Source organism: Urocitellus parryii, chromosome 15 (assembly GCF_045843805.1).
Source record: "Urocitellus parryii isolate mUroPar1 chromosome 15, mUroPar1.hap1, whole genome shotgun sequence".
Taxonomy (NCBI): Eukaryota; Metazoa; Chordata; class Mammalia; order Rodentia; family Sciuridae; genus Urocitellus; species Urocitellus parryii.
This window is the reverse complement of record NC_135545.1, coordinates 56,477,194-56,545,775: the sequence shown is the minus strand read 5'-3', so window position 1 is coordinate 56,545,775 and position 68,582 is coordinate 56,477,194. Positions and strand designations below refer to the sequence as shown.

The 68,582-nt window shown below is 56.4% G+C and overlaps 3 protein-coding genes and 1 long non-coding RNA gene across 7 annotated transcripts; 1 reads left to right on the top strand and 3 right to left on the bottom strand.

Moving 5' to 3' along the window:
* Positions 1–34,087: 34,087 nt before the first annotated feature.
* On the bottom strand, positions 34,088–35,122 carry Foxl1 (forkhead box L1). Its single transcript, XM_026401932.2, has one exon. The coding sequence runs from the start codon at positions 35,120–35,122 to the stop codon at positions 34,088–34,090; it is 1,035 nt and encodes a 344-aa protein (XP_026257717.2).
* Positions 35,123–44,443: 9,321 nt separating this feature from the next.
* On the bottom strand, positions 44,444–45,946 carry Foxc2 (forkhead box C2). The gene has a single exon (XM_026401930.2). The coding sequence runs from the start codon at positions 45,944–45,946 to the stop codon at positions 44,444–44,446; it is 1,503 nt and encodes a 500-aa protein (XP_026257715.1).
* Positions 45,947–51,094: 5,148 nt separating this feature from the next.
* Positions 51,095–52,916, bottom strand: LOC144250368 (uncharacterized). The gene is made up of 3 exons (XR_013342464.1): positions 52,334–52,916; positions 51,993–52,060; positions 51,095–51,443 (listed from the first exon to the last, which is right to left on the bottom strand). It is a non-coding gene; the product is annotated as an uncharacterized LOC144250368 (long non-coding RNA).
* Positions 52,917–52,945: 29 nt separating this feature from the next.
* Positions 52,946–67,319, top strand: Mthfsd (methenyltetrahydrofolate synthetase domain containing). Of its 4 annotated transcripts, none has more exons than XM_026401921.2 (8): positions 52,946–53,006; positions 54,797–54,900; positions 56,075–56,188; positions 58,933–59,046; positions 60,564–60,654; positions 62,757–62,869; positions 63,098–63,223; positions 65,690–67,319. In XM_026401921.2, exons 1-8 carry the CDS (start codon positions 52,991–52,993, stop codon positions 66,176–66,178), a joined length of 1,167 nt encoding a protein of 388 aa, XP_026257706.2. In that variant the 5' UTR covers positions 52,946–52,990; the 3' UTR covers positions 66,179–67,319. The 4 variants fall into 4 exon arrangements, with proteins under 4 accessions (XP_026257706.2, XP_026257705.2, XP_026257708.2 ...); XM_026401920.2 differs by lacking the exon at positions 56,075–56,188 and adding an exon at positions 56,218–56,331 and having other exon boundaries at positions 65,690–67,316; XM_026401923.2 differs by lacking the exons at positions 52,946–53,006; positions 56,075–56,188 and adding exons at positions 53,025–53,205; positions 56,218–56,331 and having other exon boundaries at positions 65,690–67,316.
* Positions 67,320–68,582: the final 1,263 nt, after the last annotated feature.

Sequence of the window (68,582 nt, the reverse complement as noted above, 5' to 3'; positions counted from 1 at the left end):
GCTTTTGGAGGCGTGGACTAAGATGGTTCCTGGATGTCTACTTTCCCCAAACCCAGGAAGTTGTGCACATGACTGTGGACGGCTTTCTGTATTATACTGCAATAAAGTGGTGTTCAAAGGCGTGCCCTGCCTGAGAGAAGCGGGCCTCGGTCATTTGTCTCCTTCCAAGGGCCGTGCAAGCTGATACACTGCAGGGCCCGGGAGAGCTGGGGTTTCCTAAGCAGGCCTGAAGCCTTCCTCTGCGATGGCTGAGGCGAGGGTTGCGCTGCTGACTCCAAAGGGCATTCGCAGTTCCTCCGACAGCACCCCCAGTGAGTGAACAGTGACGGAGGGGTACCTCGGGGCCACGGCTCACCTCACGTGGCCTTCAGAGATTCTGTTGGTTGTGTTTCCTGGACTGGGGGAGTGTTGTCCCCTACCACAGATCCTGCTTTTCTCTAAAACGTGGCAACAAGCCCCGATGGCTTCCAGGCTGCTGCTCACGCGCCGGGAGGTGGTGAGAATCCACACCCGGCTTCTCCCCGGGCGACTCCCGGGGACGCTTCTGAGAACTCCTGTCCCACCCGGAGCCAGATATGCCGCCTTAGAGCTCAGAAGAATAACATGCAGCATCATGACAGGCGTAGCCATTCGAGGTGACAGTCCTGATTTTGGAAATTGTCCTAAAAGAATGACTGGTGATGGATCATGAAAGACTGAGCTCCAAGAATGTGCCTCTGGGGGGCTGTTGATGGACGGAGGGACCGCGAGCCAGCTGGACACCCAGCAAGGGGCTGGTGCCGTCCTCACTGCAGCCCTGGGGACAAATCCCAACTCCTCCTGTTTTTGAAAATAAAGCTTGATTGGCGCTCAGCCTTGCCCATCAGTGGGCACTCACTTATGTCCACTTCTGGGCAGAAGCAGCCAGGGTGGGGCGTGGGGGCAGGTGCCCGTGGCTCAGAGCACCACAAACATTTACCCTCTGCCCTTTTCAGAAAATGCTTCTGACTCCCGCCACATACCATGGGAAACGCGGGATGGGCCAGGGTGAGGGACACGTCACACAGCTCCGTGAGCTTCGCGACTCCGGTTACATGGTGTAAGAGGATGCCGACTCGTGCGTGGATTCTCTCTGGGTTGTGGGATTAGGCCTGCCTTGAAGGGCCCATCTCTGCTTTCTAACTTTTCTACAGTGACCCTGCAGCACCTGCAGAATAACAGGTGATAAAAAGGAACAAAAAGATGTAGTAAAAATAGCACCAAGCCGATGGCTGTACCGCCCCAAACGCACCCGAGCTCACCTGAAATGGCACCAAGCCACACGCTGGAAGGTCCAGGCGGCCCTCGGTGGCCCCGGGTTCTGGTCCACTCAGCCACTGTGTCACCTTCCCCAGCCGGCTCCTCTAAAGGACACACACACACAGCACCTACAGCTCAGGCCTCCCGGGGACCAGGGCTGCTGGGCTGTGGGGGGGGAGGCTCCCTCACTCCTGTGGGGTGTGTGTCCCCTGCAGGACAGCCGCAGGTGGCCGTTTAGCATAGATAATGTGAGCAATATTTAAAACTCTGTTCCTTTGTAGCTCTGGCCACATTCCGAGGGCTCAGCAGGTGGCTACTGGCACTGCCATTGCACAGCCCAGATACAGAAACCTCCTTGTCACAGAAGGTCCTGGACTGCACTGGTTAGAGTGGCACTGTTCACGTCCCTCACTGGACGCTGGCATTCCCGACAGCACATCAGAGAGAGCAGCGCCGCCCCACTGCCCAGTCCAGGGGGCAGGGGCTCCAGCGGGCGGCTGAAGGGCCCAAAGGCACACCCTCAGGAGCGCCTGGGTCTGAGCCTGGAGTCCAGTTTCCACAGCCTCAAATGAGGGCAGGGCAGGAACTTGGCAGCCAGGAGAAGGAGCCCAGTGGGAGGGGGCTGGAGGATGGCGCAGGCCCCACCCCCGGAAGGAGGTCTGCCTCTGGGTGGCCGGCGGTGTGCACCCACAAGTCCATGCTGACATAGGAGTGACCAACAGTGACCAACAGTGAGGAGCAGAGACCCCCACAGAGGAGTTCCAAGTAAGTGGTGGAGACGCTTCGCCCCAGGAGCGGAGTCAGGTCCCCGTGGCTGAAGGGCAGGTCACACGGTGACCTCCTCCAAAACAGCCGCACAGGTCTGCAGAGACAGGGTCTTTACAGAGGAGAAAGGTGCAGACGCGATCCCAGCGGGGCCAAGGCCAGTGTCAGCAGGGACAGTCACGGGACCATGGGGACCCGGTGTGCTGCGATGAGAAGGTGCTCACCCTGGGGTTCCTAGTCCCCGCCACCTGTCCAGCCACGAGGAGGACTAGCAGACCTGCTGAGGGACGTCCTGCAGAGCACCCCAGCAGCCTCCAGACACTGCCTCGGTCAGAGACTCGGGAGTCAGAGCCGCCCCCCCCCCAGGAGCCCAGGGGGACAAGACGACTGTGATCATGAGGGTCCTGGTGGGTCCTGGCACAGAAAATGACAGGAGGAGACATGGAGAAAATCTGAATAAAGTGTGCCGTGGGGTGATGACGACTGTGGATAGGGTTCAGTCCTCGTGACATCCGAGTGTGAGACATTCATGACCAGGGCAGCTGGGGGCAGCTGGGGGCAGCTGGGGGCAGCTGGGGGCAGCTGGGGGCAGCTGGGGGCAGCTGGGGGCAGGAGGCTCCCGTTGTCCCCTGGAAAATCCAAAAGCAAAAAACTTTTAAAATAGAATATGGAAATTGAAAAACCAGGAATCAGCTTTGCAGACTGCCCTCCCCTCCATGGGTAGGGGAAGCTGCAGTGGGGGGACGTGGCCCGGGAGGGGGGTCCTCGAAGCCCGCTCTGGCCCCCATGCTGCACCCCTCCACGCCAGGCAGAATCCAGGCTGATCTCAGAACCACAAAGACCGGGAGGCGTGAAGCGGGCTCAGGAGGACAGCAGGCCCAGGTTGTGCCCCCAGGCGGGTCGGAGCGGGACCTGGGTTCCTGGAGCCTCCCGGTGGCGGGCAGGCCCTCCCCCCTGGCATTCTGAGTGCCTGTGCCCTGCTCCTGGTTACGCTACTCGGTCTGGGACCCGATGGCTGAGTGTTGCCGTTGGGCCTCTGGATGTCTTATCAGATGGGCACGAAGCTTGGCGGGGCAGATGGAGCCGTGGCCCACAGTGTCCCCGCCTCCTGCTCCCCTCTTAACAGAAATGAAGCTGATGCCCCCCGCCGGGGGCCAGGCGGTTCTGCTTGGGGATCTGCACTCTGCAGTGCTCCCCAAACAGGCAGGGTGGCCTCACCCCTCCAGCCTCAGCTCCCACCCCGACCTCCAAACAGCAAACCCGTCGCCTCTCAGCGTTCCCCTGGACAGCGGGACCCGGTCGGGGGCACAGCTTGGCTCCGTGAGTGTCCTGAGCTCCGTGAGGCCCCCAGGGGGTTCAAGGTTTCTGTCCTGTTCATTGAAGACCCTAGGAACCCGATAGGACAAGAGGCACGGCAGTCGGCCGCCAGGTGGTGGCCTCAGCCGACCCCCTGGAGGAGGCTCTGGGAGTTGGAGGAATTGGCCCAAGGTGGCAAGTGAGGAAGAGGCGGAGCCGGCGGACCTGGGCTGAGCCCAGCTGTTCCCTCTCCACGGCAGCTCACAGACGTGATGCCAAGGAGCTGCCAGGTCAGGGGGGTGGCTGCCCTTATGAGGGGTACCGTCCCTCGGGCTGCATCCCCCTGCCCTGCCTGTGACTCAACACCAAGGAAGGGCCATGCCCGGCTCTGCAGGAACTGACCAGCCTGGCCCTCCTCACATGGACTCAGGATTGGTAAGGCTGCGCGTCCCTACCCACCAGCCCATCGGTGCCCTTGAAGGAAGGGGAAGCACTGGTGTCCATGTGGGTCCAGTGTTCTGTCACATCTGTAGGAAACTTCTAAGGGGTGGAACACGGGGTCTGGTTTAGAGGAGTGCAGCATCCCAAGAGTGACCTGCCACTGCTGAAGTCTCCAAAGCTGCACCCGGCCTCTGATCCGGCTCCTTCCTCTCCCTGCTCTGCCGGGTCCAGCCACGTGCCCCCATTGCTTAAGACGTGAGGAGTCTGGGGTCTTTCTAATCCGCAGTCTTTTTAACCTGCCCTGTGCCAAGAGCCTTGAGATCCCATCCTCCGACGTGTTCCCTTGCACATGCCGTGTCCCTGTTGCTTGGGTTTTAGGGAGTATAATTGACATAGAATGAAACACACACCTTAGGTCTGTGGCTCAAAGATTTTTCACCCAGGTGCACACCATGCACACCTGGTGGACTGTCTCGTCCCCTGCCCTGCAGTGGGGACTTCTGACATGACCAGAATGGACCCACATGGTGTGTGCTCCTTTGCACCCGCAGTCTTTGGCTGGGCATCTTGCTTTGAGGCTCTCCCGTGTGCTTTGGTCGTCCTCCTTCTTGTTCTGAGACATCTCATGCGTTCCGGAGAGAAAACACCTGGACAGAGGCAGCCACACCGAGCCTAAGGCAGCACACCGTGGCTGCTCCTCACGTCCTTTTCAGGAAACGGACACTATTGGCAGAGGCCTTCTGGGTCCCCTCCCTCCACTGGCCTTCCCGTTCCTTCCCTGGGGCTGGCCACTCTTCTGAAGTTCAGGAATATGCCTCCCCTCGGCCTTACACTAAAGCAGATGCACGTTTCCGTAAACCACCTGCAGCCTGCTGTCCTACGTGCTGTAAAGTGTCTGTAAGTGCAGTCAAGCTCCGCATGTGGGAGGACAGTGACAGACTTCACACACGAGGGTCCCATCAGATCACCCGGGGCTGAAAAATTCCTACTGCCCGCTGACGTCACAGTGGCCGTAACAGCGCAGGCCACCGTTGCTCGCCGCTCTGATGCTGCTGTAAACAAACCTGCCACCCAGGAAGCAGAGCTAGTGACCCGCGATGGTAATGAGCCACTGTGACCACCCAGCGCTGCCCAGACCCCGCACCGTGAGCACACGGAGTGCTGTGGTTTGGGGTTGCTTCACCTGGGGGCTGTTGGTCAGGCAGCGATGGACCACTAGAACCCCTGCCAGATAAATGACTTGTGCCCAAGTCCTCACCCTGAGGGGTGCCTGGGGACCCCCCCAGGCCAGCTGGGTGTGACAGGTGACTCATGTGTGCAGGTGTTCGTGTCAAAGGCCCAAGGTGGCTGCTGCTCCTCAGTGCTGACCCACCTGCACAGCTTTACAGAGAGGTTTGGTGACACTTCAGCAGAGTACCCAGACTGCCAGGGGCCAGAGGGAGTGAGGACAGGGACAGCCAGGGGTACGGGGGAGTGAGAAAGCACCGTCCTTGAAGTCCTAGCTCTCCCCTTGAAGTGCAGTCAGGGACAGGAGCACCTGGGAGCTGTGAGGGAAGTGAGCATCACTCACACCAAGTGGTGCTCATCACAGCAGACGGAAGCCACCTGGCAGGAGGTCCCCGGGCTCTGCGAAGGGCCTGCCACAGAGACCACGGAGAGGGATCTGGCTCCGCCTCCCCATCCCAGCAGCGCAGACCTGAGAAGTGAATGGATGGTGCAGGGAAGAGCCACGTCCTTAAAAGGGGACAGAGAGTCCAGCCACCAAGAGTGATTTGGCTCCTTTACTGAGACTCCAGGGACATCAAAGAGGCTCGCTGCCTCAGGACAGGACCAGAGCCTGGGGACAGGGACAGGCCTCTGGGACCCCCAGCTCAGACAAGGCCCATCTGAGCTCCCGAGGGCTGGGAACTGGAACTCTCCTGCCTCAGACCCGACTCCCCTGTGCCCACCCCCCACCCTGTCACCACCATGCCCACAGCACAGCCGTCTCCGCCCAGCGTCCCCCGGAGGCCTCTGCGTCTGTGGAGGGGGGCTCAGGCCGCCCCTCCCTTCATGGAGCCAGCCAAGCCCTGGTGGGGTTTGCCGCTGTGCCTGGACGGCTGCTGTCATCGGGCTCTGGATTCACGCCCAGCCCTGCTGCCAAAGCCCGTTGGTAAACATCAGCTAGTCCAGGTGGAGGGGCGGAGACGAGGTGCGCCTCCTGGGTGACCAGACCCGCCCATGGGGCCCGGCCTGGCCCACAGCTGCTGTTGGCCAGCACCCAGAAGGAGGCTCATGTGGCAGTGAGGGGTCTCGGGCCAGCCTCGCCGTGGGACTCAGCTCCTGTCTGGCCTCGGGGACAAGGAGAGCGGAGCCAAACCTGTCGTCTAGGTCCCTGCCACTGTCATGCCCTGGGCCCCCAGGAAAAGCACCTGCCTGTGTCCTCCCAACGAGGGGTCGTGTGAGCACCCCAAGCCTGGAATCAAAAGATTTAGGCCGTTGTTTATGGAACAAATAAAATAACTCATTAAAAGTCATAAATCAAGCAAGGTAGTTTCAAGAAGCTAGAGATGAACAATGTGTTCAGGGATAGAAATCCTTGATGTCAGTGGTCGTCCCGATTAAAACAAATTTAATTCCAAAACGGTTCTCAAGAGGGTTTGACAGTACCTGACCAAATAGATCAAAAGTCACGTAAAGGAGGAAACAAGTCAAAAATGCTTTTAAAAACTGTTGAATTCGTAAAAGTCGTTTGAATTTTGAACTGACACCAACAAGCGCTGCCTGTCTCTGGGTGCAGCCTGTCGGCCCCACACGCGTGTGCCGCGCCTCGCCAGCCCCGACGTGGGGCCCTGGCCGTGACCTGGCCTCTGGGTCCCAGGGTCCCTGCTCCCTCTCCGAGGCCCTGGGCTCCTGTGGGGTGGAGGCGGGGCTGGGCCCCCTGGCCGCCTGTGGTGGTGCTGGCTTTCGTGGAGCAGGTGTGGGGAGGTGGCGGGGTTGGCTGGAAACTGAGGAATCAGGAGGAAGAGGACTCCAGCTGCTGGGAGTGGGGACCTGCCCTCCAGCCGGACGGCCACACTCCCTCTGCAGCCTTCCGATCCGGGCTGGAAAAGGGACACGCGGGCCGGCAAGCCAGGGCTGAGAGCAGCACCCGCAGCTGCCCCATCAAGATGGGCTCCAGCCTCCCGGGCGCTGGGCCTGTGTGTTTTCGCGGGTGCTCCGGTCGTCTCGTCGCGGCTGGCCGTGCCCGAGCATGCGGAGTGCGGCCTGGGCCTGACGCCTCTCAGGATGACACAGAGCTGAAGGCTCCGGAGACGGCCCCTATCAGATTGTGCGGCTGCCAGCTCGGGGCTCCCAAGCGCGGCCAGCGCATCCGCAGCAGCGATGGAGAGATAGGAGGGCCGACGTGGCCGCCTGGGGGCTGGCCAGGTGCGTCCTTGGGCAGGGAGTGGTCCCTCCCCAGGTGAGACAGTGTGGGAGGAGAAGCACCGGTTCTGTTCACAGCCAGAGGACGAAACCACCGAGGGGTGAGGGGCAGCGGCGACAGCCTGGGAGGTCCCGTGCGCCCCAACTTGGAGGGAGGTGGGCGAGACCCTGGTAGATGGAGGATGGGTGGATAGAATGAGACAGGTGAGTGACGGACAGACAGACAAGGAGAAGACAAACAGGCGGGAGAATGGATAATACAGATAAGAAGCTACAGATAGGATCAGGTAGGTCATGGAGGGGATCAAGGACCTGCCCACCGAGGAGACTAGGGCTGTAACTGGACGTGACTGTGGTGAAGCATCACTGCTCACTTTCGATGTGCTCCGGGCAGGCATATGGAACGAGGGCCAGGTTAGGCCGACCAGCTCCCCCATGTGCCTGCCCAGCGGGGGGCTGCCACTTCCATCTGACCTTGAAGACCCAGTAAGTCAGCAAAAAAGAGAGGAATCGAGTACAGTCCCCGTTCCCCGGGGACTTGTTCTCTGCTAGGCGAAGAAAGCTGAAGCTGGTGGGGGCCTCTGGCTCCAGGGTCCACCATCAAGTCCAGTACCCGCCAGCCTCAGATTTAAGTGGTTAAAATCAGATGTGAGTAAAAATTCATTCAAGTGCCTCCATGCCACACGTGCACCCCAGGGTGGTACAGGAAGAAGCTGCTGTTCTGGGGAGTTGGGGACGAGGACACACAGACATGGACGCAGAGCCCAGAGGTATTGTGCCACACAGCAGGAGTCAGGCCAGCTCCCGGGAGCAGAGGCGGGCAGGTGAGGATGCAGGCTGTGCCCATCCAGCAGCCCCTCCCTGGGGACCCTCCTTCCCTCCAACCTCCTCGGCCTCCTGAGAGCCGGGTGCAGGTGCTGCTGGCCCAGAGAGCAGGCAGCAGCCAGCAGACCCACCCACACAGGCATGAAGGGTGCTTCCTGCTACCCGTCCAGACCCACAACCTTGCACCCCTCACACACAGGGGGCCTCCAGCTGTGCACATGACACTTCCTCCTGAGCCTAGTTGAAGGGCATGTCCCAGGCCCTCTCCCTCGTCCCCGCTCCCAGGTCACGAAGCAGCACAGCAGTGCCACCGCTCTCCATCAGCAGCTTGGGGACCACGCACAATCCAGCCACAGCCCAGTAGTGGCTCACCACTAAACACCAAGACCCTCCCACTCACCCCACCGGGACCCAGGCCAACAATCCATGGTCTGTTTTCTGTCGATGTCACCAACTTCCCAGTGACCTAGAACTACACCCTATCATCCGTCGTTCCAGTGTCCGTGGGTGACAGGAGCCCAAGGTGGCCCTGGCTGCACGAGTCCCTGTGACCTTGAGCTGAAGAGCAGCATGGTGACAAGAGCAGTCCCTTTGGGAAGAGTTTCCTGTCCCTTGGCCCGTGTGCCCCTCCCTTGGACTTCAGCCCAACCCCAAAGCTCCCGAGAGTTGGGGTAACTGCATTTTTGGCCACGTGGATCTTCCAGTGACCCAACATGACTTTTAAGTGCTTGGGCTCCACGAGGCTGTCATGAGAAGACCTGCTGGAGACGAGGTGGTGTTGTGGACAGTTCGGGCACTCTGACTCGGTTTACCTGCACACTTCGGCCTCAGCGCGAGCATGGCTGGAGGCAAGGAAGCTGGCGTTCACTGGGGCTGGGGAGGCCTGGGGACTGGGGCAGACGGGGCCTGGGTGGCTGAGGACCTTTGGGGATGCCAATGCTGTGTGGAGACGGGGCATATGCTGCTGGGCAGCAGGTGGAGGCTGGAGTCAGATGCCCAATGACGTGAAGTCAGAAGTTCAAGGGCAGAGGTCAATGGCAGGAGGTGTGAACCAGGCTTGAGGGACTCTGTGAGGCTGGATTTGGGGACAGGAATCAGTCTGAAAGAGCGAGAAGTTCTGATGGAGCCCCTGTACCTGAGATAGAGGAGGACCTGGCCAGGAAGTGAACCCCCAGAACAAGGCGGAAAGACGCTCACCTCTCCCAGAACCCTAGTGGGGCTGGGGCCGCGTGGAGGAAGGTGGCCGCCCAGTGGTCAGACGCCACTTGCCACGGGAGACTGAGACGACCGTGAATGCCAACCAAGGCCTGTGCGTGCCAGGCCCTCTGCAACCCCAAGACCCTGTCCAAGCCACCCAGGGAGCCCAGCCTCCCCGACGCAGCCCTCTAGACGCAGCCCTCTGCTCTGCAGCCTTCTCGCAGGGTTGTGTGTTCTGGGCTGGGCAGAGCGGGTTCGCCAGGGAGTGGAAGGAGCCGGAGGAGAAGGACAGAGGGAAGGACGAGGAGGGATGGATGCGAGGGAAGGAAGGAAGAGGGAAGGAGGAAGAGAGGGATAAAGAAAGGAAGATCCCAGGAGAGCCCAGCCGTCGACGGTCCTGGAGGGCAGGAGTGGGCCGGCGGGGGCCAAGGCCATGGGGTGGGGCTGGACGGCTCCTGGTAAAACAAGACTCTGAATCCACAACATCTTGTGCAAAGACGTGGCCAGGACCATGAAGCCCAGGAAGGACGGCCCTCTACTGAGGTCTTGTCCTTCTGGAACTTAAAAAGGAGACTCTTGGCCCCAAAGTTAAGCAGAGAGAAGTGCTGAGGGCCATTACCAAGTAGGTATGACGCATCGTAATCCTTGCCAGTGTACCCCATGTTAAATGGACTTGCCTTGGAAATTTGCTGCTTAGGACATTCGATGGGACATTGCATGTATGCTTTAGTAAGATGACCCTGCTCAAGGTGATCGAGGGTGGATCCAGGTTTGAGGAAGTATCCTGCAGGTTTGAGGAAGTATCCCGGTCCTTGGGTTTAGGGTGTTCCCGGTTTAAGGCGTTTCCGGTTTAAGAATATGGGTTTTAGGGAAGTTGAGGTTGAAGATTATTGTTGCTGGGATTAGGGTGTTCCTGCGGCTTGTTGAGTTCTCGTGAGATTAAAATGGGATTTGGAAAAAGCCTCGTGGAGTAGGATTTGGGATCGGACATTTTTTGGAATTGCCCCTGAACGTGTGTGGAGGCTGGTGTGAGATCGGGAATAAAGAATTGCTGTTTGAACCTACAAAGCTGTGGTGCCTCCTGATTCTGGTGCCCCCCAAGACATCGGCAGAGAAGGAAGACCCTGCTCTCGGGAGGAGCCCATGGGAGACGGCATGGCGCCGTGGCTGCAGGGCCAGCAGAGGAGGGCGGGGGGCTCAGCAGCAGCTCTCCAGCCTTGAGCCTGCGGTCCCTGGTGAGAGCCAGAGGCAGGCGGGAGCAGGGCCCAGAACGCACGGCTCAGCTGGCACTGGGTGGCAGTGACCAAGGAGGAGGCCGTTGCTGGGTTTTACAAGCACAGGAGCAGCTAGAGCCAACTGGGCCCAGCCAAGAAGGCACCAGAAAAAGACGTGCGCCAACACTGGCCCTCGGTCCCACTCAAACGTTGCCCGGTGTGGAAGAAGCAAGCCACGCGGCAGCGCCCACTATTGAGGCGCCCACGTGAAGGACGTGGTGTTTGAAGAAGTCCCTATCCTTTGACACGAAATTCTTCTAAGAAATTTCTTCTCCTAAGAAATACTCTCATAATTGTACCAAAGAACCCACCGTCGCACCATCTGTGAGAGCGAATGATTGGAAGGAAACCAAGCGTTCACCAATAGGGGGTCGTTAAATAAACTGTGATCCAACGAAAACCCCACGCAGGCACCGAGGAGAGAAGGGGCGTGCATTTAATCACAGGAGTGAAAAGAAGTAATAAAACAGGAAGGAAGGTCATTTCCCATGTTTTATTATAAAGAAATAAAAACAGCACATGCTTGATGAGCATGGAAATGAGTCCACAGTCTCCGAGGCGCTTTCCTGAGCCGAGGAGCAGCGCCCAGGAGCAGCGCCCAGGCAACGTGCGTCAACCTGCCCCTCGCATCTGCGAAACTCAACTGCGTGTCCCTTGTTTAAGTGACAGAATTAGCACAATGTTACAGATTAAAAGCCCAGAAAGTGAGTTGAGAGAAGATCAATCCTGTTGCACATGTGTAAGACGACTTGATCTTGTTTCACAAACACATATTGATTTTGCTTTTAGTAAACTGCCAAAATTGTCTTTGAAACTCGGCTGCTGATCTCTGCAGGCCTGGAGAAGGGTGTTGTAGGATTACTCCCCCAGGTGCCGCCCGGAGGCACAGGGATGCTTCTGTAGCGGGAAGGACTGGCCCTCCCCACGCATCCCAAGTCCAGTTCAGGTGAAGAGGTGGAGGGCACAGGTGCTGTCGGAGCAGAGCTGAGAGCAGCTGTGCTTCTTTGCTTACGAACTTTGTTTTCTCTTCTCTTCTTCCCGGGATAGCAGGATGGAACCCAGGGCCCCACCTCCGCTAAGCAAGTGCTCAGCCGAGCTGCGCCCAGCGCTCTAATAAGCACCTAAAGATGGGAAAACCTGGGGCTGGGGATGTGGCTCAAGCAGTAGCTTGCTCGCCTGGCATGCGTGCGTCCCGGGTTCGATCCTCAGCACCACATACCAACAAAGATGTTGTGTCCGCCAAGAATTAAAAAAATAAATATTAAAAATTCTCTCTCTCTCTCTTTAAAAAAAAAAAAAGATGGGAAAACCTCTCGGGGAGGAGGACATGGAGTAGAAGGCCCAAGGAAACACTTCCTCTCCTCCGGCCCTGGCAGACTTCCCACGCCCTCCAGCTCACCCACGCCCCCCTGCTCACCCACCCTAGTGTTTTTTTGACAGAGTCTCACTCTGATTCCGATCCAGGCTCAAATGTGTGGGCTCAAGACCCTCCTGCCTCGGCCTCCTGAGTAGCAGGACTAAGGGGAATGCCATCATGCCTGGCCCTACTCACACTTTGGAAGGTCCCTGGGTCTTGTTGTCTGAAAGGACAGTTTGAAACCCGCTTCTTCCTGCCAGAAACATGCATCCAGAACAGTCCCATCCCATATCACAGTCCCATCCGTCCCCAGCGGGGCTGCACGGAAGTCCACACAGAAACCCCCTGAAGTGCCAGTGGACCTACACGCACACGCACATGCACACACACAATGCATGTACGCGTGTGAACATACACACACACAGAACGTGAGCCCACGCGTCCACCTTCGCCAGGCTCAGCACACACTGCGGGGAGCAGAAACCCTAAGGGAGGCTGAGCCGGCCCCAGGGCTGCAGCCTGTTTCCGGATGAAGGCTGTTCCTGCAGATGGCCTGGGCCTCAGGGGCGGGGAAGGACTTTGAATCAAACTTACTCCCCCCCCACCCCCCCACCCCCCGTGTGATCTGTGTGACCAGCTCTGCATCCTCAAAGTGGGCCAGCAACACCTGCCGAGCAAGGAGCGCTGGCCGAGCCCTGCCACGTCAGCGGCCAGGCTCCGGGGACGCAGAGCAAGCAGCTACAGGCTGCACCCTCGGAGCCCATGGAGAAGGCTCTGGACCCTTGTCCACTGTGCAGAGCCTGAGGATATTGTCACTTGGTTACCAGAGCCTATGTATCAATTCCACGCACAGCCAAAGGTGTGCAGTGTTTATCATTCACTACGCACCAACAATTGGTTTCCCTCCAGTAACATTACACATTCTGTCCCACTTAAGCCACATGACTTCACTGGCCCAGAGAAACATGAGCAGAAATGTCCCCTGCCACTTACAAGCCAGCCGTGGTTCTGCACACCCTCTCCCTCTGCCTCCACGTGGGCTCAGGAGGAAGGACCAGGGACACGCAGCAGCACTGGTGAGCAGCAGACTGAGGCTGGGACGGCCTCTGAGATCCAAAGGCACTTGCTACTGTGGCCCACCAATGGCACCCCAGCTCCGGGATAGAGATGGCACAGGAGGCTCTGCAGCTCTTGGACGGCGACCCGTGGTCGCAGGGTCTTCCCCAGAGAGGAGCTCGGGCCTCGCTTCTGTGCTGCGCAGACAGAGGCCACCTGAGGGAGGCGGACAGGTGCTCTCACCTGTGTCCGCAGCCAGGACCCCTAGGCCCAGGCTCAAAACACAGGCGGCCACCTCCCGGCCCCAGAGGCCTATGTTGGCCTTCTTTCTCTGTGTGATGCGTTTTGGACCCAGTTTCATCCCGAGGCAGTGGTGCCCCATGCTCCCTCAGGCCTCGAGTGGGCAGAGGGGCAGTGCTCACCCCGTGGTGTCAGGAGGGTGGCTGTGTGGTCCAGGCTGCCAACATTTATTTCCTCCCCACAATCGCGGGCTGGAAGACAGAGAGCTCTGCCTCCCAGACTCCTGGCCTCCGGGGCTCTGTACACGACCTACGTCCCACCCATGGGAGACCTGGGCCTTCTCCTTGCCCTGGGCCACAGGGCCTAGGTGGCTGTGGCAGGTGTCGGGTAGGCAGCCACCTCTGTGTCTCCGCGGCAGCCTCAGGCCAGTGCCATAGGTCCGTTCTGATTGTCCACAGCAGTGTCCTGCAGCTCTCTGACCTCCGGACGGTGGGACCGAGCCATGACTCTCTTTTCTCATGGGCTGGGTGCTGGGAGTGGAACCCGAGGCCCCGTGCTTGCTGGGCAAGCTCACTGCCCCTGAGCTACAGCCCCGCCTGCTGCAGGATCCAAGCCTGGGACTGGAGGTGTCAATGTGCTCTGGGTGCCGTGCCCCGTGGGAGTCGGGGGATCCCAGGAAGGGCACGCGCCTGTCTTCTACAGGTGCCTCGCTGGGGGACAACACCGCCCCCTGCATCTGCAGATCAGCATGGGAGGTGGGAGCAGCAGCCTCCGGGATCCCTACCCGGGGTGCCCTCCTGGAGAGAGCGTCCAGGCTTCAGCCCGCCCAGGAGCCGCCCCGTGCTGAGGGAGTGCGGACCGTGGCAGATGTGAGCATCCGTGGTGTCTGAAAAGGAGAGGCAGAGCAGCTCCTGTCATGCGGGAGGACAGCAACGTGCCTTCCTTCAAGGGAAGATTTCCTCCCTCGGGGCGCCCAGGGCTGTCAGAAGCTGGGCGCCATTCCAAAGGTCAGGGAGGGGGCAGAACGTATAATTTTAGCTTTTCAAATGGCCCTTTCTGTCTCTGAAATGCTAAATGCTGTCTCACCACAGTTGCAAAAGCCTCACACACAGCAGGTGGGTCCGTGCCCACTTTGTCTTTCTCCGGGCAGAGACCTCTGCAGAGACTAAACACCACCAAGGAGCACCTCCCGAGGTCAAGAGCAACGCCATGCGGCCACCCCAGGGCCTTGTGGAGCAGGTAGAGCCGCCCACGGGGGCAGGAGGCGGGTGGACTTGCTCACCTGCGCCATTGCTGAGCCGGGGTTTGAGCTGGTCTGAGGCTGAACGGGGATCGGTGTGCAGAAGGCTGAAGCCAGGGCACAGGTCCCAAGTGAATGGTGTCTGCAGTTTTCCGGGCACCTTCTGCGGCTAACCCTGGATCCCAGGGTGAGTCCTGGGATCCGGGGAGAGAGAGCTGGGAGCAGCAGGCCCTGACCTCAGCTGGGCTTCAAAGGAACATAGCTCCGTCTCAACCCTGCATCGGGTTTTGTGACCACCTCTGCTGAGGCAGAGGCTGCCAGTGCCCTGACCATCCCATGTGCCCCACCATGCCTGTCCATAACAACAGCCTCCACACAAGCCCCAGACCGCCCGAGGATGTCCCCACCTGCTGAGGCTCAGCCCTCGCCCACACCAGAAAGCCAGGTGCCCCTGCAGCCACGCCCTCATCGCCCTCATCCATGGAGCCTTTGTCTCCGTCCTTCCTCCCCTACAGAGACCTCCCAGGACCACCTCTGAAAGAGTCCCCGGGCTCTTCCCTCAGGCTCTGCTCCCAGGGAAGCTGGGCTCGCTCGGACAGGTATCTGGTGACTGAAGGGCTGTTGAGAAACGCTTTCTCCCTGCAACATCTGCTGTCGCAGGGCAATGTCTCGCCCCTGGATTCCGTCATCAGGGATCTATCCCTGGGGCTTAGGGCCTGAGCACCAGCCAAGGATCTAGCAGGCTTCTGAGGACGTCACCGAGGAACTCAAAGCAGGGACTCCAGCAGATGTTTGCACACTGAGTCTGTAGAAGCACTGATCACAACACCCAAGGGAAAGGTGCAACCTAAGTGTCACGGACCACCAACGGAGGAGGAATGGGCCCACCCAGGGCCTCAGAAGGTCAACCAGCTGTTAAAAGAAGAGGATCCCTGCACCCACTACGGCCAGGAGAACCTTGAGGGCACTGCGCTAAGTGAAAGGCGCCATCACACAAAGACACTCTGCCATTCCACTTGCCTGAGATGCCAAGTTGTCAGGTCCCGGGAAGCAGGAAGCAGCCTGGCAGGTGCCCGGCAGCAGGAGGGAAGGCCCGGGCATCAGTGTCAGCTGGTGCAGAGCCTTGGGAATGTCTTCATGCATTTTGGCCTGGTCACTGCCACCTGAGGCTCAGTCAGTCACCAATATTCTCCTCTGAGGGGACTTACTCGCTTCTAACAAATCTTTGAGGAAACTTGGTGTCTCTGGTGTGAATGGAAACGCAGGTCTGGGAACCCGCAGAGAGCAGCTAACTCAAGAACTGAGTGGGCAGAGCCACGACCAAGGACACGCGGGTCACCTGGCGCTCCGCACAGAGGCTGCCTCGGTGAAGATGGGGCGGGTGTGTAGGGGCGACAGGGACCATCACGGAGGTTTCCCACCGAGGAGCCAGAGTCCTGAATGAGGAGTGGAAGGAAATAACTTTCTGTATTTTTAACTCAAATGCATTTAGCTTCAGGCTTGACGTCCTGTTTAAACCATCCCAGGAATGCCCGGCCGAGCGGGGCTGGACGCTGAGCCGCAGCAGGAGCTGCAGACAGCTCCAACTCCCCTGCCGGCTCCCACCCGCCCTGGTGGCTGCCGGGGACAGGGAAGCACTGGACTCCATCTCTCCTTCCAGCAGGAGAAGCACTGTGTTCGATTAGCAATGTCTGCTGAGAGCCCAGGCTGGAGAGGCCGCAGCGCCTGGGCCAGGTACTCAATGTCCCCGAGCAGTCACATCCCCAGTTCTTACAAGGCTTTCCTCTCAGGCCCACACTTCCCTCAGAACGTCCCCTCCGGCAGCCTGTTCTTCACCCTTCACTCCCCACACCCTCCGGAGGGGAAGGAGGCCTCCAGCCAGGTGGCTGTCCAGGGTCCAAAGCTGGGAAATGATAGAGCTCTGCATCCTCTGATCTCCAGCCTCCAAACCCAGTGCTCTGCTTGCCAAAATGCCAGAGGGGAGCCGTCCCAGGCTTTGTCAGCCTTGTCACCAAACCTAAGTCATGCAGCGACAGGCAGCAGCTCTGCAGAGTCAAGAGGAGGACATGGCTCTGAATCTGTCCTACAGCCGGGTCAGCCGCCTGGCCCCAGGCAGCGGCTGCACCATCCCCGTAGACACAACAGACTCTTGGTGATTCTGCATGGCGGAGGCCCAGGAGCGTATTTTTACCCTGGTGAGTCAGCCATTTATTTGTCAATAGAGGCCAGTAGAGGAAAAGGCTCAGAGGCCACTTATAAACAGACACAGCCCCTGGAGACATCCCAGGGAAGCCAAATTGTCTAGAAATGCTCTTGTTCCTGAAGCCACACCAGGGCCCACGGGCCAAGGGGCGCTATCTGGGAAGTGGGCTGCTGGATGGGCCCGGGCACTGCAGGGGCTGGGAGGCAGCACACACGGGCCTCAGGCAGACCTGTGCACCAGCCCTGCCGCCTGCAAACACGTGGGCAGGGGACTGCAGTGCCAAGCCCCAACTTCTTCATCCATGAAGTGGGCACAGCAAAGCCAGCCTCAGGGACTCTGCAAGACTAGAGGAGGTGACGTCTGTCGCAAGCAGCCCGCGGACGTCACCGTGAGGGTGAGGAGCTGCCGGGGGACTGCCAGATGATATTTGTGCAGTGTTCACTCCCAGCACCAGGGCACTGTCTGGACACCACCACGTGCAGCACTTGCCTGTGGCTGAGAGAGGAGGAGGTGGCGTGTGCACTGCGGCCACCCGGAGGGGTAAGAGATGAGGGTGGGCGCTCTGCCTCCAGTGTGCCATCGGGCAGGTCCCGCCAAGGCTAAAAATGCACACACCCACCCCATGAGGGGTGCCTTCTCCCAGAGGCATGCGCAAGATGCCCTGGCAGCTTCACTCACCATACTCAGAACTGGGGGCAACCCTGGCACAATGGAAGGGGCACAGGAAGTGTGGTGTGTTCACATAGGGGAATACTACAGAGCCGTGAAAAGGGCAAAGCATTGCTGGCACACAGAGGAGCCTATCAGAACGCTGGGGAGAGACTCCAGGTATGAAAGAGCACACGCTGGAGGCCACTGGCTGGACAGCCAGGAATAGAGAAAACTCGTCTATGGGGACAGAGGTCAAAAGAGAACGGTGACATCTAGGTAGGGCAGGCAACTCACTGGGAGGGGCACTTATGGGGTGACTGAATAGTTCACGTCACGATCTAGTGTTTGTCACAAGGGACCACTCAGTGACCCAGGGGCTGCAAACTCAACAGTCTACAAGGGCCAGGAAGACAAAAATGACTGGTTTGGCCAGGTGTGGGGCAATAGGTACCATGCTGCTTCAATTGCTCCCAGACCTAACTCCCTGGATACGATGTGTAAAAATTGAGCCAAAGAAAGCAGCCAAACCTGGTGGTCCCTGCACACACTGGCTGCAAGTCTGAGCCCTCTGTGTGCATCCACTTCACAGTCAGGAGCCAGAGAGGCTCAGGGACCTGCCCCCCAGCAGCACAACTCCATGGGAAAAACGCAGATCATGGAGAGATGCATCCGATAACGGGTGCTTTCAAACACTTACGTGGCCAGGGGCCTGAGGCCGGAAGAGCCCAAGAAAGCCAAGAGCCATGAGGCTACCCCTGGGTGCATCTGAAAGCCCTGGCCTTCCTGGACAATCTCCTTAACCTCACTTGGTGCTCAGTGTCTTTCTCAAGTGGATACCAGGTCCTGGACGTTGGCTACTCGGGCACAGCCTTACACCTGTATCATGCCCCCAGGTGCCGCACTCGCAGTACTCACTCAGCAAAGTCGCTGGGCCAAATTAACCAATCAACCAATGGACCATTTCCAAGTGAGGATGTAAGAAATGGTAACACAAGTGAAAGCCCCCAGCGAGGTCGTGAAACTGCAAGGCGCTGACTGGACACCACCACGGGAAGCCAGCTGTCACTCACAGTGCTGAGAAACTTAAGATTCAAACCCCAGAAATAGAGTGCACGGCCACCGCGAAGCCATTGGAGCTGTCCAAAATCTGTTTGTCATCCTCAGGTCTGGGAACCAAACTGCTCAGTAAGAGTTTAAAAATGAGATTCAAACAGGTGTAATTAGTCTTTTGATTAATGGTGACTCTTTTGGTTAAAGGTGACATAAACCCAACACGAAAAGGCTTAAGAATTCACCAAATTTTTTAATCAAATACCAGGAGCTGACTTGGGCCTCAGGGACAAGATTGTGTCTTCCCTCTTGCTGGCTCGCCAACTTACACGCACGCATGCACACACACATGCATGCACACACACACGCACAAACATACATGCATGCACACACGTGCATGCACATACATACACATGCATGCACACACACATGCATGCACATACACACACATGCATGCACATACACTCACGCACACACACATGCATGCACATACACACACGCACACACATACACGCATACACACACGCACATACACATGCACACACATGCACCCACACGCATGCACACTCATACACGGTCTATTCTTTTTCCTTGCAAGAGAGAAAAGAAACCATCCAAAGACACTCTCCCTGACAGAATCCGTCGGCGTTGGGGAGACCGGGAGACGGAAAGGCTTTCCCGCCGGGCTGCGCCACCCTCCCTGCGCGGCCGCACCCAGCGCGCCCAGCCTTTCCCAGGGATGGGGATTTGCCGCGCGGCCCCAGTGAGAAAAAACCCGAGCTGCGCTCCGATTGGCCCACCGCGAGCACGTGCGCGAGCCCGGCCAATCACGTGGCCCGAGGGAGGCGCCCGGAGCGGCCCCTGTCCGCGGAGGAAGCCTGAGCCGCCCTCCCGCGTTCCTCCGCGCGCCCAGACGGCGCTCCGCGGCTTTCTTTCCGGTCGCTGCGCAGCTGCCCGCGTTGAGTCCTGTCACAGCCGCAGAAAGACGCTGAGTCCGGGAGTCAGGACGGGCCAAGGGCTGCGCCCGGGCGGAGGGAAGGAGGCCGGGCGGCACGGCGGGGACCGTTGCGTCACCGCCGCAATTAGCGTCTCCCAGGCCTTTGGCGCTGGTGCTCCGCTGCCGCGCAGCCCGCGGGGTGGGACGGGGCGACCCTTCCCCTGCGCGGGTGAGGCCCGGGAGTGGGGAGAGGCGAAGAGGCTGGCCGGCGATCAAGCCCCTGTTAGACGACGAGGACCAGGGGAGGACCCCAGCCCCTGACTGCCTCCCAGACCGCAGCTTCCCTCTGCAGAGGGGCGGCCACCTTGGGGCCACTGCGTGGCACCGCTCCGTTAATATTTCCCTCTAAGTCCTCCCACGCTTTTTACTTCCTTAATGTTTTAAAGCAAACTTCAAAGCGCGGTAGTACCTGGAAAACAGGGTCTCTCCATAAGTAGAACGTAACCAAAAGCAAACACAGTAAAACAAAGCAATGTTATTAACCTCTAGCTGCACGTTTACCTGCCCCAGGCTCTCTGCTCCAGGCCTGGAGCTGTCTGCTAAATGAGAAGATTGGCAGGTGTTAGCGCAAAGGCGACACCCAACAGAGACTCTCCTTGATGGAATCAGTAGGTGTGGAAGCAAATAGAAAAGGGACAAGGTTTCCCACAGGGTGATTCAAAGACATGCGGTGTGGCATCCCGGCCACCTGCAAATCAAACATACAAACGCCTGTGCAGCAATGTGGTCATTTTCAGGGCCACCCTTTATTTATGGCAAGGAGTTCTGGTCTCCCTCCTCATTAGAGAACATAAAGATTGTTTCTGAAATAAACGTGTTAGGACTTCACTTTTGAGATAGCAGAATAAAATATTTGCCCTTTGGCTTTGGAAAATCATGTTTCCCAACAAGCAAAAAAAAAAAAAAAAAAAGAAGAAGAAGAAGAAGAAGGAAAAGCAAACCCAAGGTCCTTTTTCCATAAGTAGAGATGATCTCCATGGCTCTAGAGGACACAAAGGTGCTGTAGTAGGTGAAGCTGACAAGCCACTGGAAAAGACGCCCAAAACTGAGTGTCCAAAGAGGGCTACAGGCCTCAAGCCCCACCCCCTGGGTTGGCGATAGTCCTGCAAAACCGAGGAAGAACTTGGCAATGGGAAGCAGCAGATACCTTGGAAGGTGGGTGGACACAGAACTGGGAAGAGGAGATCCGTCACAGGGAAAACCAGAGGGAAGACCTGTGGAAGTACGCAAAACCCTGTGCCACTGTGGGGAAATCCACCCATACACAACCTCACCCAGGCTCACGGATCGGGATCTTCTGGTTCGACTCTGTGTGCCTCCCTTTAAAGTATGACTGACAACCAAGAAGACTCCAAAGTAGAATCCAGAGATCACAGTGTGTAAGCCTGCGCACGCACACACACACACACACACTCCATGCACACATGCACACACACATACAGACTCTAAAACATGGTCTCAAGATGTGGTTCAGTAGTACAACATATGCTTAGCATGTTCAGTTCATAGCAAAACACGCATGCAGGCACACACACACATGCACACACACACAGATTCTAAAACAGTCTCAAGATGTGGCTCAGTGGTACAACATATGCTTAGTGTGTTCAATTCATAGTTAAACACACACAGCACACACACATTCACAAATTCTCACAAAGACAATCCAAATACACTGGAGTTTCCAAGTACTGTCAGAGATACTCTGTTATCCTTAGAGCAGCTGTTTTTCAAAATATGGCCCAGGGACCAAACCTAGCCTGGCCTGTGAGCTAAGAATGGTTTTTACATTTTTGAGTGATGGGGGAACAGATGAAAATATTTTGTGTCACACAAAACTTACATTAATTCTTACTTCTGGGTTGGTGAATGGTCTTATTAGAAAGTAGCACATAATGACAAAGTTAGAAAAGAGACACTTCAATTCACAAAGCTGAAAATATTTACCATCCAGACCTCTACAGAAAAAGTGCCAAACCCTGTCTTAGAAAGGGGATTACATTGTCATTTTTCTTAAAATTGGCAGCATTTTCCCTCTTATGAATATAAAAATAAAATTCATTCTGAGACAAGTTGCATTCTATCATTCTATTTCCTTTCTTGTGTAACTTTTGTTTTTCCTGGACTTAATAGTGGCCTCAAGTTTTCATCTTATTTGTCTTTTTAAAGACATTTTTAGAAATCAAAATATAAATACTATTTAACATGTGTGTGATTTTGATTAATATATCATTTTATAAAAGGAAAAAGGGGAAGAAGGAGGAGGAGACCCAGAAAGAGAGTAGAGGACAAAGAAGGAGAGGAACCATGTATCAAAGGAACCAATACAACATAGAACCCTTGTTTAGGTTCTAACTGAAAGAAGTTAATTGTGGAGAAAGAAAAAAAGAATTATGAAAAAATGGGGGAAATTTAGCCACTAAAGAATATTGTGTAATGTACAGGAATTTCTTTTTTAGGTGAGGTCCAGAATGCATTTCAAAACCATCCAGATTGGTTTTGAGTTGATCACGCTCTACCCTTGTATGTGTTTTAACTTTTATCATAAAATTAGAAGTCCCTCCTAAACAATATTCCCCTAAAGGTTAGGGATACCAGTCCCAACAGTGTCTTGCAGCTGCCCTTCTCTGTGCAGAAGGAACCGGCTCTACATAAATGGGTTCCCGGGCTCCCATCTCTCACCAGCCAGCGAGCTCGTGTGTGCACACAAAGGCCGCTGGCCGGGTCCTGGAGCCCGGGAGGGCCCCTGACGGTCACAGAGCAGGAGGGTCTGCCCATTTCACAGCCCACTGAGAATTCACAGCTCTCTAATTGTGAACCACACATGAACCTTTTTGGCTTGGGAGCTCATTTATGCTTGGCAAAGGCAGCCTCTCATTTCAAAGCAGGGAAGCAAAGACTTTAAAAGATTTAAAACCCAGCTCCAAAAGCTCCGTGGACATCAAATAGCTTTTTTGAAACAAGGTTTTGATGAGTTAAGAGCAAATGAATTAGAAACACATGGATTAAATTCCCCCTTAAAATCCGCCTGGGTTTAAAAAATGAAGGGGAAAGGGGCTTGGCAAATATCCTCTCAGTTTTATCAAACCCCACGCATTTTTAAAACAGTGTGAGATGGTCAGTGTTCCAAGTGCAGCTGTTTTCACCCAGTGCCATCAGCCGGGCGACGGAAAGGGTCCCACTGACCAAGTGCAGAAGCCACTCCATCCAGCAGGCCCAAGCCTCTGCTCAAATGGCCCAGAGCCACCAGCTGAGAGCTCCGGCCAGTGGCGCTCAAAGTGGTTCTGGTCTTTCTACCACCCCTGTCCCTCAGGGTATGTAACTGCAAAAAGGATGTGGCACCTGGCAGCATTTCCACATTACTCTGGTCCCCCCATGTACCACGCACGTCCTCCAAACCCCCCCACAGCCATCGAAGAACAACCAAATGGCTGCCACCAAAAGAAAGCAGCGTGGTCTGAGCTCTGTGTGCTGGTTGGGCCCCATCCCAGGCTCTGAACAGAGCAGACCCATGTCCGGTTAGAACCCTGAGGCCAGGCCTGGGGATGAGATGGCAGAGTCCTGCAGCACAGGAGAACTGGTGGCTGTCCCCGAGGCCAACTCCTGTCTCAGTTCAAGTGAGAAGTTGAGCTGGAGCTTGTAGACCTGACAGGGGCACCCATTAAGACGAGCAGCCTGGGTGCTGGGTGCTGGGGTTCAGGGTTCCTGATTCCCAGGCCACCCATAGGCTGCATCTGAAGATCTGCATTGCACACCTCAGGAGAAGTGCCAGTCCCCAGCCGTGCCATGTCAGTGCCGTGGGACAGTAGTGCCCGGTCCACCCACAGTTACTGAGACTTGGTGAGGAGGTGGACGTGGACAGTGGAGATGACAGACCCCAGCACCAAACCGCCTGAGTCTGCCTCCCCGTGTGACTGCTTAGAGCTGTGTGATGTTGGGCAAGCCACCTAGCCTCTCTGGGGCCCCTGTGGCTCCTCTGTAAACTTCAGGGAACAGTGGCTTCCATCTGGAGGGTGGCTGGAGGGCTGGCATGAGTCTGTACATGTGAGGCTCCGAGTGCCCACGCGGTACTTGTGCTGATTGTGATGCGCCCATCACTGCAGATAAATGACCTCATCCCTTGAATCCTCGCCACGCCTCAGCGTTATTAGTCCCATTTGTGGGATGAGAAATCTGAGGCTCCAAGAGGCCAGATGACTTGCGAACCAGTAGCGAAGCCAGATTCCAGCCCGATAGGCTGGCTCCAGGGCCACCTCACACCCAGAAGGCGCCTCTCCTTGGGCAAATAGGGCCAGGCTGGCTCTCAGGCCAGCTCAGCCTCTGCACGGGCACTGAGCACAGTGAAGAAGCCGAACAGTCAGCGCCAAGTGCTGACCCAATCCAGAGCCTCCCGTTTCTATTAGCTGGGCGCAGGGAGGTGGGTGCTGTCCCGGTGCAGTGTCCAGAGTCCTGATCTGAGTTCTAATCCCAGCTTTGCCAACCATCCAGCCAGGTGACCTTGAGCAACAAGCCCAACGTGGGCACTTACATCACGGGGCTGGGAGACAAGTCACAGAAGAGCCGTGAAGCCGGCTTGGCAGGGCTCCCGATGTGCACTAACTGCCCAGGAACCCTGGCTGCCCGGCGCCATGCTGTCATGCGCCAACCTCTTCCTCCAGAAATAGGAACTGTCTCACTACACAGAGGTCTCAGCCCTCCCTGTAGGCTCCCAGGTGGCCAGCCCCCTGCGCAGCACAACCTGTCCTGAGGGAGGCACAGAAAGGCGAGGAAAACCCTCCTCTGTCGCCGCGTTCCCAGCGCACACTTCTGGGTACGCTGCAGGGGTGTGCCTGGCGCTGGCCGTTGTTATGCCCATGAGTGTACATGTGGCTGTGTCTGGCCGTGCTTTCAGCAAGATCTGATATGGAAGGAGTCAACAAAGACGGGGTCACACGTAGGGCTCATGTTTTCTGCCCTGTCTGATGGATGAGAACCAAACCTCCCTCAACCCCAGTCTTTTTGTCTGCAAAATGAAGTCCATGGTACCCACTTCTGAAGGGTAGTACCAAGACCATAGCTAACGCGATCAATAAGGTTTTCCTATCACTGGACTCTCTTTCCATTACCAGCCCAGCTTCACACAATAAGCCAAGAAAACTGCAGTTCCGAGCCATAAGTACCAGGGAAGGGATGAGTTCATCCCCTGGGCTTGATCAAGATGAAAAGCATGGCTTCGCTACGTCAAGATCACAAATCTATTACATTTTTAAAACCCAAAGAGGGGGCCCAGGCCCTTTGAAGCCAACGTAAATACAACTGTTTAACAGCTTATTTTAACGATCCAATGGGAACCGAGTTGTTTAAATGGATTCACGTTGCCAGCACCTCTCTCTGCGACACGGTATTTGTTAGAAATCGGGATTCTACTTAGCTAAATGTCTTGCGGTCTCCTCCGCTTTGTTTCTTAACAGGGTCTGTCTTTCTGTGAGTTTTCTTTGGCTTCCCAGTAGAAGAGTAACAGATTCCTTTTGAAGTTTTTTATTGATGAATGAGCCGCTATAAATAACCCTCCGTGGCAGCTGCCCCATCTCTGAAGTTGACTCTGGAATAATAGTAGCAGTGGGAACCGAGGGCAATTTACGGCAGCACGTCATGAAATGGTTTAATGGGCTTCATACTGTTTAACTTAATCTTTACAGATGTAAAAACAGAAATACAATTATTTTAACAACTATTATTACATATTGCTTTGCTAATGCAAACAAGGGCTGGGGAAGCACCGAGGCACTGACTCAGGAGCTCGGGGTAGTTGTAAAGCTGGAGGAAGAGTGGCCGCAGGAGCCAGGGGAAGGCCGGTCTCCAGTCCTTGGAGAGGCGGTGATGGGGACCCATAATCTCCCTGAAAGCCTCTATCTGCCGCCCGGCTTTGCCACACACACAGCCACACACAGCCACACGCACGTCATAATCATGTGGTCGTCCACAGTGAACTCCTCTGGGCCGGTTTCAAGCGCAGCTCTGTGGTATGAATTATGGGGCCCGTGGAGAATTTCAGTTGCTGGGAAAGGCAGCCACTTGCTCTTTATGGAGGAGCTCGGAGGAGTTGCCCTGTTTCTCACACTCCCCAGCTGCCACCCCTCCCTGCTCCGCCCCCCTCCCCCACCTCCCCATGCACACCACCAAGTGTCCAGGGAGCATCCTTCTGGCCAGGCAGGGGCACAGCTCACTGGAGAACCTATAATCCAGCGTCTGCAGCTTGAAAGTTCTCCCTGTCCCCGGGGAGGTCCTGGAGGCGGCAAAGGGAACCCAGGTCTCCTCCGTGGGGTGAAAATGATGTCCACACGGTCCTCCTCTCTGAGTCTTGGGGGAGGGCCTGGACTCCGGGCCCCAGGGGGGGAAATGCCGTTGGTCAGTGTCTTTCTCATGAGCTCAGGGCGGAGCTGGAGCCCCTCCACTCCTAACAATGTGATTCTGTGCCCGGAGGGATTTCGCCTCCTCCCCTGGCCCGCGGTGGGGTTCTCACCACTCCAACAAGGAGGTCGCGATTCTGAACCATTTGAGAAATGACAGATTTGGGCAAAGAGAGCCAAAACATTGACTGAGGGAGCTCAGCTGGAGGCCGCGGCTTGCATCTGTGGCGAGCCCAGACCTGCCCACCCAGTTGACGGCAGCTCCTGACAGCCGCGGCCCCCATCCCAGAGCTGGTGGGTATCACCTACTTCAGGGGTGAGCCCCACTGTGCATCCCCCTCCCAGAGCGAGCGAGTAAGGGGTGGGCAGTGCTCCCCAGGGAAGGGCACCGGAGGCAGAGGGAGACAGCAGCGGGAGGAAGGCCCTTCCCGAGATGGTGCCCCCTTCCCTGTGCGCCAGGCAGATGGTGATCAGCAGCCGGGATTTCGCTCCATCGGGAGAGCCAGGCATGGAGGATTTGTGAGGGCCTACTGCGTGGTGGACACCATGCCAGACACCTCGGAAGGAAGGGAAGCAGCAGAAGTGGAACCTGCGCTCTCACGGAGCCTCTGGGGCAGCGGGCAAGACGGGGCTGGAACTGGCCGTGAGCGACTGCATGATTGACTTGCGCCGAGGGCCCCAGAGAACCGGGAGCCCCTGGTGCCTGAGGGGCACCCAGGGAGCCCGGGCCTGTGCGATCCAGGTGGCCGCTTTGTGGGCATCCCTCCTGGGCACCTGAAACGTGGCTCATCTAAATTACCATGTGCTTTTAGTGCAAAATACAGGATTCCAAAGGCTTAGTACATATATAGTGTGTGTGTATGTGATGTTAACTCATTATATTGAATTACAAGACGAAATGATCATGTTTTGGCCATTTGAGGTCAAAACAAATATATTATTACACTTGATTCCACCTGAATCTACTTTTTTAATGTGGCCACGAAAACTTGCTGAATCCCTCTCTTTTTTTGGCTCACTGGTACAGAAGAAGACACCCTGACCAAGAGGCATAGGAGCTCTCTTAGCTGGAAAGTCCCAGAGTCTGGGCTGCTGGTGTCACTGAGGCAGGTCACCTCCTGGAGGGTGGGAGACCTCCAGTTCAACTTCCACACCCCAGGAAGAGAGAAAGTAGGGGAAGGAGAGCCCCAGAGTCTGTGAACCTGTCCCAGGGAGGCGAGAAGGTGACAGAGCTAGCTCCTGCCATCATCCCCATTCCCCTGGCGTCAAGAGGTCCAGAGAGATGAGACGGGGTTTCCCAGGTGTCAGTCTTACAGGCCGAGGGTCCCTCATCTGAAGTGCTTAGGTCCAGAAGGGTTTCATATTGGGGATTTTTCCAGGTTTTAGAATATTTGCACAGGAGGTACTCGGGGATGGAGACGCAGGCCTGAACATGAAATTCACTGATGTTTCCCAGGCACCTTCCACATGGCATGGCGGTGGTCCTATAGGATATTTTTAGTGAGCCTGCAGTTTTGACCAGGAGTGCAGCATCTGCAACTCCAGGACTCCTTCTGAAACGGACCTGCCACGTGCCTCTAGGACAAGACACCTGACAGAGAGAGAGAGAGAGAGAGAGAGAGAGAGAGAGGAGAGAGGAGAGAATCCATCCACCGGCCTCTTGTTGGGGTGGTTAAAATTAAATGAGAAAATGGACATGAAAGTTCTTGTGCAAAATAAGTCTCTTTCCCTCCCTATATATTATTACACCTTGTTGTGAGTTGGTGATCATATCAAAATCAAAAATTAAATAAATCTATTTCTTGATCATTTCTCTCCACTGCATGTCTGCCAATAATTAAAATAAAAGTACTGTGACATACAGAGTTCTCTGTCCCTGGTAGTCTGTGAGTGCATTGCACAGGAAATGCAGAAATACTTTTTGGTGGTAATCATGACAGAAATGATAATGATGGTGGTGATGATGGTGTGCGGATGGTGGTGATGATGGTGGTGATGATGGTGGTGATGATGGTGGCGGTGATGGTAAAGGTAAAGGTGGTGGTGTTGGTGGGGATGATAATGATGATGGTTGCATTTAAAGACTATATTGCTTACATATGTGAAGGAAATACCAAAATACATTGAAAATACCAACTATACTCTTGGAGGAAGACTATCCCAAGTCATTATAGAATTACAATTTTGCTCTTTTAAATGATTTTCTGAATGCTAGATTTCTTGAGTGAAGACAATAACTTCTACATTGGGAGGAGTCTCAGTGGAAGGTAACATCAAGGTCACAAAGAGTGCCGAGGGGCCACTCTGGCCAGAGGTAAAGTATACAGAGGGAATAAAGAATAAGTGGTAAGAACACCTTTCTCTGTTCCTGAAATCCACTCGTGCATCTACGCCTTGCTTTGGTGGCTCTCAACTCCGGCTAGGGAATCAGTAGGATTGCCTAAGAGGTTTTCAAAAACATCCCTGTGTGTTCCCACCACAGGTCACCTGAACATAGAGAGTGGCACAGAGATCATCTCGCAGGCGGGGTGCACAGGACCACGCCCAGTGGGGGTGTCGCAGGTGGATGCCTCCAGGAACCCTTGGGAGAGAGCAGGGAGCCCCGCAGCGCCCACCCCACTGTGCCTCGCCTCCCCCACCCCTTGTGCTCACAATTTGGAGCCGGCAGTGCAGACTCCAAGGCCAAAAATGTGGGAAAGTTTATTTATTTCCCCAAAACATTCCTGATTTGTAATGTGCTTTCTAAAAATGTTCCAGCTGACCAAGCCCCTGCTATATTTAGCTGCAGCATTTAAAAGAAATGTTCTTTACACTTTATAAGGCGGGCCAGGAAATGCAAGGGTTTAAGAGAAAATTGCTCCTCCTCTGGTCCCTTTCTCCCAGGAGGGGACAGAAGCTCCCAAGGCCCACAGGAACAGCCTCTGTGCTGGGGAGAGGCACAGAGTCCCATCCACTCAAGGGCCCTGAGCTCACAGGGGCCCAACAGCCACCCCTGGGAAGTGCCCCCTGAGTGCCTGGGCCCCGGGGCTGAGCCCGGAAGCATGGTGGGGGTTCTGTCCCGCAGCCTGGCGTCTGTCTGGCCCTCGGCCATGTCTGCTGTCCTCGGCTGTCCCTCCATCATGAGTGGCAGCTTCTTTTCTCTTGGCTCTGGATTCCAACAGTCAGATCAGCTCCGAGGTGAAGCTGTGCGGTGAGAGGTGAAGTGGACCGCAGCCCTGGCGCAGGAGTGGAGAGGAGTCCAGAAGCTGCTGCTGCCCGAGAGCCACAGGACACCGGGGGAGTGGCTGTTCAGGGTTTTGCTGCAGAAGTCAGAGTCCCAGACAGAGACTGGGGGCCTCTGTCAGTATACAGTGCTAAGACCCACCATCCGTTAGTGCTTCTTGTGTGCCAGATGTCAACCAGTTCCACTCTGACCACCACCCAGGCAGGAGGTAGGTCCCTCCCATTCTGCCCACGTGGTGGGTCTGTCAAACCAGTGGATGCCTGTCTGTTAATTGTCTGCTCAGGACAGCACCATGAGGCAGAGGCCCCAGTGACTGGCCTCTCCCCACCCCACCAAACACCAAGTACTGAATGAAAGGAACCAGTAAGATGCCCATGATAGGGCCTCCCCGTCTCGGGTGGTGTGTCCACCAGACCTGGAAGAGTGGGGGTAGGAGGTCAGTGGGGGGTGGCCAGCGCCTAGCATGGCAGATGCCTGGGGCACCAGGAGGGTTAAAATATCTCTTGCTGCACAGAAGAGACAGAGCTGGACATCAGGGAGACAGGGCCCCCACCAAGGGTGGGCACGTGTTCTAGAAGGTGAAGGCAGCGTCGGTCAATCCAGAAGGCCAGTAGCAAGGAACGCCTTGCTTCAGATGCTCAACGACCTGAGCCAAGGCAGTGTCCCCCCTGCAGAGATTGAGGACAGGGACGGCAGGGTGGGGGCAAGACCATGAGGTCAAGTCCAGGCCCTGGTCCCACCCACCTAAGAGGAACAGACCAGGTCTGGAGCTGCCCCCGGCAGGAAGCCGACCCGTGGGAGAGCCCACCCTCTGCCTGCCACCGGCAGCCTGCTGCGCCTCGGTATCTGGGCAGCGGCCACCAATGAGCCTAAGGAAGCACCCTTCCCCACCCACACACTGGTCCCTTCTCAGCCCATCTACCCCTCAGCTGACCCCTGTGACCATGTGTTACCGGGGTCCCTCTCGCTGGTCTCTGACAGGTGTCAGTCAATGAGAGGCATCAGGGTGAGGCTGGGCACTGCGCCGGGCTCCCTCCTGCTCTGGATCCGAAGGTGGGCCTGCTGCAGGCCGAGGTGCTGGGAGAGCGTGTGGCAGAGCACTTCCCCTTGCTGGTACCTGTGTCCCTGTCCTTCCCCACCCTTGGTCTCTTCATTGCCCTAGTGAGTTTCCCTTCTCTGCCAGGACCTCCCTTCTCACACCTGATAGGTAAGTGGTGGAAGCCAAATCTTTGCCCCACCATCTGCCCTTATGCCTCAGTCCCCTCTGTCAGAGTAAACAGAGACACCTGAGTTACCTGTGGACCCCAGATGGCCAGGCATCCCCACAGTGCAGACCCTGAGCTCAGACCCTCTGATCCATATTTGGCCTATGAGCCCCACGTCTGATGTCCCCAGGGCAGTTAGTGTTTGGATGCCATTTGAAGGGACAGACCCCCACCACCACTCAGCCAAGACCTCACCAATTTCTCTCTCTCTCTCTCTCTCTCTCTCTCTCTCTCTCTCTCTCTCTCCTGGGGATGGAACCCAGGGCCTCATCCGTGCCAGGCAAGGCACTGTCTGTCTATGACCTCTCCGGGTCACTGTGTACCCAGGAGAACTGGGCCTTAGGATCTCTGGATAAAGGCCAGCAAGGTGGAGAACTCTCCATTTGGCTCTTCAGGTTATATTTTCAAATTACTTTAAAAAGCAAAAGAATTTTACTTTCCCAACAAGCTCGTGCTCTTTGTTCTTGATGATAAACTGTGCTTGTTGTAGTTGGCATTTTCTACTTTGTGAAAAAGGCTTTACTTCATGGAAGCCAGAGTCCAGCCACCGTGAAGGAGGTAAGGCACAAGACCCTGACTTGCTGGATTCTCTCACTTGAAGGTACAGCTAGCTTCTGAGATTGTCCCCTACTTCTGTGACATGAGCAACAGCCTCCTGTTGGCAGCTAGGCTCTGGGTCTGGGCTATAAAATAATCACATTGGGCTAATTCTGTAACCCACCCAGGGATACACACTGTGACTGCATATCAGAGAACATGGTATTTCTGAAAAGGTCTAAGCAGGCTTTCTGGGTTCTGAACTCTCCCAGAGTGTGCTGGGAGCCTGGAGAACACTGGCTCCTACAAGAGCCGGCAAATTCCCAAAGCCAGACAAAGCAGGAGACCTCTGCAAAGTTTTCTGTCCTCGTAAAAATCGTAGAGGCCAAGTTCTCAAAGTGGCTTCATCTTCCAAGATTACTTTATAAAGTCTTTGTTAGTTTTATTACAATAAAACTAATGCAAAAAAATAAAATAAAATAAACTGTCCCTAGCTTGAACTGTATAGGAAAACAAAATGGTAGAAAATTATATAGAAAAATAAAATCTTTCAATAATATCAATGTTTGGGCTAATGTGAAAGGACCCAACAAATCCAATCTACATGCAAAAAGGGTGTATTTCTGGGAGTTCATATCTCTAACATATACATATACATGTAGGTGTGCATACATATATCATACACAGGCATACATATGTATATGTAAATACCATAACATGCATGTGTGTACATATAAATGTATGTATACACACTTACCATTAGTGCCTTCAGATCCTCCGTTATGATCAGTGTATTAATCTGTGTGTGTGAGAGAGAAAGAGATAGGGCTTGGAGCAAAGATCACTTCATTCAGAGGAGAGCAGAGATGCAAACCTTGAACTGGTTGTATAAAAGCAGAACCATAAACTTGCTTCTGGTTTTCCCTTAATGGAGCTAAGATTCTGTTTTAATTAAAGGTACAGACCATTTCTTGGTCTCACCCATCTATAATTTTGAGCCGATGATAAGTATGGGCATTAGAGCAACTGTTTGGGTCAATAAGGCCCAAATCCCCTCTTTTCCTTCAGTAGGAAGAAACATGTACAAAATTACATAAATCACTCCAAAATCCATTTTCCTTAGCATTTCTAAATCTGGGGAGAGGGAGGGTTGAATAGAATCGCCTTCCTGTATGTACAAATACACAAAGTACACACATACTCTTGCATGTCTCTGTGCCTCAAAAATAATGTTCATACAATGCTTCTTTGAATTTTAAGTCTAAACACAACCTTTTTCACATAGTAGTATTAGATTATTTGTTTCTTGAAAAATAGTGGTCACCAATGAAGAACGTGACAGCATATCAAACAAAAGAAAAAGAAAAATTAAAAACACCCAACCCAGCTCAAGTACTCAACTTCCTTTCTGGTGTCCCCAGACTCCTTGGGGCACTGGGTCCCCCAGTCCCCCCTCAGCCTGTTCCTCTCAGGAGCCGGAGCCTCCCATGCTGCCGCATGGCTCTGGACCGTAATCCCAGTCTCCTCTTTCCTATTACACTGTTTGTTTATTTCCCCCTAGTAATCCACTGAACCAGGCACTGAGAGGTTAATGTAAAAACAACTTTATTCACAGAGGCTGAGAGTGTGGGATAACAAAATATCCAATGACAGCCCACCACATTTTAAGTTCAGCACAGTGAGCCCAGCCCTCGCCAATGGGCCTCTGCAAATCAAGGACACTCCTGAGCTCACTACAGTCTTCCCGTCAGCCTGGGTAGAACCCTGCCCTGGAAATGCTTGCGGATCAGTCTGCATGGTGGCTGTGCAAAGGGATCTCCAGAAGGCCGGCTCTGCACCTACGAGCTCTCGGCTCACTCTGCCTGCCCCAAACATCCTTCGAACCTATGGACCAGGAAGCCCTCTTGACTTCAGAACCATTTCTGTACAAGTCCTGGGAAGTATCTTAGTTATTCTGAAGGCCTCTCTCAGTCCACTTCCAAGAACTCATGGCTCTTTGTACCTTTCCTACACCAGACAAGACACAAGTTCCTTGGACGTTCAGGAAATCAAGTTTCAGAACACACAAGGCAGCCCAAGTGGAGGTGCGTGGGAGTCTGGGAGTCTGAGAGTGGTCCCCTAGAGGCTGGAGCTTACCAGATCTTTGTGGCAGACCCAGCTGCCCAACAGACTTCCAATCACCTCCTCAAGGTGTTTATTCAAAGTCAGCCTCCTGGTCTGCAGGAAGGGGCTTGGAGTGGGTGTCCCTGTCCCAGGCTGGGAGTGTCTGAGAGAATGCTCCACCAGGCTCTATTGCAATCTTCCTGGGCCGGACCCTTCCTCAGTCAATAGCAAGTTTTCTTGCTCTTCCCAAATTAACCCATCTCTCCCTCAATCAGTTTACGTTTGCTTCATTTGGCTTTTTGGATTAAATTAGTCCTTCATTTCAGGATTCTGGAAAATGTAGCGAAAACCAAACCCAGATCTTGAAAAACTATGGAAATTAAAAAAAAAAAAAAATCTGATGTCGTCTAAGGCATACTCCACCCTCCACACCCTCCCCCTGTCACTTAAAATCTTTCAATCCCTTAAAAACAAAAGCAAAAGCAGAGCGGCTATTCTGAATTATAGACCCAGCAGGAAAGGTAGACTCATCTCACTAGGCAATGGAACACCACCTTACCCAGGATGCGCCTCAGGAGAAGCTGTTACTGTGAGAGTAGAAAGAGTCAAGTGTTTAGGCAAAGAATAAAGCATGTTTCTTTTACTGCCTAGAAAGAAATTCAGAGAAGAATTCTCCATTTAAAATACAAGTGTTACTGCTTTCCGGGGTTTCTTGGCATCCACCTTAACCTTGGTCATAAATGCTAACCAGGCCTACATTTCCAAAATGACCCCATGGAATAGGGGCCACCCTGAGTCCCAAACTGGACTTCTGGGACAAAGCCAACTGAGAACTGCCCCCCCCCAACACAGGGGACTCAAAGTCAAAGCCCAGGCCATGCAAGACATGGGAGCCTGCAACCATAGTATGTAGATCCAAAGATCACGGTGACTGTTAGTCCTCTGTTCAGGTGGTCAGCAGGGTTCTCCTGCCTAGTAGCCCAGGGCCTATGGTGGCAGCAGAGGATCAAGTCATTAGGTCAAGGAATTCTCCTGGAAAGGGTCTGTTCAAATCCCCACAAGGTGGTTCTTTTAGATCTCCAAAGCCAGTCCCCTTTGCTGGGTAAATCCACTCCTGAGGAGGGGGCAAACGCGCTCACCTACGCACAGAAGTTGGAGAGGCTGACCAGAACCCTATTGTCTACACAAGCAAAGATCCCTTTTAAAAGAATGTGCCTCTTCTCCTGGAAGGACCGTGGCCACCGGCTCAGAGGAGGCTCGGCCAGGGCAGAGGAAAGAAGGCGCCACTGCTTGCTTTACTGGAAGCGAAGCACCGCGTCGGGGAGCTGCAGGGGGAAATAGGAGAGGAAAGGGATCCCCAGCTGGTAAAAGCCGCCCTGGACGTGCGGGTCGAGCATCAGGGAGGCGTTGAAAGGTGGACGGAGACTGGAGGAGGCGGCCAGAAGTGAGGCGCCCAGGCCGCCGGCCGGCCCTGGCTTGGCGTCCCCGGGGACCTCGCCCCCTCCAGCGGGTGTCTGGCCCTGCCTCTCCGCCAGGATGCTGTCGATGCTGAAGCTATTGGACTTGGAGCTCTTCGGAGAGCTGCGGGAGGCCGGCCGCGGAGGGGACCCCGGGCCATCCCCCGTGCGCGCTGGCTGGCCCACCGCCACCGCCACGGTGCCCTGGACAGCATCGCCTGCGTCCTGGTCCGGCGACCCAGGGCCCAGCCAGTGGAGGGACGCCTGCGGAGAGGAGCCTTCCCCGAGGGGCGAGGGGCGCTTGGGCGCTCCCTCACGGCTGGGGATTCCGGGACTGGGGCGCGCTGCCCCGCTGGCCGCCTGGGGCCGCGCCTCTGAGCCGCGCTCCTGCAGCTCCGCGCGAGCCCGCTTGGCCTCCGGGGCCCCGGCGCCGGGTTTGGGCTTCCTCTTCCGGCGCCGGTAGTTGCCATTCTCGAACATGTCCAAGCAGCGAGGGTCCAGCGTCCAGTAGCTGCCCTTGCCCGGCCGCCCTTTCTCGCGGGGCACCTTGACAAAGCAGTCGTTGAGCGAGAGGTTGTGGCGGATGCTGTTCTGCCAGCCTTGCCGGTTGTCGTGGTAGAAGGGGAAGCGGTCCATGATGAACTGGTAGATGCCGTTGAGTGTGACCCTCTGCTCGGGCGCGTCCTGGATCGCCATGGCTATGAGCGCGATGTAGCTGTACGGTGGCTTCTGTGGGGGCTCCGCTCGGCCGGAGGCGGCCAGAGCAGCCGCGGGGGCGAAGGCCAGAGGCAGCCCGGGTCTCTCAGGGCCGTACAGATAGAGCATGGGCGAGGCGGCCAGAGCAGGCAGCCGGGGACCGAAGAGGTGACTCATGGCGAGCCAGAGCCGGCGCTGCGCTCCGGTAGGCAGGCGACCCCGGAGGCTCAAGGACTGCGCGGCGCGCCACAAGGGCCCTCCTGGGGAGCCTGCCTCGAGTCTGCCCTCCGCTCTGCCGCTCTCCCTGGCTGCTCGGCGCTCTGTCCTTTCTTCATGGCTTTAAAAATGTTAAATAATTGTTGTAAGTTTGCTATTATATGTTGACTTAGCGCTGGAAAATAAATTGTCTATGATAAACAGTCGTTGTGTTCTCAGCCCACCCACATTAATTAAAATTTCATTGCTGAAAAACTCCAAGCTTTTCTCTCCACGTGTCTTTTTGATACCAGCCAATCGGTTTCGGGGCTATTCCTTCATTTGTTTATAGAATTAGTCTGTTGATAAGTCCGCCCACCCAAGTTGAATCAAGCTGTGTTTATTTGGAAAAATTTCCGGGCACCCAATATATAAACGCACTGATCTGATGTTTGAAATATCACGTCCACCCCTTGACGCTGTAAGCACACACAGTCAGTGAGGCAGGATGTGGACGGGTGGCTCGAAGCCGGGTCTGCAGGGCCAGGAAGGCAGGGTGGGGGGGAGCACCAGCGTGGGTTTTACTGTTGGCCTGGGGGCACCCCATAACCTTGAGTCTCCCACAAAAGGTCTCTCTTCTTCCAGGCCATTAGGAGATGGAGAGAGCAAGGCCCTAAAAAGTACTTTCTGAGGCCCTTAACCAAAACCTTTTTTAGAGGTAGTATCCCCGGTGAGAGGTTTGGTGTCTGAAGTGGGGTGCAGCCCTTTCCAGACAGATGCTGGGCACACTCTGTGGGAGACAGGCATTCTCCAGGTGCTGAATGCCCCCAAAGAGGAGTGGACCCCAGGAGCCAACCTCTCCTTGCAGGAAGGCAGAGGCGAGCAGAAGGCACAAGGGTACCAGGTCTATAGCTCTGGTTGAAGAAGATTTCAAAAACACTGTTTGCCGAGTTGGGGGCAACACTAGAGTCTTTCTGGGGGGCTAAGGTTGCAATCAAGAAACACCATCAAGGGGCACTTGGCAGCTGGCGGGTGAGCTGGTATTTGTGGATGCGGGTCTTTTGCTTTATATCCTGTGCTTTCCTGTTTATAACAAGGAGGGGGGTTATAACAACTTCACAAGTGCATGCAGCTGGCCCGTGATTACATTAAGCATTTGGGAAGCCTGCTTGCTCTCCCCCAACCCCCCCTCCCACCCTGGGGTGTAAGCAGCCCCTCTTCTGTCTCATTTTACATTTAGCCACGTCACACTTTGAATCAAAAATCCTGAATGATACCAATTCCAAAGGAGTCCTCTCTTGCCCACTCCAAGTTGGGGTAGGGGTGGGGGCATGTAGCGTGACCAAGTCCTGTTTGTGATCTCCGCTGAGTGTTCTTTTAAAGGAAAAAGAAAACACTGGGGATAACTGAATTAGCGTTTCATTGAGTAAACCGGCGAGCGGTGCCAAAGAGAAAAGGGAGGGTGGGGACGGCAGGTGGGCGTAGAAACGTAGAAACGGCCACCCGCACGCACCACCCGAGGGGGCGTGGCACTGCGCACTAATGTGGGAGGAAGGTGTGTCGCGGCAGCTGTCACGAAGACACATCAAGCTGGGGACTGGTTGCCAGAGCTCAGGTAGCTTTTGCACGAAGAGCAGGAGCGCATCCCACTCCATTAGGAGGAACCTGGAAGGTAACCCACGTGGTTGGGGCTTTCCGGATACCGTGGAGGACATAGACGGCATCCTGCGGAGAGTTTGAAATACCAAAAGAAAGTCGCAGCCAGCATCAGAAAAACCCAGTTTAGGTGCAGATCCCAGGGTCTGGGCTGGCGTCCCCCAGTCGGGACCTGCACCTAAACTAACGCATGCCTAGCGTGCCGGCAGGCCTAAGTCCTGAGGGTGGTCCTCTAGACAAGAGGAGGCCGGACGTAGTCCTCTCAGGATCCCTCCTTATCGCCAGTGCACCCCCTTTCAATCCTGGGGTGAGAAAAGAGCCTTAGTGTAAGCACATTTGCAAGCCTGGGGTCACCGGGCCTCTCCAGATCAGCACCATCCGGTCAGCCCAGGTTGGAAGCCAACTCCAGTTCCACCTCTGCGCTGCCGGCTCGAACAGACCCAGACCGAGAGACCGGTGTCGCGACGCAACCCCCTCCCACACCTCTGCACCTCGCAGCCCCTCCCAGAGCTCCCCTGCACCCGAAGTCCAGCACGCACATCCCCAATTCTCTGGAAACGCGTGCCGTCTGGGCGCGTCTTCCAAACTCTAAGGCAAATCCCAGCTTGAATCCGTGCACTAATAAACACCTCCCAATTTGGGCACAGGCCGAATGAGGGCGGAGATACGCAGGGCCGGTGGGCGGAGCACTGATAGTAACAAGGAGGAAATAAATAAACAAACAAACAAATAAATAAATAAGAATCACACACCCCCCTTCTACTCGCGGTTGCCTTCGCACGCCCAGCCCTGCGCGCTTGAAGAGGTCTGCGCAGATTCCAGCTGTGAACTCCAGCGTCGCCCCAGCCCGGCTCCAGGGCCAGCGCGGGCATAAATTCTGGGCTTCCAGGTGAAGAGTTTGTAACTTGAGCTCAGGTGGGGCTGCTGTGGGGACGAACTTGGCGCTCGGGCACATTTCCACATTTCCACATTTCCGGGGACTGCAAGACCTAAGGCCCTAGCGTCCAGGAGCGGATGCGCCCTCGTGCGGAAGCTCCGTTGGAGGAGGACCCGGCTGAGGCCAGTTGGCGGACAGCTAGTCTGTGAGACAGCGACGGGAGTGGGCGGGACAGAGGAGTGGGTGTCCTAGAGAGCCCTTACAGATTCCTAAGTCTTCAGATCCCTGCAAAGCACGTCATCACCAAGTCAGTTGGTGAGAGCCACCTTCCTGGTGGAAACCCTGAGACCGCCATCGTGCCCGGAGGCTGCAGGAAGGCTTGACCTTCCAACTCGCTAGCAGAAATCGAGGGCAGTCGCACCATTCCCAGTCCCCAGACTGAGCGGAAGTGAGCTCCTCAGGGAGGCTGGTTGGAGCCCAGGCTCTGGGGAGGGAAAGAGCCTTGGAAAGAAAGAGTGGTGAGCTGGGGGCTCCTCCCACTGCCCCCATACACCCTTCCTTGCTCAGCCCACAGTAAAACATCCCAGTTAGGGTCATCTGCGTCATCTCTTCAAACATCCACATCCCTCTTCTAAATGTGAAGCCAGTTCACTGTATATCACCTATATAGTTATAAATACTTCACGGTAATGATATGTGTGAGACTCCACCCTACAGTCAGCTGCTGGAGAAGAGTGGGTGGAAAGACACAAGGCCCAGCCTGGGCACCTTCCTGACAACCTAAAAACATTGCAGGCAAAGGCGATAACAACAGTGTCAGTCACTGAGATCAGGGGAGCGCGCCCGGCTGTTGGCGTCACCCCAGCTGCTTGTAGGAAGTCATTTCACCCCCACAACAACTCTTAGAGGTCTGACATTTTTGTCACTCCCAGTTTGCAGACAAGGAAACCGAGACCTAGTAAGTTGACTTGCCTTGGGTCCTTCATGGGGAAGTGTTCCAAAGATAGAAAAGCGATCTTATGACAACAGCCACATGTTTGGACCCCCGGGGCCGGTGGGAGTTCCCTCCGGAACCCTCTCAGCATCTCTGAACGATGGGTGTGAAGGATTCACCCATTTTGCAGATGACAAAACTGAGGCTGAGTGCAGCACTCCAGGGCTGGTGAACGACAGAACAGGGATCTGAACCCACGTGATTGTCCCCCGAGGTGCTGCTCTGGGGTCTGGCCCCATCAGGGTCTGAGAAGGACTCTCTAGAAGAGAGGCTTCCGTAAAGGAGAGGGTGCCTGGAGAAACCCAGGAGACCCTCTCCTCACCTCACCCCCACGGCCTCTGAGGCTGGGGCACAGGGTCTTCTGTCCTTCTCTTCGTGGTGGTGGGGGCCATGGGCTGGGACCAGGAGGGGAAGGTAATGGCGACCCAGCTGGTCCACAGGATGCTCAGCCAGGCAGAGGGCAGGGCATCCTGAATGACCACTCCCTCAAGCTCACCTTGTTCCCAGGAGTGAAAGGCTCAGAGTGAGCTGCAGAGGCAGGTGCACCACCTTGCACAAGCACCGCAGGTAGCAGGGTCCACTGAGACCACAGAGTCTTTTCTGTTCTGTTCTCCAGGAAAACCCCAGAGCTGAAGGAGGTCGGTCCTTACTGACAGTGCACTCTATGTTCCTTAATCCTCACAACAATTCTATTTGACCACCCCCCATCCTGTTTTTCCCCAGTTGAGAAACTGGCCCAGAGAGCTTCAGGTGATGGGGCCTGGTCACATGAGCCCTCTGCCAGCCTGTTTGTAAGGACCGGATTTGGTGTATCCACATTTGGCCTTAGGCCTTAGGAAGACTCCACTGGGACCTGGGCCCAGGGGTGCCCACCTGTAACCCCAGCAACTGGGAGGCTGAAGCAGGAGGATTGCAAGTTGTAGACCAGCCTGGGTAATGGAGCAAGGCCCTGAGGATGTAACTCGATGACAGAGTGCCCTGGGCTCATTTCCCCCGTACTACCAAGAAAGAAAGGACCCCAGGGAAGGAAGGAAGGAAGGAAGGAAGGAAGGAAGGAAGGAAGGAAGGAAGGAAGGAAGGAAGGAAAGCCGCCCTGGGAAGTCCACGAAGATAACATGAAGCTAGGTGAGAAAAAGCCAGAGGGCCACCAGGAGAGGGAAGGCAGAGGGCAGAACCAGGCGCTGCCAAGGGGCCTCTCTGGTCATATGATCTCAGAGCCTGGGGTGTGAGGCTGGGGTTCCTGGGAGGAAGCTGCATTCAGGCCTGGAGGCGGAAGCCTGCTTCCCAGCGCCATTCCCTTGAAGCCCCAGGATGCCAGTTCTCTTCTCAGCCTGCCCACTCCATTCCACCTCTTCACATGCTCACAGCCCCGGGCTGAAGCTCCCCGCAAGCCAGACATTTGGAAAAACCACAGCACACAAAGTGATATCCGCAAAACTCACTCTGCACAAGACACAATTCTGCTTCCCTTGGCTGCAGAGCAGGGATGTTGAGAGGGGAGGGGAGGCCTGGTGGGAGTCAGAGGTGGGTGGCGTCTTCCCAGGCACAGGGCCTAGCCCCGAAGAGGGTCATGGCTGCCAACCTTCCAAACTCCCCTGAAACATTCCCCTCCTTTCCTTGCATGCCTCTGTCAAAAAGCAAACATTGCAAACGCCTTGGAGAGCTGAGGCCACGCAAGAGAGAGGCGGGCAGCAAATGCTTCTCAAAGTTTGGGAAAGCATTTCAAATATGTGGGGTAAGAAAGCATTCCGGAGAGAGGGCAGCCCTGGTGGCTCCAGCCAGCCTGTCCCCTCACCTGGCACTGAGGCACCGGCCCCGAGCACCCCCTCTCCATCAGCAGCAAGCTGCCCCGAAGGCATAGAACCTTCACTTCCACGGACCCACGTCTGCTCCATGGCACGGGTGGACAGCTGCAGATGCCCATGCAGGACAGGGTTCCTGAGGGCCAGGTGCAGGATCTGAGGCCACAGTGGTCCTACCAAAGTGGGTCTTTTCTCTGTGCTCTGTCACCATTCACTCAGGTTTTGGTTAACAATGAATTTCCACCAACCCATCCTGCCCAACAGCCCCTGGCCTTGTTTGGATTGGGGGCAGGAGGCAGGGGCTGCCTAGCCGGCTCTTTCTCAGGAGGGAGCTGGAAGCTGCCTTCTGGCTCTGGGGCCCTGCAGGAGTCTCTGCCAGTGCTGTCAGTGACCTGCCCCCAGCAGTGGAGGGGCAGAGGGAAGAAGAGGACCCTGGAGATTTATGAGGCAGGCTCCGGATTCCCAGGACCCTGCCCTTCCTTCTTCCAGTTTCTGATCTTCATTTCTCACAAGCAGAGGGAGGGTGGTGGGGAAGAGAGGTCCATCCCAGAAGCCCTGGCTGTGCCAGGTGGAAGGAGAAGGGCTGCTTCTGTAGCCTGTGCGCTTTTCAGCTCCAGAGCACCAGGGAGGCAACAGGTCCGTTCCTGCAGATGTGCTCTTGGTATTTCTAGTCCAACATGTGAGCAGTTCAGGAGGTAAGTCACTGCAGAGTTGACACCTTGGGGGCAAGTCACTGGAGCCAGAGCAGTGAGGGCCACCAGGCTGCAGATTCACGGGAGTTCTGGAAGAGGCCTGGGCAGGGCAGGACACTGGCAGTCCCTTCCTGAGCACTGTGAAGTGGTGTGTGGCCTCAGGGTCTTCCAAGAAGCACGTGGTAGATGTATGTGGTGGACGGCAGAGGCCCCCACCCCCAGAATCAGGCGGGTGAGGCCAGGCACCCTTCTGCCCAGACCTTTCCCCCCTCTTCTAGAAGGCTTCCCACGGACAGAGAGGGCTAAGAAAGAGGCAGCCAGTCGATATGTGGATCACCGACAGCCTGTGCCTGGCGCCCAGGTCTTTTTTGGCAGGCAGCAGACACTTGGCGTGGGGACGAAGACCTGCGAGCCGGCGGGGCCGCCGCTTTGGTGCCGCTTTGCTCACAGCGTCTGGCTTGGGGCTTCTCCGCTGGGCTGCAGGAGAGGCTGCTAAACCGAGGCCTGAGGCCGCGCAGGAGCAGCGAAGCCGGGCGAGCCGAGCCTGGGGCGAGGCGACACGCAGCAGACAAAACCAAGCTCCCGGCCGTTCCCGCACCGCCCAGCCTCCTTGGTTTAAGACTCCCGGAGAGAGTGAGGGAGCGCGCTGGCCCACACCTCCCAGGGCCGCGGGTCTCCACTCTCCCGCCTCCGGAGGCCCCAGATGCGACCGTCCTGAGCTTGCCCACCTTCCCAGAAGAATGGAAAGACCCATTGCCCTCGCTCTGCGGGCTGCTACCCGCTGGCAGCTGCGGCTTCTTGAGGAAGGCTTCCTAAGGTGCAGAAGCCTGGCGCGGTGTGGCGGTGTGGCACGGTGTCGGCGGCAGCCGGGTCTCTCCCCGACTCCATGCCTTCTCTACTTTCCAGGTCTCATCATTCACAGGGCAGCGAGAGTTCCAGACCCTAAGGCAGGGCAAGCTTTCAGGGAGGTCTCTTTGGAACATCTGGAGAAGGAGAGCACAACCCACTCGTGGTGCTGAGTGGTCCTCTTGGGTCAGGGGCAGGAAGAGCAGAAGCAAAGTGAAACCGGTGTGGCTGGTGGGAGCCAGGGGCTCCGGCCACCCAGTGCTGACCCTAGTAGAGGACCCCTTCCTCAGGTACCTCCTCTTGCTCACTGAACCCTAGCATGGCTGCCTAGGTGCCTGCTCAAGTCAAGCCCCAGTCCGAACCTATGGAAAGAACCAGCCCGCAGGCTTTAAGCCTTGACCACCGGCCACCTCTGCCTCCGCAGCCTGAAGAATCTGTGCTGCACATGTGGGGAGAATTACTGTGCTTCAGACTTCCCCTCACTCTATTTTAACGTGGCACAGAGGCAAAAGGCCATTTTGAAAACACAACACCCAGGTTACAGTGATTGGTAGTCAGCCTTGCACCAAGCAGAGCCACCCGTAGCTAAATCGCAGTCCCCTGGAATGTTAAATTCAAAAAGAGCTTTGTCCGTGGCAGAGCACAGCTCACCTGCTGGGGTGGGAATGAGAGAAGCTGGAGTCCCAAAACTCACAAGTGGAGGCCAGCAGGGGAGTTGTAGATTCCAGCAAAAAAAAAAAAAAAAAAAAAAAAAGATAAGAAAGACATTTCCTCAACTACATTTCACAAAGGCTATATTGATATCAAAATTTTAAAAGATAACAAAATCACAAAGAGTAAGGATATCATTATTTAACATCCTAAATTGATTAAAATTTAGAAATCTAAAAGCATCAAATTGCTTTCAAAGGGCAGTGAGCTTTGAAATTTATTCACTGCAATAGGGTAAAGATTTAAAAATCAAATAGGGAAGTAAAGCCTTCTGAAACCCATGTCTGGGCTGGTCCCAAAGGCAAGAAATATTAAATGCTAGAGAATCAATTCCCTTGGAACCTTTGCTGGCCCAGCTCAAATTCTTTTCTGGAAAAACCACTGAAGTGAGCAAGAGAAGCCCGCATTTTAGGAAATCGAGGGAAAGAAAGCAGGACTCACCCTGGCTTACAGTTAGCAAATGGGTAATGTTTATCCTTCTCCTTTGCCTCCTAAATTGGGGACAGCTGGACATTGAAATGGAGTGGCACTGTTTTGTTTTGACAACTGGCACTTTTTTCTGCATATAACAAAATGCACTACAGCAACTGACCAGCTCAGGGTCTCTCGCGAAGCCCCATCCAAAGGGGACTGTTCTCAGATTGCCTGGGGGAAAAAAAATCTAATTTTGGAGGTTTTAGTTAATTGAAAGACTTTTCTGTCACTAAATAAGACAATGGGGGAGCACTCCTGTGAGCATCTATATGTACCTACCTGTACAGCCACCGGTGTGACAGAAATAATCAGAAAAGGTGGGTTGGAAACACACCTTTTTTTTTTTTTTAATATAAGAACACAAACACATTGTCCAAACTTTGGGCAAAAAAACGACGTGGGTTTATTTTATGTAAATACAACAATTAAGACCACATAAGACAAACACAGATGAAGTTAAAATTTTTAAGTTTTTTTTTTCTTGTAAGAATACTGAGGGTGGAATCTACTATACAAAACCATCACACTTTGTAAATAAAAAGTATCAGATACTTGACTTCTTTATCCACTGACCAAAAAAAATTATAATAATAAATTATTTTCTTGTTTTGTAAAAGACCTACAATGGGGTAAAGAATTGTATTTCATAATTGTTCAAGAAAACCCCCACAGAGATTTCTTAAATTCAATTGGTAGAAATGGTTGGGCAAGATGAAAAATTATCCAGTGAACTCAACTTTAAATATTATATTAATGGCTCTGAACAACAACATAGCCTGGTTACAAATCCACACATTTGTACAGCACGGTTAGAGAAATTTAAAATTACACACAGCACATACATCATCTATAGAGACTCCCATACACCTGTGGGGGTTTCTACAGAAAGTCATTAATGGTCGCTATGGTATTTGGTCCATAATTTAGATCTTTGAAACCCCAAGTAGAGAAAAGCACAGCGTCCTGGTAGGGGAAGGGGATTTTAAAAATCGGTATTCATCTCGCTGGGCTGCGTCCCTTTAGAGGGACTTCCTGGGATCTCAGAAACGGGGCCGCGGACTAAAGTTACCTGCACGCTTCATGGACGCTTCGCAGACGGCTGGAGGCGGGCGCACGAGCTCTCGGTTCCCGGGTCTGAGAAAGAGTCGGTGGGCATGGTTTGTTTCTTTGTGCGTCACTGTCTGCAGCCTTCGCAGTCGGACAGGGTCGCGTCTGGAGGCGAGGCCCAGAGCAGGGAAGGGCTGGGGCGCTTCAGTATTTTGTGCAGTCGTAGGAATAGGGGGTCGCGTGGCGGTAGAGGGACGGCGTGGCTCTGTAGGGCAGCTGACAGCTCGCATTGCTCACCTGGGACTCCGCGAGGGTCGAGTTTTCGATTCCCAGCCGGTGAGAGTTGAACATCTCCCGGACGTTGGGGAAAGTCTGCTGCTGGGCCGCGAACGTGTGGCCAGAGAGGTGGTTTAGGTCCCCGCTGTGGTTGAGATACCAGGAAGCCGCCGGGGCCGCGGCCGACCCGGGCTGCGGCGCGGGCTGGGGCTGAGGAACGGGCGGGGGCTGTGGCGCCGGTGGGTGGTGGTGGCCGTGATGCTGGTGGTGGTGGCCCGCGGCAGCGAGCGCGCCCTCCTGGCCGGCAGCGAGGTTGAGGGCGCTCAGCGGTGATGCGGGGCCACTCGGGTGGTCCGAGAGGGTCTCGTCCAGGGCGGGCGGGACGCACATGTGCGCCGGCCGCTCGGCCCCGGTGTATAGGCTCATGGCGCGCATGCTGCACTGGTAGCCCCCCGCGCCCCCCGCCTCCAGACCCTGAGCGCACGGCTGACCGTAGGCTGCAGGCGGCGCGGCAGCGTAGGGCAGCGCCAGCGGGGGCACCAGCAGGCCAGCGCGCCCGGCCGCGGGGCTCAGTTCGCCGCCCGGCGGCGACGTTCGCAGCGTCACGATGTTCTCCACGCTAAAGCCGGGCAGCCCGTTGGGCGCCGATGCGTGATGCTCTGGCAGCGAGCGGTCCGGAGAGCCCGCTGGGGTGGAGGCCGCGCTGCGCGGGCTGCCCTGCAGCGCGCTCTCGGGGCTCAGCGTCTCCACCTTGGTGATGACCGGCAGCGCCGGCGATGCAGCCTCGCTCTTGATCACCACTTTCTTCTCGGCCTCCTTGGGGGCGTCCGCTAGGGGGGGCCCAGCCGGGGCGCCCTTGGACGATGCCGGGGGCGGCTCCTTGAGGTGGGCCCGCTCCTCCTTCTCCTTGGGCACGTCCTTCTTTTTGAAGCGCCGCCGGCGCCTCAGGAAACTGCCGTTCTCGAACATATTGTAGGAGTCAGGGTCCAGCGTCCAGTAGCTGCCCTTGCCAGGTTTCTTGTCGTCGCGAGGCACCTTGACGAAGCACTCATTGAGCGAAAGGTTGTGGCGGATACTGTTCTGCCAGCCCTGCTTATTCTCTCTGTAGAAGGGGAAACGGTCCATGATGAACTGGTAGATGCCGTTCAGGGTGATCTTCTTCTCTGGCGCATTCTGGATCGCCATGGTTATGAGAGCTATGTAGCTGTAGGGCGGCTTTACCAGGTCCTTGGGCGCCGCGGGCTGGTGGTGGTGGTAGGGCGCGTACGAGCGGCCCATGCCCGCGCCGTATTGCTCCGGGTGGCCTGAGTAGACGCCCATGGGGCTGGCCATGCCGCCGTAGCTGCCCGCTGCCCGGTAGTAATTCTGCTCGCTCAAGTAGGGCACCACTCCCAGGGCGTTGGGGTCGGACACCGAGTAGCGCGCCTGCATGCTGCGTCCAAGACCGCTCGCCACCGCCTGCGCGCACGGACTGCGGCCAGGGGAGCGAGGAAGGCCTGGAGAGTGAGAGCGAGGCGCGAGAAGGGAAAGAATCGGTGGGGACTGCCCCGGCTGAGCGAAGCCTCAGCGGCGAGGTGGAGGAGGCGCCGGCGCTCGAGCCGAAGAGGAGCGCTCGATTTCAGCGGACTGGGCGGGTCAGCATCCTGGAGGGCGCGCCCTGGGCGACCACAGCTCCGGCCCTGCTGGCCCGCGCGCTTTCGGGGTCCGGCGGGTGGCAGCCGGGCAGACTGCTGGTCGCAGCAGAGACGCCTCGCGTGCACTGGAATGATCCCCCGGTCCGCGCAAGGAGGGAGAAAGCAGGTCTCCAAGTCTCCCTGCAGATCGTCAGCCTGGAGGGTCAGCGAGCCGGGGTCCAGAGTGGCTGCCCTGCGGAGCCCGGAAAACGAGGCAAAGTCCCTTTTAGGGATTGGGAAAAGTTTCAAAAGTCTTCTTGCCGTAAGAGAGTTTTTACTTTCCTCAGGCCGCGCCCCCTCCTGCAACTTTGGACCAATCATCCGACAGCTATGGGGAGATGGCACCAATCAGGGAGAGGAGCGAAGGAATCCGGCGGCTCTAAGACCCAGCCGCGCAGCACTCGCCTTTTTTGTAGCTCAGCCCTAACTTGAAAAGTCTTTTTAAAAATGAGTTATCTTAATAAAATTTATTTTATTATGGTATTTTGGTTAATGGGACCACGTGTCCAGGGCAAAAAAATAGAAGTTTCTTAGCGAAAAATAAGTTTGAAATATAAAATCGAATTGGCGAGCGCAGCCAAGTAGCTCCCGCCACACCTTGGGGACGGCAGAGATGCCGGGGGAACTTTCTTATTAATGAGCGACGAGGCGAGTGGTTAGATTCCTAGTCATCCGGGCCTAGATTATGGATTAAAAGCGGACGTGCCAGATCCGAGTGGAGGGGACCTGCCCTGGGTGCCGTCCCGGTTAAGGCGATGATTAATCGTCTCCGGCGGGTCGCCAGCTCCGGGCGTCAGGAACGACCTGTTCAGGTTTTGGAGGCGCCGCATAGACACCGAATCCCCTCGCTCCTGCCCCGGGTCAGGCTGCGGGGGGTGGCCCTGGGAAGGCGCGTGGGGAGGGCACTGCCAACCTGGGAAAGCCACCTTTGGACTCCGCCGGGGTCCCGCACGTCGTCCGTCTCGGCCCGAGTGCCGCCGCCGCTCCGTCTCCCCCTCCTCTCCCCCGCAGACCCCGGCGGCCCACGCGTCCCTCTCCGCGCGCCTCTCCCTTCCCCAGAAATAAATTCCCTCTGACAAGCTCACTCCCGCGCTCCCCGAAGACCAGAACAATGCGGCAGCCCCCCGCGCCCAGTCGGAGCCCGGGCTGCTCCGCGGGGCCAGGGGAAACCCGAGCCTGCTTTCCGCGGGGCTTCGCCTGAAGAAGCGCGCAATTCGCGCGGAGCGCCGGGGTTCGCCGCGTGGACGCTTCCCCGCCGCGCGAGCTGCCAAACGCCGACCCCGGGGCGCAGTCCCTACCTCCGCTGCTGGCAGAGGCCCCTTGGGATTCTTCAAGTTGACTTTTTGTATTTTAGTCTCTTTTGTTTTGTTGAGTTTTGATAAGACGAATGGAGGCCCAGCAGGGCTTTTCGGGGGGCTGGGTAAGAGGGTGCAGACGGTGGAAGACGCCCCCAGGATTCTAATTATTCCCGATACTGACCTGAAGCGGACTTCTAGGACCTCGACCATCATAGTTTCCTCCTCGCCTCTAGGAATCCCGCGGACAATTTGTTTATTTAGGGAGCGATTATTTATTCCTTCCACACCTCGAATAATCCGAGCCCCCTTTGTCCACCCCCTTGAAGGGCTGGGACTGGCCTTAGCAAAGCCTCAATGCCCAGGCTTGTTGGTCCGGTTGGGTAGGGAAGAGGGTTGCAGATAAAACATTTGTGTTTCTTTTCCTAACTCTCATTAAATTCGCAGCAAGAGTGTGAATCCACCCCCTTAAGTCTTGTCTAGAAGAAATCAGGGACCTCTCGTTCATTTTCAATGAAAGAACACAAAAATATTTGTGTGCATTATCTTTGTCTCCTAATAAATTCAAAACCAAAAGGAAAGCACAGAGCAGGCTCCTATTGTCTTCAATATCCTACTTTTGAGACCCATTTTTTTATGGGTGTTCTGGTTCTTTCTCTAACTTGACCCCCCTCCCAACTTTTCCAACAATGTAAAATAAAGCTGCCCAGTTAGTTCTTAGCTCAGGGGTGGATGGCTTGCCTTCTCTCCCGACTCCAAACTCCCACTACAACTTTATTTTTTTTTTATATACCTCTAATATTTCTGCATTCATCTTTTAAAAAAACAAGGATGTGACAGAAAGTACGTTTCTCCTGAAATGCACCACAGGCATGCTGAGCCTCACAGTTTTACTGGAAATGCAAAACTATTGACCAAGAAACACCCTCAGTCTGTAGGCTTCTCGGAGGGATATTATCCACTCTGCTTTTACGAGGTGTGTGTATGTGCCGGAGTGTGTGTGTGTGTGTGTGTGTGTGTGTGTGTGTGTGTGTTAAATACTTTATCACAGCATAGGGCAAAACTCAAACTATCTAAAAACTGAAAAACAAATTCTAAAATGTCAGTTTCTGCCTGCCTTTGTACCTCTGAGAGAGCCCAGGTTTAAACCGAAGCCATCTGAGAACTTTGGTTGAGTTGCCAAATTTATGAGGCAGGAGAAGTGAAGGCCAGGGAGACCTCCTTAAGACAGAAGAGGTGAGAGAGACACTTCCCTTTCCCCTGGGATTGGGTTTCTTCTCGGTGCAGTGGGACCCTGGGAGAGATGTCTGTTCAGGTTATTCAAACACACCTGGACTTTGCCATCTTTACCATCCTGGCTTTAACCTACCAGCGTATTTGGGATTGCGGGCTGCTATTTCCTTGCTGATTTCCCCCTTCCTCATTGTCAGAGCCGAAAGCAAAATCGGGTCCCCGAGGGCCCTGCGTGTTACTAAAGTGATAAGCGGTGAAAAAGGCGAAAGTTGCTGTTTCTTCCTCACAGCGTGTCACTTCCCGTCCGGGCGCGGCAGGGCTGGGTCACCTGGCTCAGACAGACTCTGTGGGTGTTGGCGCCATCCTGCGTCCAACACGGGAACTACTCTGCCAAAAAAGAGAAGGAAAAGCCCGTGGCTTCGGCGCTAATGACGGTGCTGACACCTTACGGACGCACCTTGGCATTGCACAGCAGGAAGAGGCCTTCGGAAACCTGCCGCGGGAGGGAAGGTCAATAAACTGCGCAGTGTTTTCCGTAGCCTGGCCCTGTTTCGAGAGCATGATCTGCGGGGACACAGAAATGTCTTTGAAACTTCTTGGGAGCAAGAAGTCTTCTCCAGGGAAATGCTCCCAGGTTTTTTTGCTTGTTTTTAATTTTTTTTTTTTTGTTTTAGTTGCAGTTGAACACAATTCCTTGATTTTATTTATGTTTGTGTGATGCTGAGGATGGAACCCAGCGCCTCACACGTGCTAGGCCCCAGCCCCAGCCCAGGGTTGCTGAAGGCATGCCTTCCTCCTCCTCCCCTGCTGCCAGAGCCGCACAGTTTGGGGGAACTGATCAGAAGGCTTCTCAGAGGAAGGCCTGTGAGCCAGTGCAGCCTCCTCTGAGGCTCAGGGAGAACCCGGCCGCCAGGTGGGGGAAGGCTGCCTCTCCTCTGCCCTCCTTGGTCGAGCCAGTGTCCTCCCCACCTTTCTCCTGGGGCCCAGGAGATGCCTTGGGATTCCGAGCTTCCAGATGCTACATGGGAAGTGACCCTTGGCCAACTGGAGTGCATGCTGCCTTGTAAAAACCCACTGTCTTTTGACTTACAGAAATTACCTTTTATGGGAGACTTCAGAGGACTGAATAAAGGGGAAGCACAGAGCAGCCCCCCACCCCCGCCCCACCGGAATCAGGCCACCCGGGCACCATGGATCCTCTTCCCCCTTAGGAGTCAGTGAGAGGTGAGGACGCCCCTGCCCCAGCCTCAGCCTCTGCTTGCAAGCGCACACAGGGGTCTTCCACGCCAGCCCAGCCTGGGCCCCACAGGGCCTTTGCACTCCTCAAGACCTTTGCCTGACCCCCACTCTCAGTCTGGCTCCCAGCCACTTCCTCCCCTGGCTTCCTTCCTTCCTTCGGCTCACCACATCCTGTTTCATCTCCCAGCTGCACTGACCACCCTGTGCCTGCCGTCTGCCCGGCCTCCATACCAGAATGGAGGCACCAGGAAGGCAGTCAGGGTCCAGGGTCTCCCTGTGCTGGGTTGAATCCTGCTGGGGGGGCGGGGCAGACTCCATGCTCCAAGTGATAAATTGAATAAATGGATGTCACTTCAGAGACACCTCCCATTTCCCCTGCCATAACCACAGGACGTTTCGCCCATGTGGGGTTCAAGCCCAGAATTCAGTGCCAACAGGTGCTGGTGTAGTCTAGGCAGACGCTGCGTAAGGGATGGAGGAGATCGCCACAGCACCGGCTCCCAGGCTGTGGCAGGTATGCGGCCACCAGGGGATGGGGCTTCATCTTAGCCACTGGAGCCCTCCACAGGTTCCCAGGGCCAGGCTAGAATTTCAACAGGTGCCTCCAATGTGCCTCACAGTGCTGCCTCCCTTCTGTCCCAGGCGGGCACAGGGATGCTTCGCTGCTACCTACTCCCAGGGCTGCCGTGGGAGAAAGCGAGGTAGGACAGACGGGAGGGAGAAGGCGGTGTGCGTCCCTGGGGAAGCTGGCAAGCCAGCCGGGCCTGGAAACTAGAGAAAGAAAAACTCTAAACTGGAACATTCTTTGCTTTGGGTTGCCAGATTGAGCACATAAAGATGTTCAAAGGGGGCTGGGGATGTGGCTCAAGCGGTAGCGCGCTCGCCTGGTATGCGTGCGGCCCGGGTTCGATCCTCCAACACCACATACCAACAAAGATGTTGTGTCTGCCAATAACAAATAAATAAATAAATATTTTAAAAAAAAAGATGTTCAAAGATTACCTGGGACATATTTACATACACACACATATATAGAATAAGCATACGTGGTATTCAGCATATTTGTATCTATGTTCATTGTTTATTTGAAATTTGAATTTAACTGAGAAACCTGTATTGATCTGGCAATTGGGAGACAATGTCCCTCAAACACCTCTTCCTGGCTCTTCAACAGTGTTGTATCTGCTAAGCATTTTCTGCAGCTTCAAAGACCTCCCCAGCATGACAGTCCCCATGAGGAGCCCGACAGGAGAAGGCCTGGCTTCCCAGCGCTACCACTGTCAGCACAGGAGACCAGCAGTTGATGGGTGAGAAGATGCCAGCCCTGGGCCTGGCTGAAAGCCCAGAAGCACCTTTGTCAGAAGGACACCTTGTTACTGGCTGGACTCCACCGTAACTGCTGCTTCTAGCAGTTACAATGCATTTCAAAAATAGGCTCCAACCTCTGTTCTGTTCTGGCCCTCGGAGTTGCAATCCACTGGCTTCCTGCTGTGTATTTAAAGATGGTCGTGAGTTTCCTTTGACTAAATTGACTGGTTCCCACATGCAAAGGGGACGTTTGAAAACTCAGCCACAGTGTTTCCGAGGTCCACGTAGGATGGCTGGGAAGGCCGTCACACACGCCAGGCGTTCTAAGTCACCTTTGGTTCCCTGAGAAAGTCAGAGCAGCCACCCAACCCTCTCTCCACCCCTCAGCGGAGGGCTTTTACTTGTTTGCTGGCTTTCTGCAGGGGCTTTGTGCCCCTGCAGAGCGCCTCTTGCCTTCCTAGTGGAGGTTGACCACACAGGGGCAGCACTGGAAGATTCCCCACCTGGGCGGAGGTGTTTCCCCATGCCCTGCCCTCCCCTTTGGCTAGTCACTAGGACATCTGGGGGGAGGAATTTTTTATAGCCTTTTTGTTTGTTTCTTCCAGCAGTTTTAGGTCCACAGCAAAATCAAGCAGAAGGTGGAGATTCCCCCAGTGTCCCTGGCCACCCCGCCTTCCCTGCTATGGATAGCATATCCGTGGGTGCTTTTATTACAACCAATGAACTCACATCGGCCCATCGTCACTTTGGTCCTCAGTTTAAGAAAGTTTATTCTTGGTGTAGTGGGATTTTTCCACCTGCAAAAAATGAGGGTGGAGTGGGAAACAGCATTTCTGAGATGGAAAGCACATGAGCAAAGCCAGAAAGGGAGGCAGGCAGAGCAGGACTGGAGCCACGGGAGGCAGGTGCTGGGATGAGGTGAGCAGGGCCACCTCTGCCTGGTGACGAAGCTCACGCTGAGCCGGTGCAGGGAGCGGAAGCCAGACTCACAGCCAGAAAACAGGCAGGTGGGGTCCAGGTAGGCAGAGGGCAGGAAAGAAAAGCAGGAGACTGGGAGGCAGGAGTGCTACCGTGGTGAGGTGACCGTCTTTGGCTGGGTGGTGAAGTGCCAGGTTGCTGGCTGCTCACTGGGGTCCTGGACAGGAGAATCCTCACAAAGAGCAGCCAGTGGAAAGGAGAGCTGGGGCTGGGGGGGGGGGGTCTCAGAAAGCCACAAAGCTCTGGAGTCAGAGTGCTTGAGGGGAGGGGCTTGGCTGTCACGGGGGCCTTTTGTCACCCACCCTTCCCCTTGCCCACTAAAGTGAAGGAACCAGTTCCACAAAAGAGGGGGCTGAAGCTCAAAGGGTGGCCTGGACACTCACAGTCGCCCAGCTCAGGGCCGATGGCCAGGCTCCTCACAGCTGGCCACTGTGGCTATTCATTACCTTCTGGCCGGGTGCTAAAGGACACTATCAGGAAGGGCCTGTGACAGCTAAGTTCTAAGTGAGCCTCCACGTGGCCATTGACAGCAGCTTCATCCACAGCCGCCCACTGGGGGGGGGCAACAGGGCTCCTCCCAGGGGAGGGGGTCACTGTGGCCACGCGGCGGTGGAACTGCTAGCCGAGGGCCACCAAGAGCCCGCGCAGCTCCTGCGCACGACGCTAAGTGCGAGCAGCCCGGGGGAGGCGACCGCGGTGACAGGCGGCGGCGCCGCGGTGACGTCACGTCGCGCAGAAACTGCGTCGCCATGGAGCCCGGGGCGGGTGAGGGGCGCTCGGGGATACTGGGGGCCGCGGGACGGCGGCGGGGACCGGGTGGACCCCGGGCTCGGCCGCGCGTCCCACGAGGACCTGGCGAGATGGCGGGGACGGGAGGCGGCTTCGGGGCGGTCGGAACCCCTCGGCCCGAGTCGCCCGCGGAGCCGCTGGCCAGGAGGACGCCCTCCGCGGGCAGCAGGGGCCGGTGCGCGCGCGTCCTGCTCGCGGGGCGCCGCCAGGGTCCCCAGGCCGCGCGCGGCGCGCCCCTGCCGGGCTCCTGTCGCCTGCGGACTGCGCCGTGGTCGGCGGGGAGACTGCGGCGCGTGGCGGTGGCGCCCTTCGGGGAGGATGCCGCGACCAGGACCCAGCGCGGGGGCTGAGACCCAGGCTGGCCGGCCAGGACCCAGGCTGACCTGGGGAGCAAACAGGCGCGCAGAGCAGGGTTCAGGCACTGCGCGCCCCGTGTGCTGCCCTTACCACCCTCCGGCTTCCCGCGGGTTCATTAGGACAGGGCCTGCCCCTTTACTTCTCATCCCCCCCCCTGCCAGTTAGCCCATTGCTTTGTGTCACTTATGTGTCTGAGTCATTGTCTCTCCAGGGCAGGGGCCGCGATTTTGACATTTCTTGTCCCCATATAGCGTCCTTCTCAGGTTGGGGATATTCTAGGTCCTTTGCCTGTGATACTAACCATGCCCAGGTAATTGTCTGTGAAAGGCAAACAGGGGGGGTCCTCTGGGTTCCTGAGGGAGGGCATCTGTCTGGGGCTGAGCACTCAGGGATGGCTTCCTGGCAGAGATGACACCTAAGGAGACTTAGGGAGAGAGACATGGGCAGGTGTGTCATGGCCAGCAACCGTGTTCAGCCACCTTTGGGGTTGAAGTGGGGCTGGGTGGGCGTGAGGCTGAGTGGTCAGAAGGGCCTTCGCCTACAGCAGCTCCCGCAGCACACCTGGATGGAGCTCAGCCGAGGAGGGGAGCATTCAGCCTGCTCCGAGGCAGAGCTGCTGCTGGAGCTGGGCCTTGGGGAGTAAGAGCTTGGGGGACAGGGCACAGAACTTCCCAGCAGCAGCCGGCGTGTGCAAAGGTTCCAGCCACAAGGAACAAGCCAAGTGCTGGGCTCTGCCAGCGAGGCTCAGTCGGGTCTTCAGAGTGTGCCACGCAGGCTGACGGTGGCGAGGCCCCAGCCCCCTCTCTAGAGATGGGTGCTCCCTGAGCTCCCTGGAGTCTGCCCTGAGTCCCTTGAGCACTTCAGGTGCAGCCAGAGAGGAAGCTCCAGCACGAGGCTCCAGGGCCTGGCTGTGAGGACACTCGTGTGCACACTGTGCCCAGGAGGTTCAGTCTGGGCCTCATGCTCAGAGAGTGCATGCACAGTTTCGGATGGTGATGTAAATAGGGAGGTCACAGAAGGTTGAAAAGCAGATCGCCCCTCAGTGGCGTCTGCCTGGGTCAATGTCGGCCTCTCCCTGAGGTAGGGTGCTTTGGACAAAAAAGCATGCGTGTTTCCCACACCTATTCAGACTAATCTGCAGGGACATTTTTTAAGTTAAAAACAATGACAGCTCTATGTATCATTTGTCACCATTGACAGAAAGACAATGGAGGCTTTGGTAGCAGCACCTCCTTGTGTGCAGGCCGAGCTAGCAGGAGGGGTTCCCAGGAAGAAGTGGCATGCTGATGGCCCTGGGGCGGGACTGGTACCTGAATCTTGTCTGGTGTGGTCATGAGCTCCATATAGCGTCCTTCTCGCGTGGAGTTCCTTTTATTTCACCAATGAGTCACAGCTCTCTGTTGCCATAGGTGGCTCCAAACAGGACATTCGTGAACGAATTTGGGACTACATGGAGTCAGAAAATGTAGCTGACTTTCCCCGGCCTGTTCATCACAGGATCCCCAACTTTAAGGTACGGAGGCATTTCTGCAGTGTTGAAGGACGGGCTGCTTCTGCGTGCTAACACCAGCACTGCAGCTCCCTCTGCCTCCTGGTGGATCTGAACTTGGGCACTGTGAGCAGTCGGTGAGACCAGACTGGCTGGCCGCCGAGACCCCGCTGCTCCTGTTACCACCTTTGTGTGCTGCGGGGTCTGGCTGGGGCCTTCTAGTGGTGGCTCCCAGGACGGTGGCTGTGGAAGCCTTTATCCCAGCTGGCAGCTCTAGCCCTGTGCTGTGAATGCCCAGAGCAAGGCCCAGGCACAGCGCCCTGGGCAAACAGATGCCTCAGATGCCGCTGTGAAAACAGGGACCCGAGGTGTCTGCTCATAACAGAGTGCACAGAAGACAGGGCTGTAGAGGAGCCTTTGCTGTGTGTTTTCAAAAAAAAAAAAAAAAAAAAAAACCCAAGGCAGTGCTTTCTGAAAAGATACCGGTGGCCCTGTCAGGCCTGGAGGGGCCAGCGTCCCTGGCCAGCACCCTCGACTGGGCTGCTGTCCCACGCTGGGCAGCTAGCCCGCCCTGGTCCTTGGTTGAGCTGGCTCCACGCTGCCCGTCTCCCTGAGAAACTCTCCTTTGTGTGGTTCTTGACTGGGCCGAGCCTCGTCTCAGTGCTTGGTAGCGCAGGAGAAGCAGCTCGAAGCTGGGGGCGGGGGAGCAGAATCATTCAGAGATCTTTAAAGAGGATCACCTGGGAGGGGGACTTCCGCTTCCGCCATTCCATGATTCAGGTGGAGGTGACCCCTGAATTTGTGCAAATCCGCCAAACTCTTCACTTGGGGAACGTGTGTTTTATTTCAGTGAAGACCAAGTTCCTAGTTTAGTCCACTGACCCTGCCCTCCTTCCCAGATGTTTCCCCCGTGATCCTTGGCGTCTGTCTTAAAGTTGGCTCACCCTCCAGGGCACGCATCTAGATCCTGGTGACTCAGGAGTCTGAGGTGGGAAGATTCCAAGTTCAAGGCCAATCCCAGCAACTTAGTGAGATCCTGGGTCAAAAGATAAAAGCTGGAGCTCAGTGGTGGAGCGCCCCTGGGCTCACCCCACAGTACCAAAAAGAAAAAGGAAGCTGACCCTGCCGTCCAGGTGGGGGCTGACCAAGCCCCTCGGGATCCCTGTCCTCTTGGTAACGCGGGATTGCATTTAAACAGGGCGCGTCTCATGCCGCGGAGCACTTCCCGCGTTTGCAGGTGTTCAGAACAGCCAGGACCATCAAAGTGAATCCCGACGCTCCCCAGAAGAATGCGTGCTTCCTGGTCCTGGATGTAAGTGCTGCTCTCTGTCCGCCTAATAGGGGTCTCACCGGGCTTGCCAGAACCTCAAAGACCTAGACGTTTTTGCCAAGACGCAGGAAGTGAAAGTGGACCCTGACAAACCTCTAGAAGGCGTTCGGCTGCTGGCACTGCAGGTAACCTGCTTCCCCAGACGCCACCTGGCCCCGAGGGCCCTCTCTCCAGCGGCTGGCAAGTGACGATGCTTGTGACTCCCAGTGCAGAGGGCCCTCGGAGCGGGTTCCTCCAGCACAGTCCAGAAGCGCCTCCCTGGTCGGCCGGTGTCAGCCAGCCCTGGACCGTCCAAGCTCAGAGACAAAGGGGGTCAAATGAGAGCCCTGGGCTTTGTCATCAAGACAGGCTCACCTGTGGCCACTTCTTTTGGCTGCTTTTGTAGTGTTGTCATTGTTTGAAACGTGACAGCTCATTTTTGAGAAATTTCATGAATGTGTTCCAGGATGCAGAGTGCAGTACTCTTTCTCAAGTGCACGGGCCCCTTGCAAAGGGTTGATTTAAATTAATTTATTATAACCTGACTTAAATGCATAAATATAGAACTTGGTATAAATTTGATACTTATGACTCTTAAGCTGCTATAAAACCCAAATAAGGACGTAAATGAACCCCAGGTAAAGCTGTGGGGCAGCGACGTCCAAGGACCCTGTTCATTTTAATGTTTGGCTGAGATGAGTTGTTGCTGGCGATTGACCCTGGGGCTCCCGCCACTGCCGGGTCTCTGGAAGTCTGCCTCGGGCTGCGGCACATCGTGGGGTGGCTCAGTTCTCCTTTCTCTCCTCAAGTCCAGTGACTCCAGGGCCCCTCCCCACCAGGTGGTAGAGTGAAGACCAGAGGTGGTTTTGCCAGAGGAGGGCCACGTGGGGGTGCTGCTCTGGTTTTTTAAATCAGCCCAAGGAGGAGAGGGTCTTGTTGCTCGTGGTTCAGCCGCAGACAGGCCCCCCGAGGACCTTCCAGAGGCAGAGCTGGTGGCCAGCAGTGCTTTCCCACCGTGAGTCCCTCTTGGGAACTGGAAGTCACACCTGCCAAGCCTGAGGGGCAGCCTGGGTGGTTGTGCTGCGAGGCCCGGTCCCCGAACGCCTTCTCTGTGGCGCTCCCTTCAGTTATCCAGAAGATCTCTGGGAGCCGTTTCCCTGCCCATATGACCACGGAGGGCCCCAGACACGGAGAGGGAGTGTCGAGTCGTGGCAGAGCCGAGTCTGACCCCGGAGCCAGCCCTCCTGTGTGAGGTGCAGGGCGTTCTGTCAGCCTCAGAGCAGAGGCCAGTGTCCTGGCCTGTGGGGTCAGACTTAGCCCAGTCCTGGGAGAGCCCAGGAGAGGAGTGCTGCTGGGTGCCATGGTGGACTCCTGAGCTGTCGAGCCTCCGCTGGGCACTGGGAAGTGGTGGCAAAAAAGACACACACACACAGTCCCTGGGCCCCACCAGAGTGGCTCAGTCCCCCTTCCTGATCAGGACTCTGGGTAGGAGTGCTTCCTGCAGGCAGCTGGGGACCAGTGGCGAGGGCAGCCTCTGCCTGCCCTGGCTGCCCAGGAGTGTCGCCTGGGAGCGGTGGGGGCTGCTGGCCTTGCCAGGTGCTGGTGCCAGCCCAGGAGCCGGCTGCAGACCTCGGTAACTCTCAGAGCTCGTCAGGTGATGCTGCTGCACAGCTGGGGCGGAGACCGCGGAGCTCGGGGTGTACCGCTCCTGGGAAGGAGGGAACTGTCCAGGACACGTGTGGCGCCCCAGATCTGGACCCTGCCATGCAGAGAAGCAGCCTGCGGCAATGACAGCAGCGTGTGCTGAGTGCCTGGGCGTGGCTGAGAATCTTTCTTTAAGCCACACTGATTTCATAAGTCTTAGTGGTCTTGGGTTGGTCTGCTGAAAAACCAGAATGCACTATTGACATGAGGGCCTTTTACAAACGCTCTTGTCTGCTTCATGGGCTGCCCTCACATAATCTGTAGAGACTGGCCAGTGGTTTCCAAGCACTAGAAGCATCCAGAAGCCTCTTAAAGCCCAGATAGCTGCCCTGCCCCCCACACACACCCAGAGCATCTGGTTCATTTGTAACAGGTGCCAGGAGCTGCTGACCCCTGCTGCTGCCCAGGCCCTCTGAGAACCCCTGTTCTAGGCCACACTGTAAGAGATTGAGAACTAGGTAGAAGAAAGCGGGTGTCACACATGGTCATATAAAATCTTGACTTGATCTTGGATGTGGCTTGTTGAACAAGGCAGATAAAAACATTTGCTGGAATACCATTGACTTTGCTGTGCTGAGTCCATTGCAGATTAGCGCCTCGTAACTGCATAGTGCAGAGGACAGAGGTACAGGGAAACTGACTGGAATCTTTATGAGAACATATATATTTTTTCTATTTCTTAGTTGTAAACGGACCCGATACCTTTGTCTTTATTTATTCATTTTTTCATGTGGTGCTGAGACTCAAACCCAGTGCCTCACCCATGCTAGGCAATGCTCTTCCACTGAGCATTTAGATCTTCATTTAGATTTTCAAGTGGCAGGTACAGTAGAGAGCAGGTCTGTGGAAGGTACACCGCAAGCGGCTGAAGGACAATGACACGCCATGTCATTGGGCTTGCAAACAAGGGAGTTCCTTGGCACACACCAAAATATGCAAATACTAGTCATCGTCTTCCCTTCCTGACGCAGTGCAAACATGTAAGAAAGTCCCATGTAAAAAATTAATTTTGTAATTCATTGATTATCTTTTTTCCTCAAAAGAGCAAAAAAACCTTGCTGGTTCCAACGCCCCGGCTGAGAACAGGATTGTTCAACAGGATCACACCTCCTCCTGGAGCCAACAAAGACATGTTGAGAAGATGTGCCACCTCCCAGGTGAGTGCTCCGGCTGGGCGTGCACCGGGAAGATCTGAAGACACTGTGAGTCGCCACCTGGACAGAAGGTAGAGTGTCCACGGTTCTGCCGCCAGGAAGCCAAGTGGACGAACCATGAAGAAATGGGTTCCGCTCCTGTGACTCGGTTTCTGTTTTGCACCAAGTCGGCGGTTCATAGATTATTGTTTAAAAAGTGAAGGTGAAGCCAGTTCCCCGGGCTCTGGCGCCCTCTAGCGCTGGCTGAGGTGTCCCTTGGGTGTCTTATTTTGGTCTGTTCTTCTATTGCCACCAGAACAACTGGGGGTGGGGGGGGGTAGGATGGATTTCCAGGATCTGCTAATTGGAAATGGCCTCACCAGTTCAGAATAATGGCGAACAGTTTATGCATTAGATTTCCTTGAATGCCTCATTCTAGTAAAACCAAAGTGTGTGAACATTATAGTGAGGTACAGTGTGATAAAATTCATTTTGAATTTTATAGTTAAATAAACTTTGGTGGTTTTTTAAAGAATTCTAAAGTAAATACCAGGTCATCAGATTCCCAATCTGAGAATAACAAATGAGGTAATTTAAAATTCTCTTTTTTCAGGGATTTGCCCCTTAAGTCTAATGTATAGATTGAATGATATATTATTTATTGATATTCCAAAAATAGAATTTGCTGTGGCTTACAAAAACAAGCACAATAAGGTAGATATAGGTACACACACACGTACATGTGGGTAAATAGCAAATAAGACTCAGCCATGGTTCTGGGCAGTGTCCCTGCTGTGAGTCCTCCCATCCCTGGAGCTGGGGGACCTGCCCCTGGCCTCAGGGAAGGGCACACCGGCTCTCCTGCAGTCCCACAGTGACCTGGGGCTGGGGCCTAGCCCCACACTGACGGCCTGCCAGGTGCTGTTCCACGTGGGCATGGTGAGAGCCAGTCCCTAGACGTCCTGGTGGTCAGGTGTGAGCACCGTGACTATGTGGCTTCACCTGCAGGCCTCCATTTCTTAGGAGAAGTGGATGAACTCGTAGTGCGTTTGGGTTGAAGTAGTGTTGGGAAGTGAGTGCGCTTTTCGTAAAGATAAGGGCTTCCCGCACTGTACCTTGAATGAGTGAGTCGGACAGTGATGTGCTGGACACTCAGCCTCCGTTGTCTCCAGTCGTCCCAGCACTGGTCCGTGAGGCCAGTGTGGTGTCCCTGCCTTGCAGGTGAGAAACCCGAGGCTCAGGGCCCACTGAGATTCCACGGCTGTGCAGGGTCTGGCCAGGGTCTGGCTCAGTCCCTGTGGCTCTCCCGAGCTCCGCACTTGCTCTTCCGCCTCAGAGGAGTCAGTGTCTGCGACTGCCACTAGTTCCCCTGGCACCTTCCTGGGAAAGAGTGGGAATCCTGCCTGCCCAGGTCTGGCGCTCCCAGAACGCGCTGCCTTGCCGCGGGTATGCAGCCAGCCAGGAGGTTGGCCAACCTGCTCCTGGGTGGTGACGGGAAGTGAGGACCCTCGGCCCACCTGCAGCTCAGCTGTCCTTCACAGGGGGTGAGGGACTTCAGTGTGCCCGTCGGCTTGGATTCCAGAGTCCTTGTGGATCTAGTTGTCGTGGGATCTGTTGCTGTTTCTGAAAAAGGTAAGATTGGAACCAGCAAGTCTGGTGGGCGCTGTTCCGGCAAGGCCGCTGCAGGTGCCATGTGCCAGCCTTGGTGGGTGTCCTGCTTCCTGGGCGGGCGCCTCTTCTGAGCCACCTCATTTGTCATTCTTGGGGAAGAATCGACCCGCTCCTCCCTCGTGGTCCCTGCCCAGCTTTACAGAACTGTCTCGGGCAGCTCCCTTCGGGTGCACTCAGGTTCTCAGGTCCGCGGACGTGGGCTGAACTCGTTTTCGTAGCTGGGTAGCCAGCCTGGGGCACCGTTCCCAGCCTCATGTGCCCCAGGGGCCTGCAGCCTCCCAAGCAGCACCAGGTGTCCTGTGGCCAGTGAGGCCGGTGACACAGACTGCTGTTGTCCACACGCCCTCGCAGTCTCCACCCGTGCTGTGCCCTCTTTCCCAGCCCCCAGCTGAGCTGGCACAGGTGCACCAGGTCTGCCTTGCTGAGCTGTCAGGCTGTGCTCACCTGCACACGCGACTTCCTGTGTGCCTGCCGTGTCAGGCAGCCCTGTGTGCTGGAGGTCTCCGCCGTGGCACTCTGTGAGTGGCATGCAGACGTGGGGGTGGAAGCATGTTGGTGCCAACAGGAGTGGGGGGGGCCCTCCAGCGCTGCGTGGGGCACCCACTCCCCAGCGGCCTCGGGGCTGGCTCTTGCTCCCCAGTGCTGTGGAGGCAGGAGGGGCAGGAGAGGCTCCCAAGGGAAGGAGCGGTGCGTGCAGGGACGTGGCCCTTTGGCCCTGAGGCCAGGCAAGGGACTTGGGCCAGGCTCAGTGGCGCTCTCTGTAGAGGGCCGTCAGGAGCCTCCTGTTCAGACGTGTGAAGGAGAGAAGGCGATTCCCAGCTGCCCCCGCTCAGCCTCCAGTTTAAAGAGTGAACTAGCCATGCGCAGGTGTGGGGCACTGAACAGCCCAGAAAGCCCCACCTGGAACGCTCCCCGTCCCTCCAGGGCCACTAGCAGTGTCCCCAGTGCAGGCCACATGTGCACCAGCATTGTGCACCTCACCCGGAACGTTCCCGGCCCTCTAGGGCCACTGGCAGCGGCATCGCAGGACTCAGCTGGTGGGTGTTGCCGAAGCCCCCGGAGGTCGCTCACGGGCCCCAGTGCCCTCCTTAACAGCCCCGGCACTTGCAGCCCCTCAGCCCTGGTCTGCTGTGATTTCATGGTTAAAACAGTGACCTCAGCACTTCTCTCCTGTTCCCATGTCACCTGCCTTCTTTGTTTTTGGTACTGAGATTTAACCCAGGGAAACAACCACATCCCCAGCTCTGTTTTTTTGTCTTGAGACTAAAAACAGTTGCTTGGGGCCTTGCTAAATTGCTGAGGCTGGCTGTGAACTTGCCATCCTCCTGCCTCTGCCTCCTGGTGGCTGAGGCCACACCCAGCTTCTTGTTCTGTGACTGTCTTTGCTGCTTTCCCCCTGAGTCCCCTCGTTTCTGTGCATGGCTAAGGTTCTGATTGTAAGCAGGCAGGTCTGATCTGGGGAAGTCGCAGCAGTGACGTGTCCTCCCAGGGCGCGGGGACCATGCTGGCCAAGGCCAAGGCCTCGGAACTCTTGTAGCTTCTGACCAGTGGAAAGTGCAGGTCCACACTGGGGCCCAAGGCCATTAACCTTCACTGTCCCCTGGCTGGTTGGCGGGGCCAAAGGGCTGTGAAGCCTAAGCCACACCCTCGCCTCTCCTTGGGCTCCTTTGTGCTACCATTTGCACTGGCCCTGCCCAGGCCGCGGCTCCATGTGTCCCAGGAGGTACGTCCCCTTCAGCTGCGCCCACCTGGCACCTTTCATTTCTCCTCTGGGTACATGGATCAGAATATCTTGCTGCCTGTTCTCAGTCTCTGAGAATGTTCTTGTTTCCAGTGTGAGGCTCCCCGACGGGGCTCTGCAGGCCTCCGCTGTTTCCCTTTCCAGGGTTTAACAGGCCCCTTGTCCACGATGCGCTTTCAGAGGGCTGCTTGTGCGTCGCCCTGGAGGTGGCCGCGGAGGCTGGCGCGCTGGGCTCAAGCTTCTCCCGCCGCAGTGCCCTGAAGGAACCTGCCCCTCAGTGGCACCTAGGCCCATGCAGGTGCTAACGCCTGCCCTCTTTTAGGCTGGAGGATTGGGAAGGGAGAAGGTTACGCTGACCTTGAATACGCCATGATGGTGTCGATGGGAGCCGTCCACGAGGGGACGCCAGTGGTCACCATCGTCCATGACTGCCAGGTGCTTCCTTCTGGCTGGTCGAGAGGGCTGCTCACTGCCAGCTGCCCTGAGCAGGCGGGTGGGGGGTGTGAGGGTGGTGGGGTGGGGCTGGCTGCAGGTGGTGCAGAGGCTGACCTCACCCCAGGTGGGCAGGGCGCTTTTTCGGCCAGCCTCGCATTTCCTGCCAAGGGACATGAGCATGGCTGCGCAGTCTTGCCGTCAGCTCCTTTCCCCATTGGTGTTGACCAGGTGGTGGACATCCCTGAGGCACTCCTCGAGGACCATGACCTCACTGTGGACTACATCCTCACTCCAACCAGGGTCATCTCCACGGGCTGCAGGCGCCCAAAGCCGGCAGGAATCACGTGGTCCAAGGTGGGTCATGGCCGCAGCTCTGGGGAGCAGGAGTCCTGTGGCCATCCACTGTGGGAGCTCTGGTGTGGGGCTCATCACAGTCACTGTGGAGTTTTCGAACACTTGAGCTCCTGGGTCCCATCTCCAGGCTGGGCCTAAGACTCTGCTTCCAAACTCGGGTTACGAGAGGCATCGGGTTCAAGGTCTATCACTGTAGCGGGCACCGGTGACTGGAGGCGGCTCCTGCCAGTTGCTTTTCCCTGTCTGAGCTGTCTCCTCCCGTCCCAGCTACAGCACAGCCGGTCCCTCCCCGCCCCCCAAGTCCCGACTGCCCTGCAGACAGGACCTGGATCTGTCCTCCAGGACCTGGGTCTCAGGCAGAGGCGCTGACGTGGAAGGCAGGGCCAGGCTCCCTGAGGGGTCACCTCTGTGACTTCCACGCAGCCCAGGTCACCTCGGCAGCTCCCGAGGCTGAGTCTGGTGGCAGCCAGCAAGCACACTGTCTGGTCCACCAAGCCTAGTCACCAGCAAGGGAGGGTCCTGTCCCCAGGCCCGGAGAAAGCATCTGCCTCCCAGGGCAAACCACGCTGGATGCTGGCACTGGCCTCGGCCTGGTGCCTTGTCCTGCAGCTGGGCTCTCCTGCCTGGTGGTGTGGCTTCTTCAGAGTGGATGGGAACGGACGGGCAGGCCCTCCAAGGACACCAAGAGTGCCCAGGAGAGGTGCTCACCCCTTCCTGGAAGTCAGGGCATCCCTTGAGTCTTTCTGAAGAGCTTGAACTCACCTTGGAATCCAGGTCCATGCTTCCTTGAAGTGGAGGCCACTCCCATAGGTGGCAGTGAGGCCACGTCTCCTTGGAACAGGAGCAAGAGCCTGGGAAGGTTGCTGTGAGGCCACCTTATGGTCATCAGGAGGATGGATCAGCTGCAGCCACGTTAGGAAGATTCTGGGGCCTCTGCAGGAAGTGGGGAGTCTCCATGGTGGCATTCTACAGTCTTAAGAGAAATGCAAAGGGAGCCACAAGAGAGCTCACTCGTGGACCCGTCCCACGACCTGGGGACTGCTTGGGATCAGGGAGAGGCGGTGGGCCATGATCCAGGTGTGGCCCAGCTTGTCTGCGTCTTGGTTCATTCATGTCAGCCGCAGGCGACTAGAAGAAGCACGTCACCCGCAGCAGCCAGTCCTCGCCCTTCAGAAGCCAGTCAGAGGGTGCCTGCCAGGGAGGCAGGACAGAGCTCGGCACAGAGGGTTGTGACCCCAGGAAGGCCTTCTGCCAAAGGGGAAGATGGTTCTGCACCCGGTGCTAGAGACGGGGAAATGGAGGAGGACGGCGACTGGGGCTCGCGAGGAGGCCCTGGACTCTCTGAGCCGTTTGGGCTTAAGCCCTGCTCTCACATGTTGGTTCTGCCTGGGGCCCGGCTCCTCTTGGAGTTTGGAGGACCCTGGAACTGATGCTCAGAACCGGGCGAGTGGCTCCTGGGAGAGCCAGGCCCTGGCGGGGAAGGTCCGTCGTGCCATCCTGGGCTCTGAGCGCGATGGGATGGCGGTGCTACTGCAGCCCTTTGGTTTGTGGCACCACATGACCAAGTAGCGTTGGTGCGGACCTGCAGCCGACGTCCACGCTGCTGTGGGAGCCACGGTACCTGCTGTCCACCAGCAGAAGCACCTTGCGGAGGGGACTTGTCGAGGCCTGGCTGGCACTGTGGCCCCTGGGCTGCCTGCTGCTCACTCCCCAGTAGCACCTCCTACAGCTGTCCCCTGGCAGCCACCGGGCTTCACAGTGGAGCTGCGTCCAGCCAGTTCAGTTGGGGCCGGCTGTGACAACAGGCCCTGCGGCCAGGCCTGCTCCCGGCCACCTCCTCCACCGCCTGTGGGGCAGCCAGGGGCCTCCCTGGTGGACAGTACTGATCTAGACGGAGCCCTCACACAGATGCCCCAGAGGCGACTGGACTTCGTGTGACTTCATTTCACAGCCTGGTGATCCACGGCTGGTGGCTGGCAGCAGAGGTGGCGTCCAGTCTGCGTTTTCTGGCCCCTGGATGTGTTCCTTCAGTAGCGAGAGGATCCCTGTGGCCCTTGCAGGACCTCGTCCCACCCACAGCTCCCTGGGGCAGAAACCCCCACTGTTCTGGGGCTAGTCAAGGGCAGTGCCAGTGAGCAGTGACCCTAATGCCCGTGACCCTCGGTGCCTCTCTGGAAAGGGCCCAGGCTTCCTTTTTGGCCTCCTGGGCTGGTTTCTGCAGCCACCGTGGTACGTGGGGACAGTCCAGAGCAGCGTCACCAGTGCAGAGCTCCCCCGGGCTGAGGGTGGGGACCAGAGCTGCAGGCGGTGTCTGTTAGAAAGAGGGGCTCTCCTCCCCGAGAGCCTCGCAGCCGGCGCACCCCACCTGTGCAGCAGGCGGGTGGTCAGTTCCTCACGGGAATGTCTGGCAGGCGCCCCGTGGTGACCCCGGACCCTTGATTTGCCGGAATTGCTTGACTCTTTCAGATCAGCCCTGAGATGCTTGGGAAAATCCCGGTACTCAGAAGCCTCCGCGACCGAGAGCAGCGGGCGGGGAAGGACGTCGCTCTTCAGGCTGAGCACCAGCCCTTCCTGGGATCCGCCGGCCAGCACCCAGCGCTGCCAGGCACGGTCAGGAGGCCCCACGATGCACCCCGGCCAGGGCCAGATTCCCTGGAAGCAGCCTGTGGCTCCCGTGATGGGGAGGATGTGCCGGCTGCCACCGTGTGTGTGGGGAACCTCCCCCACGATGCCCGCGTGAGGGACCTGAAGAGAGCCCTCCGCGAGCTCCGGGTGGTGCCCCTGCAGCTCGCCTGGCGGGGGCCGCAGCACAGGGCGCTCCTCCACTACCGGGACCTGGCTGCAGCCCAGCAGGCCGCCTCCTGCTTGCAGGGCCTGCACCTGGGTGACCGTGCCCTGACTGTGGCCCTGGCCAGACCACCCAACAAGTCACCCGGGGGCTGCCCAGGCAGCTAGAGCCACCCTGCGGAGGAGTGGACGTCCTGCTGTGCTGCTGCTGCGGCCCTGGAGACTGTAGCCCAGGGGGTGTAGGGGCGCCTCTGAGGCTCCTGTGCTGCCCCCGTGTCCCCGAGAGGGTGAGTGCGTGCCCTTAGGCCCCCAGAGGGGGACCTCGCCCACACCTTGAGACAAGAAGCTCTGGGACCTGGGTCCCGGTTTTCCTGCCGCGGTGCCCGTCAGGATGGCAGCTCCCTGTCTGGCCTGCTCCCTGCCTGCGCCAGAGCTGAGGCCGCCCCGGGGATGGGAGACGTGGCTGCACAGGTGGCCGTCAGAGCTGATGGCCCTGCCCTGACGCCACCACCTCAGCTCCTGTGCCCAGCTGTGCCCCACACCAGCGCCACCCTCGAGCTGCACGTTAGACCAGTCAGTGAGTCCAGGTGAGCCCATCCCGGGACTCTGTCCACGGCCACCAAAGTGATCCCACCTAACCTGTCAACGCGCAAGGAAATTAAAATTGTCATAAAATAAAAGACTGATTGATTGGCAGAGGTCAGTCAGCTGGAAGGTCGGGCTGCAGGCTCTCCCCGAAGCTTCCTTCTGAAGTCGGCCGGGAGGGCACTGCCCGTCCTCTGTGGCCCACAGCCGAGTTCCCCACTAACTATGGAATTTATTTTTTTAATCCAGTAACAACAAAAACAAGTAAGTGCCTGGAACCTGCCTGTGCAGGTGGCTCAGGGCTTATTGGAATAAAATGACACTTCCAGAAGGAGTGACAGAGCTGGGCAGACACCTCTGGGTTCTAGATGACAGCTTCTCCCTGGAAGGGCCCCGCAAGATCCCAGCAGGGTCTCGGGGCACCAGGACGCTGGCAAGCTGGGGAGTAAATGCTCAGGAGTGACCCCAACAAGCAGAGCTGGGGCTGGACCAGGCCTCGGCACCCCCGCTCTCCTGCAGGGTGCTTGACGGACCGGTGGGTTCAGCTCTGCCATTTGTTGAAAGGATGGGTGTGTAGGAGTCCCTCTGGGAGCAGGACAACCCAGACATAAGGGCGATGCAGCTCTGAAAACAGCTGTGTAGAGTGCTCAGAAAATACCAAGGAAAGGAAGGTCGCCCCTTGATTCAGAGCCACTGTAATTCCATGTGTTCTTTTCAAAGATCTGTTCCCATACGTGGGCTTCTTTATTGTTACTCCAGTCGTTCTTGGAACAATGGCCAGGAGAGATACCCCTCATGACCTGTGTCTTTACTTCTAAGCTTCTGGAGTGCTGAAGGCACCTGCCACTCTGCTGGTACACGCAGCGAGTGTCTCCATCGAGGAGCCTAGAGCCTGGCTGCAGGCTGGCCGAGAGCATGGGCTGCGAGCGCTGTTGGCCAAGGCCAGCATGCTCTGCTCCCTGCAGGCGGAGGGGCGCTCCTGGTGCCTCCCTGTCCCCCAGCCAGCCTGGCTGAGCTGCACTGTTGCTAGGCCAGCTCGCTGTCTGCCTCTGTCCCCTGCTCGCCGCTAGGCTGCGTGGGGTTGGGAGCACCTCAAGGCGGGGCTGGGGGACCAGTCGGCGCTGTCTGGGTAGCACTGGAGAAGTGCAGATCCAAATGTGACTCTCAGAAGGAAGCTCCATGTCAGCAGACTTGCAGATCTTACTGGCAGCCCCCAAGCATCCTGGCAGGCCCTGGAGAAGTCTTGCCTGTCCTCTGTGGCCCCGTCCCCCAGGTCTTCTGGTGCCATTGGCTCCCTAGTTCCCAACTAGTGGCCCCACTCACTCCCTGTGAGTGGGACAGGCTGGGACAGTGGCAGTGGCAATACTGCCCAGGAAAGCCCACCACAGGGCACGTGTTGGAAGGAGGGTGGACGGGGTGCCAGGCACGAACATGGAAAGGGGCAGGAGGGTGGAGCACCGTCCTCTGCAGCACAGCTGACCCTGCCCCTGCCCCCAGCACTCCCCAGCACAGCGCTGAGCACCAGGCCCCTTGATCTTACTTGTTGTGAAATGTGAAGTTTTCCGTCTTTGCCAGATATGTCCCCTTTGCCTCTTTCCGGAGCATTCCCACCTGCCTGCACCCCAGTCCTGGGAAGTGCCTGTGCATTGGTGACTCTGCTTCCAGAATTCCCATTCTCCCTCCCTGCTCGGCCGAAAGGAGTCGGGAGGTGGCTGAGCTCACCTGCCTTCCCTGGATTCAGGCAACCAGTGTTCCAAACAGAACAGATGTCCCCGCCTGAAGACCACTGATTTGGGGGCAGGGGTGTCTGTGGCCACCTCTCTTCAAAGTGAATCTTGCACCATATATAAAGACAGGAAGGAAAGGGTGTGGGCAGCCTTCACCACTGCCCCCCGGCCACCTGTGGGCTGAGCTCCATGTCTCTGCACAAAGGACCAAGGAGGATGCCAACCTCTTCCTCTGGTCATAGTAGCTCCAACTCGCTGCG

Bases quoted from the DNA above. Each gene is read 5' to 3' on its own strand.
- Mthfsd (XM_026401921.2), top strand. The intron at 62,870-63,097 runs GTGCTTCCTTCT...GGTGTTGACCAG, and splicing joins CCATCGTCCATGACTGCCAG to GTGGTGGACATCCCTGAGGC. The intron at 63,224-65,689 runs GTGGGTCATGGC...TGACTCTTTCAG, and splicing joins CAGGAATCACGTGGTCCAAG to ATCAGCCCTGAGATGCTTGG.
- Foxc2 (XM_026401930.2), bottom strand. From the start codon at position 45,946: ATGCAGGCGCGCTACTCGGTGTCCGACCCCAACGCCCTGGGAGTGGTG.
- Foxl1 (XM_026401932.2), bottom strand. From the start codon at position 35,122: ATGAGTCACCTCTTCGGTCCCCGGCTGCCTGCTCTGGCCGCCTCGCCC.